We start from the raw sequence: 72,089 nt of genomic DNA on the forward strand, positions 1-72,089 counted from the left end.
TGGTAGAGTTCTAGAGATGGAAAAGGTTAAGAGTGTTTATTTACAGACTCTTTAAGGAGGTTGAAAGATATATGTGCCTACATGTGATATTGTTACACCATAAATTCACCAGGTTCCATGCCACTATAAAAGAAAATTGGATTCAGAGATGGAGCTACAACTTCCTCAGAAGTTTTTCATGACCATGGTGAAAATAATCATTTTGAACTGAGAGAGGAGAGAAGAACTTGGGAGAAGCCCAAGAGAAGTTTACATTGAATTAGGACCTCTGCGCTGTAACTTTGTCATCTTGTTACAGCAAAGTGGGACAGCTCAGCATTATAGCCAAGAGTTACAGCCAAGTGTTGTGGCTATTTAAAGGTCTCTGGTGGTGAAGAAGTTGAGTAGCACTCAGAGAAATGGAGAGATTCTTTATTATGCCGGCAGACTTAGAGGAGTTGTACTCCAAACTCTGAGCCCTGTATGCAATGCGAGCAACCTGATACAGAGATTTTCAAGGTAGGTGAGTGGGCCCACCTACCGGGCAAGCATGCTCATTGAGGCAGATGGGCACACAACATTTTTGAAACATTAGGTATACACTTTGTGCAGCACAAACAGTTACATTGTTTGAACAGAACTTTTGATATATTGGGCAGGAACATCTGCAGTACAAACGGTTACATTGTTTGGATAGAACATCCTATGGTAAAAGCATGGTGGGGGAGCTGGGCAACAGACAAAGTCTTGCCCTGTCTTGCATTATTTCCTTATCAATCTCATTTCCTTCTCCAAGATCTGGCATAGCCCAGAAAGGTAGGTAAGTCTCCCATTTGAAATGTCTGTCCATTGATTCTGTGCCAGGGGTGGGGGAAGTGAAGGAGAGGGCACGTGTGTGGGAGGTGTTTCTTACCATAGGTGGCCTGCTGCATCTCACATCTTGCCAGTCTCTGACTGAAGAGTTTCAGTGGTGTTGTTTTTGACTTTTACTTGCTCATGAAGAGATTTATGTAGATTTAATTTTCTTCTATCTCTGGCTGCCAAAGCTTTTGGTATTTGTAATATTTGTAGGGGATAAGATCAACTATAATCATTTTTTGTTATTTTTGGGTGTAGGTTTTCACAGTAGCAGGAAGTCAGTGATTTTTAGTTACTAAATCTTGGGCTTTGTTTAACATGTACTTTTTATGTCCAGTTAGAGTGAGTATACTCCTAACATTTCAGAACTTAATATAAAAAGTAAGCCAGGATGAAAAATTACACCATCTAGCAACCAAATCTAGCAATTACGTAATGGATTTCTCAGAAAACATAATCCAACTCCTTCTCCAACGTAATTTTTGTCCTCTGAGTCTGGAACTCTTATTAACTGAAATTTGGTGCTTAATCTTTCTTGTTAATGTAGCAAATGCAAAATGTCCCTCACAAAACGTACAAATGTGCGAAGCAAATGTAGTGTCCTTGATAATTTTTATCTGATGTTCTGTCCCTGAAAATCTCTTTGCCTGCCAGATAACAGAAAATTAAAAACCAATTTTTCACCTAAGTATAGAACCCTAGTCTGGTACAATCACTTAAAAATCTCCTTAGGCAATTCAGTCTCTGGTCAGTTAATTCAGGTCAATGCTAAGTGTTCAGTACTATTTTTTTGCTCCTCTTAAAGATAGTGTCTGGGTGTGGGGAATAAATGGGTACGGTTGGGGGTACTCAAGATGAGGATACTCAATTCTACACATTCATGGCCTCACATGACTGTGGCTGAAATGGTGGCAGAGTAACCCTCATCAGGAACCGAGTGTGGTGCAAGTTTAAAGGCCTGACCAATTTAATAGATCACAACACTACACTATTAGGCAATTCTTAGCCCTAGCTACCCTTCAGGTTAGCTAAATCTTTGTTGGGTTGCATCACAGTTCGACTTCTTCCTCTACCCAGTCCTGCTTCCTCCCAATTTTTGATAAGTATTGCTCCCTTAAAAGCAGTGTGTAATCCAAACTCTGTCCCAGTATTTACTTTCAGAGAAGTCAATTTACAACATTCATCTATTCACTTGCCTTCTGCCACTGCCTTTGTGCCTTCCCTATACATATTGGAAAACCAGCTTTGGGGGGCATTTCCAAAGACCTCTCTCTTTCTATCTCCTTGATCTCTCTCTCTCTCTCTCTCTCTCTCTCTCACACACACACACACACACACACACACACACAATTCCTCATATCCAGAGGACAGGGCTTTTGGCTTCTCTTTAGCTCTTTTTCTCATCTCTATCCGGAACATAGGGTAAAATCATATGTTCTGACTTAACTGAGTCTGTCTCTAAATGTGATGAAGGGAGATGTTAAATACTGGAAATATTTTTCTCAAAGAGCAAGATTTTCATATCTATTATCTTGTTGCATATTCAAAAGGCCTATTTGTGGTTTTTAAAATTTTTAAATTGTACACGTTTGCAGTTCATGTAGCTTACAATCATGTTGGGGAATAGTTACATGTACATATTACAGGATTTTTTTTTTAAATCCCTTTCCCCTTCCCTCTCCCACTCCTTCCTCCTCCAGGTCCTTTATCCTATTTTTTCATTCCTGTTGATACTGTTTGTCTTAGCTCATGTTATAGCATATAATGTTTACATTAATTGAAGTTACTGGGCTCCTATACATGGCATATCTTTATTCTTCTTATTTCCCCTTCCCCTCCTCCTCACCCTTTGCCCTTGTTCCCTTGGACCACTTCCCTATTGCAAGCAATCCATCCCCTTGTACCTTTCTATCCATCCTTTATCAATTTCTTTGTTTGTACTTTGCCTCACTAAAATGAGAGATACCATACGGTATTTAAACTTGTGTGTCTGGTTTATTTCACTCAACATTATATTTTCCAGGTTCATCCATGTTCCTACAAATGTCTCAAATTTGTCATTCTTTGCAGCCAAGTAGTATTCCATTATATAAGATGCCACATTTTCTTTATCCAATTTTCTGATGTTGGGTATAAAGGCTGCCTCCAGGAGTTAGCTATTATGAATTGTGCTGCTATAAACATTGGTATGCATATATTGCTGTAGTATGATGACCTAAGCCCTTTGGGGAAGATTCCTAGAAGGGGGATAACTGGGTCATATGGAATTTCTAATTTCTGTTCTTTGAGAAATCTCCATACTAATTTCCATAATGGTTGTACTAGCTTGCATTCCCACCAGTAATGAAAGAGGGTTCTTTCTTCATCACAGCCATGCCAGCATTTACTATTACTAACATTTCTTAATGATTGCCATTCTTTCTGGAGTAACATAGAATCTTACCATTGTTTTAATTTGCCATTTTTCCAATGGCCAGAGTTGTTGAACATTTTTTCATATATTTGTTGATCATTTATATTTCTTTTTCTGTAAAGTGTCTGTTCATTTTTCTTGTCAAAGGCCCATCTTAAATACCAGAAACTACATTATTCATTCTCTTTTTCTCCATTTCTGTGTGGCAACCTTAACTTCTTTTTTCTAAGCCTCATAGTCCTACCCTCAAGACCACCCACCTTGTATTCTATTTTTAATCAGATGATACCCAACACTTATTGGACATATATGCTACAGACATATTTCTTTTTTTAAAAATTCAATAAATTGTTTATTTGTAATAAATAATATACATATGCTAAACCTAAAACTTTAGACAATCAAAACTACATTAGTAATCCATAAGCATATAAAATGAGACCCATTTTGCAGAGCTGAGTTGAATAACATTACCTATGTTATCATTTATAATCTCATTTATTATTATTACCGGCCGCCGCTGTGCCTCGGTTTGAGGGCGGGAGGCTGGGGGAGGGTAGCGGAGCCAGGTCTGAGGCGGCTGCTGTTGGCGTCACGGAGCGAGCAAGCGTGCAGAGCGGCGAGAGCGGCGTGGGATCTGCCTCTCTGCAAGCGGCCGGAGCGGCGCCCTCCACCGTAGCCCTCACCAAAGTTCAATCCTTTGGTACAGAAGACACCAACAGATCGTCCAATACCACCTCGAGATGAAGTCTCTGAATAGATTATATTCCGCGGGAGTGATATTAAAGACCTCACTGTGAGCCACCAAAATCACAATGTTCTTTGCCTCAGGACCTCAGCTATTGTTCAGTCTTCATTAGGTTCATTTACTTCTTCATTCCAGTCAGTGGGAGTGGGTTCCTATGAACCTTTTGGCAGGATGCCGACATACAGCCAGTTCAGTCTAAGTTCATTGGTTGGGCAACAGTTTAGTGTTGTTGGTGTTGCTGGAAGCTCTTTGACATCCTTTGGAGCAGAGACCTCGAACAGTAGTAACTTATCCCAAAGTAGTGCGGTTGGATCTGCCTGTACACAGGAAACAAGATCTATAAAACAGTTATCTCAAGGTCGTTCAAGCCCTCAGTTAGACCCTTTGAGAAAAAGTCCAACCATGGAGCAAGCAGTACAGACCGCCTCGGGTCAATTACCTGCTCCAGCACCTGTTGGGAGAAGGAGCCCTACATCAAGCTGGCCTTTGCCATCCACCAGCCAAAAAGCATTAAAGAATCAAGAGCACAGGCGAGCTGAAATACACAAAGTTTCAAGGCCAGAAAATGAGCAACTCAGAAATGATAGCAAGAGACAAATAGTTACAGGTGCTCCTTCACCTCCAAGGAGAGGGAGTGGAGGTCATCGAGGTGGCCGGGGAAGGTTTGGTATTTGGTGAGATGGTCCAATGAGATTTGAGAAAGACTTTGACTTCGAAAGTACAAATGCACAATTTAACAAAGAGGAGATTGACAGAGAATTTCACAATAAGCTTAAATTTAAAGAAGATAAACTTGAGAAACCTGTAAATGGTGAAGATAAGGGAGACTCGGGAGTTGATACCCAAAACAGTGGAGGAAATGCTGAAGAAGAACCACTTGGACCTAATTGCTATTATGAAAAAACTAAATCCTTCTTTGATAATGTTTCTTGTGATGATAACAGAGAACGGAGACCAACCTGGGCTGAAGAAAGGCGATTAAATGATGAAAGTTTTGGAAATCCACTTCATCCAAACTGTGGCCATGGAGGGTACAGAGGAGGCAGAGGAGGTCTTGGTTTCCATGGTGGGAGAGGACATGGTGGTGGCAGAGGTGGTACCTTCACTACGCCTCGGGGATTTCGTGGTGGATTCAGAGGAGGCTGTGGAGGAAGAGAGTTTGTAGATTTTGAAGTAGCTTATTTTGTCAATTAATTAGGGTGCTGGATGGTAGAGAATTTTGTCAGTCAACTATGTACACATGGTAAATACTGTTTCTTAGGCAAAGGAAACTTTTTTATATAGGTGTAAAATTCCATTATATTCCATTGCCAAAGAAACATTAAGAACTTTGTATAGCTGTATAAAAAGCAGCTAATTTTTTAAAGAATAAACATTTTAAAGTCAGCAAACATACTGTGTCTTTGCAGAAGTTGATGTGCTGAAGAGCAAAGTTATGAGTGGGTCTCTTTTTTTCCTTAGCTTTCTAGGCTTAAGATTTTTTAATTTCTGTTTTTAATGTTTTGAACATAAATGAAGATTTGATACATTCTTCCAAAAGGGTAAATTATTCATGCTCAGTCTAAGAACTTCATTTTGTAGCAAATGATGTATCACAGGATTTGTTCAAATAATAGATATTTTCAGTATACAAATGTAAATAATCATAGATAAGAATGTACTTTTCAGTATTTTCAAATAAGTAACCCTCCCCCCTTTTTATGACATTGAAACTAGGTATCAATTAACCTGTTCTTCCTGATATACCTGGAATTTTGTTTTGATAATGATTCAGTCCATTAGTTTCAAAAGGATTCAGTGTTCAAAATTATTTTGGCAACCATAAACTGTATCACATCATTAACACTTTCCTTGGGTCTGTGACCCACAAATGACTCAGAATAGAGTTCACTGCTAATTATAAATTACTAATCAGTCTTTGTTATTTTTGTTTTGTTTTTGTTTTTTGGTTCTGGGGATTGAACTTGGGACCTTGTGCTTGTGAGGCAGGCGGCAGAACCACTGAGCTAAATTCCTGGCCCTAGTCTTTTTGATATTTTAGCTATCATGGAAAAAAATCAGCCACTCTTGTGTTTTTATGAAGGCCATGGAATAAAGGTATCGAAAGATTTAAATATTTTTATCAATTTTTATTTTTGTTAACATTACTCTTAAAACATTCAGTAGTGATAAAGGTGTAGAAAACTGCATGGTAGCAGAATTGGAATATTTAAAGATGGTTGACATTTTTAATTTTAATTTTATATCTTTTGTATAGCTCTACAATGAAATGTTTTATAATTTGGTTTCATTACTAAAATCCAGTATTTGGCAGCCATAGTTTAGATAATATTGTTTAGTACTATTTGCTTGCATGTTAACAAGAGAATCTTTGGAGGACCCACAAACCATGATATTGAACACATTTCTGAGGCATTCTGAGCATCACAGCAAGTGCTATGGCAATACTTAAGTAGACTGAGATGTTCCAGGCTGATTTCCAGAAGGAAACTGTAAATAACAGTTCTATGTGCTCTGAAAGAATGAGTTCATGTGTCTTCCCAGCCCTCTGGGTCACTGACTGGGGGCATTTGTTGTCCTAGTAACAACTGGCAGCATGGCATAACTGCAGTGCACCTTAATATTAGCAAGGTTTTAATTCTAAAACAATAAAACTGTTAAATTAAAAAATTATTATTACTACCAATTCTGGTTATTTTCACTATTTCACTGAAGATTCTTAGTAATTATAATAAGTGGCTCATTTTTACCTACATAACATAGCACCAAATGTAAGAACTTCTGAAAGGGGAGAGAAACTAAGGATTGGTGTTTCAGAGTATCTACCTTTTAAATATTAACTCTTTCACACACTTTTCTTCCTCTTTACACAAAAGGTACTAAGTAAGTTACATTTAAAGGTCCTACTTATATTTCTTGCTTTGATATATATTCATAAAATCTATGTTGTCTAAATTTTTAGGCTTATATAGTTACAAATTTAAAATATATACTTTTATGGCTATGACAGCTAATTGAAATAAGTTAGCACAATCATTTGAATTGGTTGTCTGCATACTGGGCAGGGCTTATTTCTTTTCTTTAGCTTCTTTGCACATGGGAAACATGACATAAGATGTCCTGTTTTGCCATGAACAATGCAACCATTTTTAGGTCGACTTTGGCTAATCACACAAGGTTCAGTGGCATTAAGGGGAAAACTAGATTCCACACTTTCTTCTTTCTCTTGTGTTTCTTCCTTCTCCAACTCTTTAACATCTTCCTGGCTGCTATTAATAATGCTACCAGAAGTTGATGGCTGAGAATAGTCCTCACTTTCTTGTGACTGGGAGGCTTGTGTGACTTTATCATTATCTTCATCAATACATGACTCTCTGGAATCATTTGTTGCAGGTTTTTTACCATCAGGCACATCCAAGCCCTCTTTTGCCTGTGTTGAGTTTTCAAATTTGGCTTTCTCAGGGAAAGATTCATTTCATTGCATGAAGTACACTTCCAATAGTCAGCTAAGGAAATTTCAGGATCTTCTTCACATGAATCTGTATCACTTTCCCCTGCCTGATACACAGTAACTCGATATACCTCATCATCTTCACCTGAGAGGTCTTGTCCTTCTTCACTAAGACTATAATCTTCTGAGTCAAGAGATTCAACTTCAAATTCTGCCCTGAATTAATCTGAAACTGAATCCTGATCCAACCAATCACCTGAATGTTCACTTACACCGTCATCCAGATCCAGATTTGATGGAGTCTCTGTCATTTCACGGCTATTACTTCTTTCACAACATATCTCCCTTATTATACACAGAGCCAGGCTTTCATCAAAAGAAAGAGAAACACTATCTGACTTGTGGCGTTTCCTTTGACATTCACCAGACAATTCATCTGAATTTTCTTCTGTCTCACTAATTGCTCTCCTTCTAGATGAGATAGAAAGCCTAGAAACCAAATCTGAAGATGAAGGTTCTTCTTCTTGTAGCTCTTGCCCAGGGTCCTTTTGTTCACTCTCATCTTCAAGGTAACACCTGCTCTCACAAATGTGCCAGAGTCTCACGGTTCCTGCTGATTGACTACTGTCAAGTTTCTGTAGATCATTGTATATATTTTCCTGTGCTCTTTCACAGAGAAGCTTGGTACTCCAAACAAATCTCCTAGAAGATCATTTGAACAATATGCAGTATGTTGTTGATTCTCATCATATAATCATTTAGTCATAATATACTGACCAAGATAAAATATGACCTCTTTCATAGTGTAAGTGCCTTTTTGTGCACCAGCAGACTTTAACAACTTCAAAAGCAATGACTTTGGTCTAACCAGAGTCTCTTGTTCCAAAGCACGAATCTGGGAGGTGCTTACAGCACCATCAGTAGACAGACATGTTGGTATTGCACATTGGCCTGGATCAGTTCAGAAACCTTGCTGTACGCCAGTGATCACAGGTGTCTATCTCCAATTGCCAGTGAACACAGCTCAGACGCACAACTGACCCTCGCTTCATAGCCACACCTGCTCCTCACCGCGCGGCATTTTTGGAGCTCGGAGTGGGGTCAGGGGTCCCCCAGGACATCCCAGTTCCCGTCACCCGGCACGCGGAAGCCCGATGACCTGGGTCTCGGCAACTATTCTCGGGGGCCCAGGCCACTGGGGCGCTCAGACGCAGTCAGGGCAGCGAGGAAGGAGGCTCCTGGGCGCGGGAGCGGCCAGACCTCCGCCGGGAGGGGGTGGGGGTGGAGGCTACCCGTACATTAGGCTTCTCGCTCTATCTTCCAGTCACAGAGCCACAAAGGCCCGTAAACAACAGAGACCCTCGATGAGCGCCCCCTATCGCTCGCGGGAGCGCGCCAGAAGCGGAGGCACATCCGGGAGCTTGGAAGGGCGCGCGACCGACCCTCTATAGACATATTTCTAATCAACCCATACAAGCCTTTACTGGAGACAGGATATGAAAAGGAACTTTATTCATTATTTCCCATGCCTTCTCTTTTCTAACCTAGGAAGCCCAACCCACCAAGTAGCAAGAGAAAATACACTAGATTTTATAGTATAATCCAATAATGTCTCATCTGTGGTTTGATCTCTACCATCTTTCAGGTAAATTTTCAGCCTTTAAGAGTCCTGCTCTTTGTCCCTGCTCCTAAAGAGAAGGAAGGGGAAGATCTACAGGCTTTATTTTAGCTATGAGAAAAGAAAGCATAGTTAGAGTTGTTCCAATATGTAAGGAGACATACCAGCACCTATTAGTGGACCTTGTGTTTTCTACTGCAGGTTTTGGGGGTAAGGGTCCCTACCCTTTGCTCTAATTCTAGACGTCTGCTAGTCTCTGGCCTCCATGTCTGCTGACTTCTCTGCCTGCCTTCAGCTGCCCCTGAGCTTCAGGGAACCAGGAGCATGGCTAAGGCTCATTAATCTGGACTCCCCCACTTATCACATCCATGCACTTGCTCGGAAGCCACGTGAATGTAGTGATTATCCCCAAACCAAGTGTGGCGGATTGGCTAATGGTCAACTTGTAACACCCAGCTGTACTGCATCAGCGTGGTCTGGGCCTGGAGGATCCACCTGAAGACTGTTACCAGTAGCCATAAAAAGAGAACTGGAGGGGAAGATCTTGGCCCGTTGATTTGCTAGGAGAAGCTTGCTGCAGATGGTTTTCCTGATGCTGTTGCGGTCGGAGGAGGAGCTCGGGGCCTCACTATCTCTGGGAATGGCTGCTGTTTCATCAGGGGAGCTCCAACCTTTACCATGAGCATCACTTCCTGCCTCCAATGTGGATCCCTCACGTTGATGGCGCAAATTCTTCATCTGACTGGAGTAGGTTTTCTGGCTTCCACAACTGGCCTTTGGGCTTCCAGGTGCAGAACTTCAATATGAACAAGAATGAGACATTGCCGTGGGCTCTAGACCACTGGCTGGACTTGAGCAGGAGATTGCCTTGGACTCTAAGTCTTTAGCTGGATTTGTGTGGGAAATTGCTGGGATCCAGGCCCTCAGCTGAATCCTCTGGGCTTCTAGTGTGCAGTTACTCACTTTGCACTCCTTTGCATTTGACTCTTTGGGTAATTATCATAAAATAATCTTATAAGTTATGTGTCCTGTATTTAATGTATTCCCTTGCCAAATCCTTCTGACTACAACACCAAGCTTCTCTCAAACGTCTACAGCCTGCTTATGTCATGCCCAAGCCAGGGAAGCTGGCCATCAGTCTTGATGTTCTGGTTGTTTCCTGTCTGAGTGTTTCTTAAAGTGGTTTCTTCCTACCTGCTTCTTAGAGGTACTTTCTAGTGCTCCCAATGCTGTGGAAAAGGGGCTGCTAAGGGCTCTAATATCTGACTTCATAAAATTCCCTTGGCTTTGCTTCTTCTCTGACCCCTGCTTCCTTTATATTGCATCTTCATCTTAGCCTAAGAAGAAAGCCAGAAGAGACGTCAAGGCATGTCTTCCCTACTCAAAGGGCGAAATGTATATTTTAGACATTCAAACCGAATTGTATACAAATGAAGCTGAAAGAAAATTTTAAAATAATTTTTCTTAGAAAAACTTGGTTTTTGAGGTTATTGTCTTACTTCAATTTCTAACAAAAAAATAAGCAGGGATATCCCTATTCTAACAGGTATCTGTCCTTCTCCTAAAAGCACTTGAACCTTCTTCTTTATGGAGTAAGAAGTTTCCACGTGAGAAGATTCCTAAGACATGGAGATACCTGAATATAACTCAAAAGAATGTTTGATCTGCTTTGTAGTAATAACAAATTTAATAGCTGTTACCTCTGCTCTAGTGATTGTCATTGATTTTTAATTATCATAAACTCTATGGGAAAAATATTATTACTCCCATTTTGGAAAGACTAAAGAAGACTCAAGAGGTCTGAACAACTTACCTAAGGCATGTAATTAATAAGAAGTGGTGCCAAAATTCAAATTCAGGTTTATCTGACTCCAGATCCCTTGCTCTAATCACCATAATTCCTCCAGCCGAAAACTACTGACTACAAAACATAATTCGAGCCACACAGAACTCTCCTTTGGTGGTTAACTTTTCTGTTCAGTGAGAAACGGCTGGGCAGAGCATTTGAGAACCAGGCTTTGAAGTTAGGCTGTGTCCTCTGTTTCATCTTTGTAAAATAGAGATAATAATGCCAGCAGTTCACAAGACTGTTGTAAGGTTGAAGCGAATTAGACAGAATCAGAATTTGGCACATAGAGGGTTGCAGTAACTGTTAGGAAGTTCTCAGAAATGGTTTGCAATTTTTGACATTCATGAATATTTAAGTTGTATTCTGTTGTTTTCTTTTTCTCCCTTTATTTCCTAGAAATTAGCCTCTAGTCGCTGTAGGAAGGAAAATCCTGCTGTGAATGTTTAGGCAGAATTGAAGCTTTGAGTATGTCACACTGTCAGAAATGTCATTGCTTGTTTCAATCTGTTGTTTTTGCTGTATGCTAGAAGAAGCAATTGCTTCAATGAAACATTTCCATGACTTGTTGTTATTATCATGATTGCCATTATTGATAACACTTTACCTCTGCAGAGGCAAGGAGAGTGTGGAGAAGGTGCCCAGGCTTTGCAGTCAGGCATACTCACAAATGAATCTAGTTTCTAACTGATCTTTGAAAAGTAGTTTAATTACTTTGACCTTCAGTTTTTGTCATTTGTGCTGAAACAAATGATTGCATATTAAATTATATAATGTGCTTCAAATGCCTAAATATTCACCAGTATATTAGAAGAGCTCAGTGACAGTTCCTTCTCTTTCTTACCTCTGCTTCCTCTTTGACCTTAGAAAGGTGTCCATAACTCTGTGTGTGAGGTGTGTGTGTAGGTTATATTTTTATTTCTGGAGATTTGTCATATAGTGAATATTATGAGTTAAGTTCGTTCATGTAAGTCTTAATATTCAGTACATCAGAATGTGACCTTATTTGGAACTATATGTGCTACAAATGTAATTACTTAAAATGAATTTATAGTAGAGTAGAGGGGACTAATCCCTTATAAAAAAGGAAAATCTGGACATAGACACACAAACAAGAAGAACATAATGGAAAGAAGAATATAAAGATTAAGATAATTCTTCTATCAGCTGAGGGATGTCAAAGATTGCCAACAAACCCCAGAAGCTAGATGAGGATAGAAAAGTTTCACCACCCTCAGAAAGAAGCAACACTGCTAAAACCTGGATTTTAGAGCTTAAGCCTCCAGAGCTGTGGGACGATAAACTGCTCAGTTTGTGGTATTTTTGTCATGGCAGGCCCAACTGTACTAATTCTGGGTACAATGAGAACTAGAGCTTTCTCTGAAATGTTTAGCTCAGAAATTCTAAATTTCAGCCCAACATGGGTAACCTAGCTACTTAAGCGAGACGCCCTCTGAAAAACTACAGAAAGGGGCTGGGGATGGAGCTCAGTGCAGAGGCCCTGGGTTCAATCCCCAGTACTGAAGGAGGAAAGAGTCTAGCCAGGACCAGCAGGGTGGGGGCGGTGCCCCAGGGATTTCTTTCTCCCCTTCCCAAATAAAGATGAGGGTACAAAAAAAAAAGAAATTCTAAATTTCATACTTATTAATCTTTAGCCATTTTAAAAATTAAAATTTGGACACATGATCAAGGGAAGTAAATAGTTTATTCAGAGAAGAAGTTACAAAAAAGGAAGAATATTTATGGCATGCAAGCCCCTTGTGGGGTTTACTGAATTCTTCATGACATTTTCAAATGGTTTCTGATGCAATTTTTACCAATTCTACATTAAAATAATTAGAAACAATAAGAAAAAATGTGACAATCACAATAATACTAGACTCTTAAGACCAACAATCAAACTTTTGCCAAAATCAGTATATATGTAAATCACAAACCAAACTAGAGAAGTCATTTTTAATGGTCTATAATGGCTTTCCTTTCTGAAGCACAGGAAACTGTTGGCCTGAATGAAGGTGGGAGCCTCTTCATCTCTCCTCACTGCATCTCCAGACTACTCTATCCGGTCTTCACCCATAAGAAAGTGCACAGCCACAGGTCTGGACTTTGAGGTATCCAGATTATGATTCATCATTTCCACATCTGTAGCAAAGGAATAACTTTTCACATTACTTTACAAAGTGTTTCTTAAATGTAACAGGTCAGAAATTAGGTGAGAGACAGCAGGAGTGATGTTCTGCATCCTTGGAGGATTGTCCATAAATTCAGGGTTTGTGGGAGTCACAGGGCTGTGGACAACTGTTCTGATGCTTTCCTCCTTCTAGATACAAAGTAGGACTGCATCTTTCCACTCTCTTTGAGGGTCAGTTTTCTTGGTCAAGGTGGAGAAATCAATAGAGAAAGTCCCATAAAAAGCACTTTGATATGGTGATTTCCATGAACTACATTGGTTCCAAGATTATGAGAAGTATATTCTCATTCTGTGTCTGATTCCAAGTTATGTGCAGCCATGTTATTCAGCACATCCTAGCAGAGGCCTTTGTAATGAGATAAACAATTCTATTAAAGCACTCCAAAAATAGCATACAGGTGCCCAATATTTTCATATAAATGAACCTCCTGATATCAAATTTCTAAGGAGAAATTTAAGTCTGAAGGTTAAGGTCCTTTCATATTAAAGTAAAAAATATAAAGCTCTTGATGATTTTATGTCAGAAATTAGATTCACTGGTTCTTCTGAGTTAAAGTTCAAAGAAATCAAATTGCACAGTAATTGTGCTTCTGGCCAGCCTAACATTTGCAATGCTGTGGCAGATCTGAAGTTCCCTCGATTGCTGAAGCTTTAGCTGTCTCTCTCCAGGTGGAGGCTGTTCATTTAGGAGCTTCAAAGTTGCAGTCTTCTCTTACCAACCAGACTTCATCATGAGGAGTCAATTGGACTAGGGCTGGGGATTTAGCTCAGTGGTTCTGGTGCCTGCCTTGCAAGTGCGAGGTCCTGAGTTCGATCCCCAGTACCAAAAAAAAAGTCAATGGGACATAAGACATTGACACAGAACCATCCCATACCAATGGGTGCGCTGGGTGGAGGGTGAAGTCAATGCTCAGAATCTAAAGCCATTATTCTAGGAGAAAAAAAAGAAAGAACTACATAACAGGGTCTCAAAGTTGCTGTTGCGAAAGATCATAGCAGACTCTCAGCAGCATCTCCTAAGGTGGCATAAGCTCTTGATACCAGCCTCACCAGAATGCCACTCCCACTTGGTTAGCTGTCTGTCATCTATAAATATACCACACCTGTGGGACACCTGTGGTAGGGATGGGAAGTAGAATCTATCCGTGCAAGCTGCCACTTCTCTCAGAGAGTGACATTAGAAATGTTGCTGAATTCTTCCTTTCATAACTGATAAAATTTTCCACTTTGCATATTCAAACCCTGTTCATTCCCACACATCTAGTACACTGCTGCTACAAGGAGAGTAGGTTTCACCTAGAGATAAGACTTGCATTCTTGTGGAGGAGGCATTTTCAGCCCTGTGTGCCAGGGGCAGCTGCCCTGGCCACTTGCCACAGGATTAATTTGGTTTGTGCATTGTACCTTCTAGGGAAGATTTTTCCCTAGTCTTCAAGTGTGTTTAGACCCTCTCTTTTCCTATCATAGAACCCTTGGCCCAGTCAGCCCTGCTAACTAAGACTCCTGCAGCCTATAACACTTCTCTGCTCAGCCTGCACATCCATGTTAGGATTAGTACTATGGAATTAAAACCACTCATCTTCTGCAATAAAAGTGGAAAAGTAATAATATTGCCTCTGTATAAAGAAATAATACCTAACAAACAAACCAAAATCCATGACATCCCTAAAAATGGGCAGAGAATATAGGTAGAAATATCCCAGAACAAATAAAAATAATCAATATAATTTATTTAATAACAAAAATAGAAGCTTTGCCTATATTTAGAAGATATTAAGAAAAGTTATTTTCAGTATTTAGGAGGGATATGAGTAGGTAAAACATTGTAAATTGGTAAGAACCAGTGAATAAAATGAATGAATAACTAGATGAATGTATATAGACTTTCCAGAAGCTTTCTGGCAATATATGTCAGTAACCTTTAAAAAGTTTTAAAAAGTTTTATTTCAGTAATTTGGCTTAAAAGAATATATATTAAAGAAATAAACAGAGCTACAAAGACCCATATATAAGATATCATTATATTATTTATTACAATAAAAATTAAAAATAAACAATCACAAAATAAAGATTTATAGTACAACTATAAGGTAGAATATTTTGTAACTAATATAAATGACATATGAAAAGAATTTTTAATTTTAAAAATCTTACTTTAAATTTCATATTTTTACTTTACATTTCATTTTGAAAAGATTTTTAACTTTTATGAAAGTAATAGCATAAACCATTTATTTAAATTTAATTTTTTAGTATGTTTTCCTTATTATTCTGTGTGTGTGTGTGTGTGTGTGTGTGTGTGTGTGTGTGTGTGAAATATAAGGGCTGACAAAACTACGGTAAACATTTAAATAAAATTTATTACAGTAAAAGACACATTGCCATTAATTCCCCTTAAAAGATTTGCCCTCACTTGGAACACACTTATCCCATTTTTCTCGCTGCTTTTTGAAGCAGTTCTGGAAATCCTCTTTCATGAGTGTACTTTACACGGTATGATAAAAAATATAGTGAATGCTGCTGCTGCGTGCCATCCAATGCAGTGGAAAGACAGGCCTGTAAAACCATTACAGTGCGTCCTCCTCCACCTTCTCCACTAGATCTGGCACCATGCTATTTCTGGCTCTTCTGCAAACCCAAAATGACCAGGAAAGGTAAGTGTTTTGAATCCATTCAGGACATCAGGGCAGCCGTAAGAGTGCAACTAAATACACCAAAAAGGACTTCCAGAAATGCTTCAGAAAATGGTAAGAACAATGGAATAAGTGTGTTTGAAGCAAAAGGGGAGTATTTTGAGGGAGTAGTATTGTGCCTTTTACTGCAATTAACTTCTTTTTAGTTTAAACATTCACTAAATTTTTAGATCTCATCTTTTCCCCACCAGAACCATTAGAGAGTAGATTGTATTCACTACGCCTTTTCATCCTTTCTATTTTCCTAAGACCAGAGACATTCTCTTACATAACCGCACTACAATTATTTAATTTTAAAAACTTAACATTGATATAATACTTTTATCTAATCTACAGTCCATATTACAATGATGTACAGTCTCAATAACATACTTTATACCCTTTATAGTAGGTTTTCCCCAACATAAGATCTAGTCTAAGATGACACATTGCTTTTAGCTGTCATGCCTCCCTGCACTTTCTTAATCTGAATGACCTCTTCAGCCTTTGTCTTTTATGACATTGATATAACCATAGGAGACAGGAAATTGTTTTACTGAATGTTCCTCAATTTCCTTTTGATTAAATTCAGATTATGTATTTTGAGCTGAAATACCACATTAGTGATGGAGTGCTTTTCTTGAGAAATTGTTAATAAATTGTTGAGATTAATTTTGACTATTTGGTTAAACAATTGTCTGGTTTCTCTACCATAGTTACTTTTCTCCTTTTGAAATTAAATTTGTAGGGAGATACTTTGAGATACTGTAAATCTTCTGTGCATCATCAAACATTTCCGCTTTAGATTTAGGATCTACTGATGAATATTGCCTGTGACACTATTTACTATTATAGCTTCAAAATTGTAACTTTTCTGACTCCATCATTTCTTTATTCTTTCTGTATTTATTAGCTTTCAACTGTAGGGAATATTTTCCCTCCTCTATACTCTCTCATTCTCCCTCTATCCCTCCTTCTTTCTCTTATTCATTAGCTCAGACTCATAGACTCTTATTTTATTCAATGAATTATTATACATCAATATTCTTATTTATGTAAATGTTTAAGGTGACTCCTGTTTCTTTTTGACATGGCTGTTGCTTTTATTACCTCCTTAGGCACAATAAGATGTTCGAAGTTCATATTAACACCTCCTCCATGCCAGCCATAGAACCGGCCATTTTTCTATGGAGCCCTATCTTCTTTGGAAGGTAAGAATATTTAGGAATCAAGATCTATGTATTAAATATGTACATTGTTATTGGGATGGCATTGCTTGAGGGCCTTTACAGCAAGCAGAAAGGTATATTTTATGTATAGTACATGTTTTATATTTTATATATGTTGGAAAGCCAAACTATAATGTATAGTTTTTAGAAGTCAATATGGCAATTTGCGCCTTTGAAGCCAGCAGGAAAATCCTCCTAATCTCTCTATAAACTCACATATAATATAACATAATGATGGGAATAACTATGCTCATATAACCTAACCAAGGAGCAACATCCCATCAGATTCATGAGTTTCAACAATATCCAACAAAGAAAGTATAGGGTTTTTAAGCCAGGAGATGAGAACCTTGCAAGCTATCTTATAATTCTGTAGATCATAGAATATATTAAATTACAGTGGGGCTTGGGGTGCACACTGGTAGTCCCAGCCACTCAGGACACTGAGGCAAGAGGATTGCTTGAGCCCAGGAGTCCCTTGAGGCCAACCCGGGCAACATAGTGAGAGATTTTTAAAAATTCACACTGTTGAAAAGTCGTGGTGATATGTTTTGCAAATATTTACTATTAGTTTGTGTGCCCTTTGTCTATGTGGGGTTTCTATTTGTTTGCTTTTTTTGCTTGTTTTTTTTTGCCATGCAAAAGGTTTTGATTTTCATGTAATGAAACCTCAATTTTTTTATTACCTCTGAACTCTAAGTCGTATATACATAGTATTCCCTTAACACGGGTTATAAGGAAAATCAGTTTTTTAACATTTAAATGTTTTGTTCATTTGTAGTTTATTCTTGTGTGTGGTGTGAAGATTAATCAAATCTTATCTTTGAACAACTTTTTGTTTTTGGCACACATGTATAAGTTTAGACTTGGAAAACTGACGCAGGAGGATTATTTGAGCCCAGGAGTTCAAGACCAACTTGGGCAACATAGACCTTTTCTTTTAAAAAGAAAAGCATAGAAAAGACTTTTCAATAACCTGAAGAAATGTACCTAACAATGATAATTTAAGGATGGAGAACATAAAATTATATGTTCAATATGATCTTCACGTATACACAGAATACATATTATAAGGAAATATACAAGATATTACAAATATCTCTGTCTGGTTAGTAGTGTTATGGGGAATTTAAAATTTTTCTTTATGCTTTTCATATTATTTGTTATTTTATAATCAGAAAAAGACAACCGTTATTTCATTTAAAAAAATTTTATTGTAGTCAGAAAAAGACTTAGAAAATATATATTTAGTTGAAATAAAAAATAGGATCAATATATCCTTCTCCCTCTTTTCTTTGTCCATCTTCTCTCTGCTTTTCCTTAAGCCTTTTCTTTTTTAATCTTCTCATTCCTCATGTCTTACATAGCAGTAAAACACATGCAGAAAGTGAGCAAGACTTCCACAGCATGTTATTTTATTGCTGTAAAAGCTACTTGGGGTTAATTCTTTCATAAAACACCACTGTAGATTATGACAAGAACCCAAGGAGACCACAATGCTAATGGATAGTGTTAAGCCCTCTGGCATATCAAATGCTCCTCTCTTCTTAGCTAACAGTCACAAAACAAGCAACAGGTACCCTATTAGAAGGCTTTCTCCGTGTTACTCAAGAGAGTGTAAAATTTCAGGTCCCTTCATTTTAGCAGCTGAGTGGTCAGAGGAGAATTATTGCTTCCTTTATTTATGATCCTAGTGACTCTCTAGGATGTGCAACTAAAAAATCAATACCAGATGGCTCCATAGGTGACATATTTAATGGTTCTCTGTTGTTCTAGTCTCCCCTAGAGGAAAGCTTGCAGTGAGGTACTCAGGGCTGCCATGTGCAGTAGTTAATAATAACATTTGTTCGATGCTGAGTGAGATCTGTTGTACACTTGTCTCATAAAATCACCTCTGCAAACCTACAAGGCAAGCAGGATTATAATATCATACGTGTTACATGTCATAGGTGGGAGATGAGTAACTTTCCCTAAATCAAACCACCTGAAGGTGGCAGAACCAGAATTTTAACCCATACCTTCTGGGTCCAAAGTTAGTACCACATAGTTTAAAGACTTTTCTGATGCAACTTAGTAAAGTACCAGTACCAAGAAACAATAGCTTAACATATCCTAGTTCATCAGTGAAACTACGTGGGACAAGTCTTCCTTTGAAGATGTTTACTAATGGCCTCTTCAATGGAGTTCTACAAGAAAATTAAACTTTACCAAAAATTGACTTGAATATTATCTTCCATTTTTTTCCAAAGATGATGGCACATAGCTAATAGTATTCTAGATGCAAAAGAGAAAAGTTAATCACTCATATAAATTGGATGCTTTAGGGCATTGGAACTTGTTTTATCTCTATCAAGTTTGCAAGCATAATAAATAAGTACTGAAATTATCAGATGAATCTTACCCACCTCCATCCTGGCTCCACTTACAATGCCTAAAGGAGGCCTTTTACCCAAGATTTTATATTGATAATAAAAAGATAAATGCTGTATCACATATTCTTACTCCACTGTCAATCTAAGCAACCATTCATAACATGACAAACTACAAGTAATATCTAGAACAGTTCTAGTATTCACTTTAGTAGGTCTTGAGTTGAGAGGGCCCAAGGGGAAATCATTACCTTTGCCCTGTCTAGATGCTCTTCTTTTTTTGTCTTGTTCTTCTTTTCTTGATGATCCTTTTTGGAGCTCCCCACTCCCTGCTAGGGTATAATTTACATATTACTGCTTATATTGATACAGTTACTGAAACAACTTTAACTACAAAATTTTTATTAAATGCAATTTCTATCTCTAGTGTTGCTTATAATTTTATAGTCATGAAATGATGGCACTTGGAATAATTTGCTTGGATAATACTGTAAGTTTTGTAGTTTGTAAAGGGAGTAGTGCATGGTCTGTATATACCTAATAATCAGAACTTCCTTTTCGCTTTTTCTCTCTTTCTCACTGTCCCTCAGTCTTATTGTTTTCTTTTTTTCAAAAGAGACTATCCTTCGGGGTAAATGCTTGCTGAAAAAAATCTGTACCTCTGACACAGTAATCCCCAGAATTTAATGAATGCCATTGTTCTTTGCTAGATGTGACAGTGTGGTTGTTTCATGCTGTCTTTCATTTAAGCAAAACTAGCATAGTTGTTATCAATAATTGTTTAATGTTCCAGAAAATATCCTCATGCTGGATAGTTCAATGCCAAATGATATCTTGCTTCAAGTAAATATGATGCTTAATATAATATGCACTTTTTTGTGGACTAAAAATAAAGCATAAATTTCAAGAAGTGTTTTCAACAACACTAAGATTCCACCTCACCCCAAAAAGAATGGCTGCTATCATGAAATCAGCCAATAACAAATGCTGACGGGGGTGTGGGGAGAAAGGAACCCTTCTCCATTGCTGGTGGGAGTGCAGGCTGGTGCAACCACTGTGGAAATCAGTATGGAGATACCTCAAAGAACCAGGACTAGAGGTCCCATTTGACCCAGCTATTCCTCTGCTGGGTATCTTCCCCAAAGAATTAAAAGAATCATACCACAGCGATATATGTGCACCCATGTTCATAGAGGCACAGTTTGTAATAGCTAAAGCTTGGAAGCAGCCCAAGTGCCCATCAACTGGAAACTGGATAAAGAAGATGTGGCTTTTTTAATAAAATGGAGTACTACTCAGCCATAAAGAATGAAAAACTAGAGTCATGTATAGCTAAATGGATGCATATTGAGGCCATACTCTTAAGTGAAATAAATAGGACACACATGTATAAATACCACATAGTTTCTCTAGTGTGAGAAACTGATAGTGTAAATAAGGGTTAAAATGATTAAATTGAATAATTGATAATTTGAAATAGGAAAAAGGTCCAAAGACATAGGGGTGAAGAGAGGGGAAGGGGAAAGAAAAGAAGGGAAAGGAAAAACTGTGAGAAAAGAAGAAAAATGGAAATGAAATCTATGTAAATACAGAAGGGTGGAGGGGGTGAAGGGTGCACAGGGAATGAGGAAAAAATAAGAACCAAGATACATCATGAACAGGTACAAGCACCCAATGATAAATGTAAATGAATTGTATACCTAAAATGTACCTATGAAAGAAGCTAAGGAAAAAAAAAAAGTGTTTTCAGAGAAGTTTGTAGAACATCTTATAGACTTGCATTGAGCAGTTCAAATACCAGTAACAGAGACAACATGAAAAATGTCACAGCATTCTAATTTTGTTTTTCATTATTGGATACCCGATCTAGTAGGATGATACCAGAATTCCTGAACTATTTCTTTTATTCACTCTCTATTAAACCTGTCAGAAAAGGATGATGGCTAAGGGCATGGGGTTTGAATCAGAAGATTTCAACACAGCCTTATTAATTCTAGGTAATACTACTACTACCCAGGCGTTCTGAAGGGACAGAGGAAATGGGAGCTCACTTGTACCTCACACAATGATGCTAATAATTGCTCTAGTTATAATCACAATGGACATTTATTGAGGGCTCAATAGTACATATTATGCTAATAACTTCTATGGATTATCTAATTTACTCTTCACAACTTCCTTATTAACAAGCTACAGTTACTATTTTCATTATTTAATGAAGAAACTAAAGTTAAGTAACTTGTCCAAACTCACATGGACTATGTGACAGAGCCTGGGTCCAAACCCAGGCAGCCTGATGATATTACACTACACTATTCTGCTAAACAAGTATGATGCCACTGCTGTGATCCTTGTAAGCAGCTTAAAGCTGCTAGTCTAGTGACTAGACATTTAAGTTGAAATTCCTAACTTAAAGAACTAAACTCAGGAACCTCTCATTGCTGCTATTTGTCAAGTCTAAGCAGCAAGACAAGCATTATCCATAATTGGTTGCCACTCTCCTTGGGAAGGTAGTTTCACAAAAAGTATTTTCCATCATGAGAAACAAAAGATTTCATTATTTGTGAAATTGAAAGATGTGGAATGTTTCAGTTTCCATTCAAGGATTCTAGTTCCTCTCCTCACTTTCTTCCTTGGGAAGGATGAGTCAGGAGAGTGCTTGAGCCCAGAAATTCAAGATCAACCAAGGGAACATATGGAGATCTAGTCTTTAAAAACAAACAAATGCAAGAAACAAAGAGATGGAAAATGTGTTGTGCACATATACCAGCACCCCACAATGAATGTAATCATTTTATACTAATAAAAACTTAAAAATAAACATCTTTAAAATTCTTGACCTGGGTCAAAACACTTTAGATGTATTATTAATAAGTAATAAATATCCTTGTCTAATGCATCTATCTAAAAATTATAATAGAGCAAATAGCTATGGACTTAATTTTCAGTTTAAGCAACAAAATATTGAAGCAAGATATATCATGCACAAATACAAATTTCCTATGATGAGGTTGGGGATTTAGCTCAGTGGTTCTGATGCAAATTCCCTATAATGCATGTTACCATTATGTATATCTAAAATGTGTCAATAAATATTTTGCTTTTAAAAACATAAAAAATATAGGCCAGGGATTTAGCTCAGTGGTTCCGCCACCTGCCTCACAAGCGCAATGACCAGAGTTCAATTCCCCGTACCAAAACAAAACATACAAAAAAATAAAAAACTAAAATTAAGGAAGAAATAAAAACCATTATTAATGCAAAAAGAGAAACAATTAAAAATAAATAAGTAGCAATATTAGGATTGAAAATACAACCATTTTAAATAATAATCAAGGAATTATAGGTATTTATATTCTAATAAATTTAAACATTTCAATGAAATGAGCTATTTTCTGGAAAAAGACCATAACAAATTATTTTTCAAGCTTGTCAGAATTGTCGCTGCCTCAATATTGTTTAACTCCTGGTTCCTCTGCTGGGAATATTCTTCACCCAGAGAGCTGAATAGCCAGATTCCCTCACTTCCAACAGACCTGTCTTTAAATGTACCTTTTGTGAGGACTTCTCTGGCTGCACTTTAAATTTCAATCCTTCTCACAGATTTCACATGCCTTTTCTCTTGTTCATTTCTTTAATAGTGATCACTATCTAACATACTATTATTATACCTGCTTTTTAGTTGCTTCCATTAATATAATCTACAGTGGTGAAGATTAATTTTAAATTTCTTTTGTTCACTATTGTACCTTTATTACCTGTGTGCCTGGCACATAGGAAGTACTCAGTGAATATTTGTTAAATGAGTGAATTAAAAAGTTCTAAAAATGTCATATGTAATTAAATTTGTGTATGTGAATTGTGACCAAAAATTAATATTAGGAAGGCAAAGATGATTTAGCATCAGAAAAATCTATAAAACTAAAATATATTTATCATATTAAGAAGTTGGCAGAGAAATCCTGCTTCTCTCAATAAAACAGGAAAAAAAAACCCAAACTCAAAAATGCAAAAGAAGGGCCAGGGATTTGGCTCAGTGGTGCCCACATGAGAGCAATGTCCTGAGCTTGAACCCTGGTACCCCCAAAAAAGCAGCAGAAGAAATTTTTTTCTACCTAATTGGGTGAATCCATTAAAAATTATCAGCAAATATTTGTCTAAACATTGAAAGTTTAGAAATATTTCCATGAAGATAAGAAATAAGACATGGATGCCTCTGCTCATATTAATATTCAACATCAAACAAGTAGAACAGGAGTATTAAATAGCTGAGCAGGACTTGGCATGCCTGGACATGTAGGCACATCTTCCAGAGCTTGCATTTCTTGCCTTCTGCTGACCTGTTTGGCAAGAGTTCCTTGCCGAAACATCAAACAAAGCTTTTGATTGGGAATGGCTCTGAATTCTATTGCACAGTGAGGTAGTCTCATATGTTTTCAGAATCTTAGGCTCTTTTTCTATTTTAAGCTATGGGAAATTACTTAGTACGTGGAGAGACTTTATATGCCTGGTTTTATCTAACCATTCCACAGTTTATACACTATTCAGAATGTGCTTTGGAAGTTAATTTATATATTAACATCAGGCAAAATTGATATACAAATTATTAAATCAGTCTGTCTGCGAGGAGCAGAGAGCCTGTATGCATGGTTCCAAAGTAATGCCTGAGGAGACTTAACTGACCTTGATAGACAGTAAGAGGTTCATATTGATTGACACAGGTCTCACTTTAACTTGGTCTTAAATGCCCAGCAGAAAAGAAAAAACTAAAAGAGGTATAAAAATCATGTCATAGTAATAAAGCTAGATATAAAAGGGGTTCCAATTGATAACCCCTCCTGGCAGTTTACACCTACACCAGTAGCTGACCGTGGTTATGGATCATTAGAAAAAACTATGGTAGAATCTATAAGAGCTCAGCTAGAGTTTTATACTTCTTAGCAAAATTTGCTCTTCAAATTGTCTCTTATAACTAAAACTAGAGAGACTTATGACAAAGTATCAGACTTAGAGATAACCTCTATCAATGAAAGAATCTAAGAGCCAGCAGGTTACAATCACTATTTCAATTTCTAAGTGTTACTTTCTCCCCAACCTGCCCTTTCATTCTAGTGTGCTCATGCTTAGATTATGCACACTCTAATTTCTTAAAAGTTTTGTTTATTCTTGCCTAGAGGCTGTCAAACTCCAAGCAGTCATACAAATGAAATCAATGACAAACGTGCTAGACTTCTTTTAATGGGATTCACCAGATCAACCTTGTAAACAGCTCATAATTGCTAAACTGCACAATACAACTTCTATGTTGGATTCTGAAGTCACCTAAACCTTCCCCTTATCCTCTTTGTGGGATGCTATTACTAGTTCCTCCCAGTGGAAATACTTGTTGGTTATATTCATAGCAATCCTGCTGACGTTATAATTTGGCCCATGTATTCTTTTTTTTTAAATTTTATTTTATTGGTACATTTTAGGTATAAAATATGATGACATTCATCATTGAAAATTTGCACCTTTACCTAATTTCTCTTGGTTCTTATTTTTGGCCATTTCCCTGCCCTCCCTTCAACCCCTCCATCCCTCTCTATTTACAAAGACTTTGTTTCTAGTTTTTCATTTTCTCATATTACTTCCATTCCCTTCTTTCCTTTTCCTTACCCCTCCTACTTCCCCTTCCCCTTTGCCCCTTTTCTTCCTATTTCACATTATCCATTATACCTTTTAGTCCTTATTTACACTTTCAGTTTCTCACACTAGAGAAACTACTCAGCATTTGTTATTGGTTGATTTCATGATAGCAGCCATTCTTTCTGGACTGAGGTGGAATCTCAACATTGTTGTCATTTGCATCTCTCGATTGACCAGTGATGTTGAACATTTTTTCATGTATTTATTTGCTATTTCTACTTCTTTGTCTGAGAAATGTCTGTTCACTTCAGATGCCCATTTTTGGATTGGGTCTTTAAATTTTGGAGGTCTGATTTCTTTAAGTTCTTCAGAGAGTCTGGATAGTAGACTTTTGTCTGAGGAACAGCAGGTGAAAATTTTTTCCACATTGCTGGTGGTTTCTCTTGCTGTGCAGAAGCTTTTTAATAAGAAGAGATTCCAGTTGTTGATTGTTTGCGCTAGTTCATGGGCAACTGAGGTTTTGTTAATAAAATCTTTTCCTACACCACTGTCTTCAAGAGTTCTACCTGATCTGTGTTCCAGCTGGCTCAGATTTTCTATTTTTATATTTAGATCTTTAATCCATTTTGATTTTAGTTTAGTGCATGATGAGATGGCCCATGTATTCTTAACTGTTCCTTTGGATTTGTCTCCTCCAGATTCCATGCTATAAGCCTACCCAAAATGACAACGCCTGGCACCTATGGAGGGCCTTTAGATAGACCCTCTGTAGAGTAACTGACTGCTGATCACAACTACAACTGATCACAACTTCAGCCAGAAGTAGCCAGAATGGTCTTTGCTCTTTGCCCCCTCACACCAGTTAGAGGTTCTTCAGAGGGGGGAATATTGCAGATAGGTAAGTTTATTAGATATCTTGTAGGCAGATAGACAGAGCCAGCCCAGGAGGAGCCAACATGGCAGACAATCAAGACACATTCACTGAAGGCCAGCATTGTAAGAGAAGAGAAACTACTACACCCAGGTGCTTCCCCTAAGGATAAATAGGTATCAGCCACATGGGTGGGAGACAAAGATCTTCCAGGAAAGATCCTTGACCCACCCTTTTCCACTAAAAATCCTTGCTCATTCTTTGTATGCTTGCTATGTGACTTGTTTCCCCATTGGATCCCTATTTAATCAGTATTACCTAAGCAACTATACTTGTCATAATCTTATTGGTTTTCATAGTTTTGTCCACCTTGTGATTTCTCTCATTGGATCAATATTACCTGGGTGACTGTACTTATAATCTTATTGGTTGGCCATGGTTTTGTCCCACCTCATGCCTGCCTTGTAAATTTCCATTGGGCCTTATAGTTTTGTCCCACTTTATACCCACCTCACCACATGACATGGCTGTATAAAACATCTTTGAAAAGTGGGGTGGGCAGGCAATCCACTTTCCAGTCCCCCTTCTGACTCTCTTAGAAGCTATCTTTCTCTTAATAAATTTTCCTACTCTTAAAAAAAGCTCAGTCTGTCTGCATATTCTCTTTTTTTGAACAATTACTTTTTCCAAATACAATGGACCCTCAAGTTACAACCAGCCTGACATACCAACAACTTGGATTAATTAGGTTAACAGAAGATTCAACTGCCTCTTGTTATCTAAAGCGTGCTCCCAGGTAAACATCTAGATCTCAGCTGTATTGGTTTAGTTACAACCAGCCCTTGGGAAATGATTGAGTTCATAAGTCAAGGGTCCACTCTAATACCAGATAATGAGACAACTATTTGTGCCTTGCTAATAGAGGTCTGATAGAAAGCTAGCTGTCAAAAGAAATCTGAGGCTGCAAGGAAGAATGTTTCTTGAAATGTCTTATAGGCATAAGTTCCATTGAAGCAAAAAGAAAATTACTGGGTTTCTTCATTAGAGTGAAGAAATATAAATGTTCTGACCTAAAATGTGAACATTATTGTTTAATTTTACTTACCAATCTACAACAACTTGCAGCATGAAACTGCTCCTGTACATGTAGGATATGGGAAAACTCAGAGATGACCACAAAAACAAACAAAACCATTCAGGACAGGTATCACCATGTGGAGAGGAGTAACCTCAAAGTAGTTCTGCATTAACCTTTTACTGAAGGGGTTAGCTCTGAAAGCAAGCCACTGTTAGGCAAAATTATGAGACACCGTGACCTGAATTTGGAATTGTTTTACCTCTGAAGCCTCTCCTATGTCCTCTTCCCTTGTAATCCATATTCCATTGGTGTCCAGCACTGCCTTTCTTAGTATTTCAAATAGATTTGGGAAGTGCCCAGAACTTCCATACTTCCTATATTCTCACATTTAAATCCTGTTTCTGTAGTGCTGAGCTCTGAGGTGTTAGCTCTGAAATAAAGTAATTCCTTGCCAACTTGTTAATGAATGTGATATGCAGTGTAACTCTATAAATGTTGTCTAGAGTTTCTTTGTCTGCTCCATGGGCCTTTTCACACATCCCACCTCTCCTCTAACATAAGCACCTTTCAGGAACTATAGAGGCTGCGGCACTACAGCAGAACTCTGGGGCCAAACTCAAATCTAAGAACCAGCTGTATTACACCTAGTGTAATGTAATCCTAAATATTACACCTAGATGTAGGAGATCCAGGTATTTGGGAAATAGGTAAATATTGCTGTAAGAGTGACAAAGTACCTGATAAGCTATGTATATATGAAGCAATAAATCCTTCTGGAGTCTTTCACTAGAAATGGTATAAAGAGGAAACAGTGAATTCAGTATTATTGACCTCTAAGGTCTACACATTGTCTTCTCAGAACAAAACAAAAGTATCAACTATGTTGACCTTGTCTTCTTGAGTACTTCAGAGGACCTAGCAGTAAAAAGATCACAGACAAATTATAATATTGGAAAAAATACTTTCTGTGGCTCAGAGCCCTGAGAGCACTCTGAATGTCATAATAATTCTATAAACTCTATCAAACCTCAGAGAGGATTATCCTGGGATTTGAGAAAGGGAGAAATGCTGTAGTTACTGACAACCCCAGGAAGTCACCTTTTTCTTTCCTTGAAAATAATGTTAGACAAACCACACCAATATCTTTTAAGCAGATAATAGTCAGAAAGAATGTAGAAATAAATTTTAAATGCATATTGAAAGATGAAATTATTCTTGTTAAATTTTTCAAAAGGGTAACCAAGTGGCATTTCCCTAGAATTTAGAATAAAGCCTGGATACCTGAAGTCTATTTGTTTTTTAAGCTTAAATTAAAGACTTTAGAGCATGTCTTTGAGAGCTAAATCCAAAGTAAATCCAGCAGAGAAGAGGATTATAGTGTAAATATACAGATGTTTGGAATGAAGCTTTTTTTTCTCTCTCAGAAGTAATATGTACATGAAAGAAGATTGACTGGTGAATAGATGTGGATTTTAGCCTGATCTTAAAACTATCTCTGTAATATTTTCATTTTCTCTTAAAATGTGTATATGTACGCATTTAATAAAAAATAATTGTATTAGCGTTTCATCATTAGATATTTATGAGGAGAAGGAAGTTTACCTGTCTTATAGTTTTGGAGGCTCAGAGTCCATGACCAGGTTGGAGTATGGTGAAGGTGGGGATGGTGGCACATCATGGCAGGGACATTTGTGTGTATTTGTGGGAGAATTTACACTGCCAAACAACCACTGAAACACTGAGCACCCACAACTTTTTCCAAGGGCATTTTCCAATGACCTATAGATCTCTCACTAGGCTCCACCCCCAAAGGTTTTACTATCTCCCAATAATACCCCCTAGAAGACCAAGCCTTTAGTCACAGTGGACTATTGGGGACCAAAAATCATTTTCAAATCATAGCACTAATATATAATAAAATGAATAGAAAATGTAAAGTGTTTAGGTGACTTTTTCCTCCATTAGAAAGTCACAGTGACCACTGCAACCTTTCATTCTGAGATGTGATAACATTAACATAAACTAACAGGAGCAATATTGTATATTTTGAACTTCTCCTTTTGAGATAGACTGTGAAAAGTATTAGGACATACCACTCGGAAATTTGTCACTTTGGTATTTTGATTATTTTGAGCTGCAAAACACTGGAAAACAACAGATTCAGGAAGGACTTTCTGCCCTCTTCCTTTCTACCTTAAATTGAAGCATATCTTCTCATAAGAACAGTGACCTTCTTGTACCAGGAGGAGGTGAACATTTTTATCACCGAAGATGGGGAATCAATACCAAGGTAAGTCTGTACAAACAACTCTTCCTAAAATAACCCTTTTTTGCCTTAGTTTCCTCTATATATTTTGTTGTTGCTTTCTCATAATTTATTACCTCTAGCCAAGACTCCTTTTTAAAAAATCTTTCCACTTACTCATTATTTACTGCTCTTTTTAGAATTTTATATAAGACCCAGGGTCTAATTGCTTCCTTGGAATTTTCACTTCCTTCTTCAAAGCTCCTTGTGCCACATAAAAATATTAATATCAAATAAGTTTATATGCTCTTTTCTTGTTAATCCGTCTTTTGTCATTTTGATTCACACAGACTTCAGCTACAGAAAGTAATAAGTACAAAATGTCTTTCCTCCTCTAAAACTATAAGAGATTTACATGTAAACTTCAAGTTTCAAATGGCAAAAGTGTTAATCCATGATTCTGCCCTCATGAAATTCTTATCTTAACGGATATTCTTGGCCTGTAAAGAAAACTAAGATCAATTAACTTTTAAAAAGTAGGTAGCTGGGCATGGTGGTCCATGCCAGTAATCAAAGCACTTGGCGGGGCTGAGGGAGGAGGATCACCTCGAGTTCAAGGCCAGCCTGGGCTACACAGTGAGTTCAAGGACAGGCTGAACTATAGCAAGACCCTGTCTCAAAAAACAAAACAAATATAAATTAAAATAAAAAGTGGGGGGAAGAGATTTATTGTCTTATATAATTGAAAAGTACATTTGCCTTCTCCATAATTAAATCAAGGAGTTTAAAAATTGTCATTGGAACTTAATCTCTTCATCTTTGCAACTCATGGCTCTGCTTTTGTTCTTGGTTTGTTTTGCTCTCAAGTAGACTTTCTCTTATGATACCAAGATGAACACCAGAAGCACCTAACGAATATCACTCCCAGCATAACAACCATAGAGGAAAAAGCAATTCTATTTTTCACTTGTCCCTGCCAAAAACTTCAGTATTGAGTCTCATTATGAGCACAAAACCATTGAATTCATTGCTATACCCATCATGGAATTAGCATGGTGACCAAGGGTATATTTGCCCACTTAGTAAAATGACCTAAAATCTAGGTCATTCACCATTCTCTGGAGCTCAGAGTATGTCACCTCCACACAGACCACATGGACTGAGGGTAAGGGAAAAGTGGTTCCTCAGAGGAGAATAAAAATATACTACAGAAGAAGAAGAAAAAATAAATGCTAAACAAATACAAATAACAGATGTTTACCACTTCCTCATACATAACCTAATCACATCCACCTTTAAAGGTTTGAAACATTCTTTCTTCATCAATACTCTACCACAAAATCCCAATCGGACACACATATTTAACAATTGTAATCATCAATACTACCTTGGAACATTTCCATCATCATTATCTTTTATATCTTAAATCTAGTATCAATAGTAACTGTTGTATAACTAGAAAAAAAATCATAATTTCAGTCACAAATTATAGATATGACAAAGGAATAATAATATGATGGGTTACATGGTTTGTACATCAGCTCAAGAACTCCAGTTCTTGTCATTTCTTAACACTATCATCTTCAACATTATTGTCATCCTCAGAATGGGAGGATGATCATCAATATGACAGTGGACAGAAGATGAGAAATTTGTCTTCTTGTGATTCTGTCTTCGGAGAAGGGAATTTTTTCTCAAAAGCATACCTTCTAAACAGATGAATGTTTATTCCATGATTATTCCTGAAACAATCACTGACAAGAGAAACAGTCTACACACAGACCAGTTAGATTCACCTGTGGAATACTTGCTTCCCAGTAGTCACACCTACGTAGAGGTGGGCAATAACTTGCACAAAACTGAGATTTCTGTTATGAAAAAATAGGGAAAATAGATGCTGACTAAACAAAAAGTAAAAAACCAGTGTCTACTGCACCTCCCCTCTAGAATCATAGGAAGTTTTAACCAATACATACTTTGTATAACATTTTAAAAGCACTCATTTTACAGGTGAGATAACTGAGACCAAGAAAGATTTAAAATAAAAAATGTGGTTTATATGCAGGTAGAGCCCAAGTATGGCTGTCTCCCTTCATTAACTAGATTGTAATCTATTTGAAGAGTGGGATGATATTTTTGCATTTGAACCACATTAGAATGGTTCCTATGCTTGAATATAGTTCAAAATATATATTGTTAATTTTCTTTGGAATAGATTAGATTTGATATTGTTTTATGTATACGTAGTAAATTAGGCTTTTTGAAATTTCTAATTTAGAAAATATAAACCCTTTCTCGAACATCCCATAACTTGACTTATTTGATGAGAAAAGTATATCTTAAATAATAAAAATGTCTTTGGTCATAGATTGTGTGATTGTCTATATAGAGAAAGCAAAAGAATAAACCAAAGCAACCTCCTGAAACTCATAAGCAAGTATAACAACATTATAAAACACAAGGTTAATAAACAAAAGTCTATTATTTTCTTATATAACAACAATGAACAGTGACATTTGAAATTTTAAAAAAATTTATATTAGCAACCTTCAAAATAAAATACTTAGGTATAAATCTAACAATATATAAGATCTACATAAGAAAAGCTACAATTTTCTGATTAAAGAAAATTTTAAAACAATAAATGGAAAAATATTTTATGCTAATGGACAGAAAATCTCAATATTGTTGAGATGTCATTCTTCTTAACTTGATCTATAGCTTCAATGCAATCTAAATCAAAATCCTAACAAGGTTATTTTTTAGGTAACAATAAACTGATCTGAACTTTATATAGAGAGGCAAAAGACCCAGAATAGCCAACATAATGTTGAAGAAGAACAAAGTTTGACTTGTTTGGATTGACTTTTCTTGACTTCAAAACTTACTAAAGAGCTATATTCATAAAGACAATGTGGTATTGGTAAAAGAATAGAAAAATAAATCAATGGAACAGAGTAAAGAGGTCACAAATAGACCCATATAAATATAGTTAATTGGTCTTTCACAAAAGAACAAAGATAGTACAACAGAAAAAGCAGTTTTTTAACAAATGATATGGAAACAACTGGATTTCCACTTGGAAAAAATAAATGAAAGTGGACACAGACTTTATATATTTCACACACGAAAACACTCAAAATGGATCACCAACCTAAATTTTTTGTTTTGTTTTGTTTTGGTACCTGGGATCAAACCCAGGACCTTGCACTTGTGAGAAAGGCACTGTGCCACTCAACTAAATCCCTGGCCCCTCACCAACCTAAATGTAAAATGCAAAACTATAAAACTCTTAGAAAATAACACAGGTAAAAATCTAGATGATCTTGGGTTTGGCAATAACTTTTTAGATATGACATCAAAGTCATGACCCTGAAAGAAAGGACCAAAAAGATGGGCTTCATTGAATTTTAAATTTCATACTCTGCAAGACATTGTCAAGAAAATGAAATGACAAGCTGGATACTGGAAGAAAATATTTGCAAAGTACATATCTGATAAAGGATTGTTATTGAAAATACACAAACAACTCAAAATTTATTTATTTATTTATTTATTTTAAATTTTATTTGTTTATTTTTTTGGTACCAGGGATCAAACTCGGGTCCTTGCGCTACAACTCAAAATTTAACAATGAGAAAATAAACAATCCAATTAAAAAATGAGTCAGACTTTAAAAGTACCTCAGTAAGATATCACAACATATCTGTTCAAATGGCCAAAAGACAGAACACAGACATCAAATGCTGGTGAAGGTGTAGATCAGCAGGGACTCTCATTCGTTGCTAGTGGGAATGCAAAATGGTACCACTGCTTTGGAAGACAGTTTGGTTGTTTCTTATAAAATTAAACATACACTTACCAGGTGATCAAGGAATTGTGTTTCTTGGATTTACTGAAAGGAGTTGACAATTTATGTCTACCAAAAAATTCTCATAGGGGTGTTTATAGCATAATTGCCAAAACTTGAAATTAACAAAGATAACCTGCAGTAGATAAGTAAACTGTGGTATATCTAGATAAAGGGATATATTTAGCACTAAAAAATGATCTATCTAGCCATGAAAAGACAAGGAGAAATCTTAAATGCATATTACTAAGTGAAAGAAGCTGATATGAAAAGACTTTTGTTTTAGACCATCTTGCACTGCAATAACAGAACACCTGAGAGTGCATAATTTAAAAAGAATAGATTTATTTTTTGCAGTTCTGGAGACTGAAAAACCCAGTATCAAAGGGCACATCTGGTGAGGGCCTTTTTGCTGCATCATAACATGTTGGAAGACATCACATAATGAAAGAGACCAAGACATCAAATTTCAGCTTTAGGCTGAATTTTTATAATCATCTTTAATCCATTTCTTAAGGGTAGAGCCCTCATGTACTAAACATTTCCAACTAAGCCACACCTCCTAACTCTGTTGCACTGGGGATAAAGTTGCCAACACATGAATTTTGGAGAACACATTTAAACCACAGCATTCTATCCCTGGTGCCAAAAATTTGTGTTCTTTTCACATGTAAAATATACCCCCTTTCATCTCAATAGCTGTAAAGCCTTAACTAATTCCATCACCAATTCAAAAGTTAAAAATCTAGAGTCTCATCTCTAAATCAGATATGAGTGACAGTTCATCCTGAGGCAAATGCTACTCCAGCTGAAAGGTTATGAAATTAAATGGATTATCTATTTCCAAAATATGATGATTGGCCAGGCATAGGGCATGTTTTCCCATTCCAAAAAGAACCAATAGACAAGAAGAATAGAGTAACTGATTTTAAGTAAATCCAAAACCCATTATTTGTGAAAAATAATATTAAATCTTAAGATGCCAGAATAATCTCTTTTAACTTCATGTCCCACATCAGGACATACTGGGGCAGGGTTTGGACCCCCAAGGTCTATGGCTTTGCAGGGTTCAGTACAGCCAGAGGCTCACAAAGGTGGAAGTCTGTGCCTATAGCTTTCCTCTGGCTACAGCTGAATGTCAGTGTTCCCACAGTTCGATTTGGGAGCCTGTTCCACTCCTATGGCTCCAACAGACATTGGGCTAGCAGAGAATCTCAATGCTATAGGATGCTGGACTTTGCCCTAATGAGGTTTTCTATGGTTGCTCTGACCCTGCAATAAGTTTGCCTGGGCCCTAAATCTGTCTGATGCATCCTTTGAAATCTAGGTGAGAGGCAAATGTGACCCCATAGCTCATGCATACTGTGAACCTGCATAGTCAGCGCCAAGGACATCACCAAAGCTTACCATTTGTACCCTTCAAATTGATGGATGCAAGTCTCTCCTGGGTCTGTTTCATCCATGCCTGGGGCTGGGTTAGCAGCACTGCACCAGAATGCAGAGAGCAGAGTCCCTAGGCAGCCCTGAAGAGCAAACCCTGTGGTCCCACAGGCTCCTTTATGGAAGACTTGCCCTCGCAGTCCAAGCTTGCCTCAAGGATTTCTGGAATGCCTTCAAGATCATTCTCCCATTGCCCATTTGTCTCGCACATGTTCACTTGCTCTTTTGTCATATTATGAAACAGTAGGAAGCCTCTCACCCTCTACAGCAGGAAGGCAGTAGAAGATGGACCATAATAGTCTACAATAAAGAAAATCAAGGAATAAAATATAATATTTAATTAACTATAATAATATTTATAGCAAGATTTAACTGTAATAAACTAGTTAAAAGACAAAACCAAAAAACTTTGTACATGAAGCCTGTGTCTTATAGAGTCCCTGACAATTAATGGATTCAAATACGTGTTGATTGCATAGCTTAGACTACATTCTCACTGCCAATACTACACATTCACAATTGTTTCAAGATATTGATGTCATTTTTGTCTTGTAACTTCCTGGTTTTCAATCATAAAGTCTTTACTAGATTTGGGTTCAACTTAACTGATGTTCTTCCTGCCACTGATGTTCCTCCAGATAAATAAAGCAATATACATTCATCATTGTACATGTAGGTGGTGACTGCATTTATATATTCTAGTGACATGTTCTTACAATTATAAAAGACATATAAATAGTAAACATCTTTTATAGTTGAAAGGTTAATTCTTCTAACAGCCTCAAAGCTTCTCCTCAATTATATATATCAAGGTAGGGAACTTATTACAGAAAATGACTCTCTAGGTATGTAGAGTAATAGCCTTATTAAGAATGTTGCAAAAAGAAAATGCTGACATAATGCAAGGAGTAAATAAGATAACTGGATATACTTGTTTTATTACCTTTAATAATAATACATATAAACACGTTACTCTTCTTGATTAGGATAGTGGGATAGGAGGAGCGGAATATTTTATTCAGTATAACTTTCTATAAGTCATCTCCAGTAGGTGAAATAAAATTCCTAAAATTCTCAGCAGCAAAATTTGGGTGAAACAGCAAGGACTACATAGTCAAACAGCCCTGGACTTAAATCCTTATGCCATTTAGTAGCTATAAAATATTGAATCAATTTACTTAGTCTTCCTTATATATTGTACTTTTCCTTTCCTTCCCCCCTTCCCTCCATCCCTGGATCCCCTTCTTATCTCAGTTTATCAATCTGTAAATAGGGGCATAACTATTATGTTGATAGTGTGGTTGAACAAGTGAAATGAAATGACATGCACAGAGTGCTTATAGTCCAGTGCCTGGTAAATGACAGATACTCAACAAATGGGTAAGTTAGAATACCAGCTACACTGCAGTTAAAGTGAGTTAAATAGTAGTTTATTTCTCTCAGTGGTCCAACACTGGTGAGTGGGCTTTACTTGGTGACATCACCTTGAGACCATTGTCATTCTTTGGATCAAGGATCCTGCTAGTTGTAGCTATTTCTAGTAAGTGGAAAGAAGGAAAGATGAAGTCCTAAGCATGCAGTAAGGAAAAGATGCTTAACCTGTCCACATCATTTCCACTCATATCCCATCAATAAAACCTAATCTTCTGTAGGCCACATCTCCGTGCAAGAGATTCTGAGCAATCAAGTTGAGCAACCATGTAACTAGCCAAAGTTCAGGTGTTTTCTTACTAAATGGAAGAGAGGTTACCAGTCTCCACCATAGTAACTAGTTTTATTGCAGCAAACAAATCATAAAAGATATTCTAATGAAGTTGTCAGAATAAGATAAGTAGACTACAAAGTACCTGAGTGTCTTGACAGATGATTCAGTTGTGAGTAATTACAGAGCCAACAATATTAAAAAATACATGCATTTAAGAACCTTTATTTTTTGTGGGTACTGATATCTTCAATCACTCACACTTGGTTCCTGAGCCACATGTGAACAATACAGAGAGACAGCAACAGATAGTTGGGTCTGATAATAGTTACTGTGTTGTGTTGACCATGATTCAAGGGGAGTCCTAGGATCTCAGCCTTCTCTTAAGGCCTTTCACATTGGATTCTGCACTGGCTTTCTTATGAAATCTTTATTCAGTCCTGAACATATACTTGACTAGTGTCACAGTCTCCACCATAGGTCTTTTAGCACCTTCCATTAGGAAGCTGTGTCCTTATCTCTTTATATTCCCAGCTGTTAGCTAGCTTGCTACAAAATAAATCCCAGGAACTAAAACTACAATATTGCTCTCTCTGAGTTTTACTACTCCCTGGTTTTGTACTTCTACTTCCTGTTAGATAAAACTAACTTGGATATTAATACGATCTAGAAGCAAGCTTATTATGCTTTTTGGACTTGTCGTATTGGGCATTGACTATAAAGCTACTGAAACTCAGTGTGCTTAAAGTGAGGTAAAAAAGGACACTTCAACTGCCAAATCCACTAATACTAATACTGGATTCTTTCCTCTGCTGGTCTCTGTCACTAAGGTCTCAGCATGCCTTTCAATTATACCTACTTGGATAATGACTAGAGTATATAGGAAGCTTCAGGAAAGAAGGCCAGGGGCTCTGAAAATGAAGAGTGGCAGTTCCTTGAGAACCGGCTGGAGTAAACTTGGATTGACACTAAGTTCCATGACTGAAGGAATTCTATCTGTCTTATTAATCAAATATTTCCAATGCCCAGCATAACTTTAATACCTAGAAAGAGCCAATATTTGCTGATTACTTGAGGAAGGTACTAAGCAGAAATGCAAGTACGAATAAAGGAAAAGTCTAATTATAAGAACTAAGGCTATAAAATACACCAGATATTCTCTATCTGCCAATATCTAAAAGAAAGAAAGCTGCCCTTACCACCAAGTCTTGCCCCATATCTAGGCAAGCACCAGAATCAGCTACGTAATTTATAGAGCCATGTATAAAGTGAAAATATAGAAATTTTGTTCAAAAATTAAGAATTTGACAGTAATAATACAGTATTAAATGGAGTATGCAGAGCTCTCAGAGACTAGGACCCTATGAGACTGCACAAGTTACATGCCCTTTTTATTGGTCACTTTCTCGTAACTGGGAGAAAATACCTGACACCTACAATTAAAAAGAGAAGTTTATTTTGGCTCACAGTTTTAGTGGGTTCAATCCATGGTTGGCCAACACTAAGCCAGAAACAGGATGATAGATGGAACAGGGAGAGGAAAGCAGTTCACATCATGGTGAACAGGAAGTAGAGAGAGGAAAGAGGAGCCTGGGATGAGCCTGGGACAAGAATATACCCTTCTAAATTATGCCCTCAATGACCCGTCCCATCTGACCAGGATGCACCCACAAATATGAGACTTTGGGGGACATTTTAAATCTAAACTATAACACTCATGATATCCAACAGTGTCTTAACGTAAGTAACCCTGCTCCCCAGACACAGCTGACCGAGCATTAGATCTTCTCTGTAAAATTAGACCTAAGAGATAAAAATTTAGCCAGTTAAATGGAGTTGGGCACTGGACTGCAGATGTTGATGTGGTGTAAGAGTTGGTGGCCATTTTCAACCATACATTTCCAATAGCCATGTGCATACAGTTCTAATAGCAGAAAAGAAAAAAAAACAGTTTAAGGAAAGTTGTAGAATGTGGCAGCATAAGATAAAATAGTCAAGATACCATGGGACCACACAGACATTAGCTATCTGATGAATTCTCAGGAGACCTGATTGTATTGTTCATTTTCTTGTTCTCTTGAGGCCCAGCTGGTTTTGAAATAATCCCCGGTGCCCTTCTAATCAGCTCATTTCTTGAACTATTGGAGTAGTGGTTGTGGTGGGGGTTTGTTTTGCTTTATGTTTTCTTCTTTCTACCTGTATATCTCTGACAACCAGGAAGATGTAATAAGTCAATAGTGTCACTTCCCAATGGATTGAGTTAGAATTTCTTAATCTGTGCCTGTGATAGAAACCCTAGTAAGACTGAGCCCACAAATGGCAGTTAAGTGACCCAGACAGAGGAGAAAAATGGCCAGGAGAACTCCTTTAGCTGTTCTGGACTAGTAGCTAAAGCTGGTTAGTTAATGGAACAAGGGATGAGGTAGAAAATCACTTTTAAAAAGATATGTTTTAAGTATTTCATGAATTTAAAACACCTAAATTGATACTTGTGCAAGAAATTTTATAACATAGGGCCGTCGTTTATTTTTATTTTTATTTATTTATTTATTTTTCCCATTAAGTTTATTGGTACATTTTTAGGTAAAAAATACATTTACAAACATCATTGGGATCTTGTACCATTACATGAGTATCTTGGTTCTTATTTTTTTTCCCACTTCCCCTGCCCTCCCTTCACCCCCTCCACTCTTCCCTATTTGCAAAGACTTGTTTCCATTTTTTTCCTTTTCTCATATTTTTTCTTATCCCTTTTTTCCTTTCCCCTACCCCTCCCACTTCCCCTGCTCCTTTAGACCTTTTCTTCCTGTTACACAATATCAATTATGCATTTTTTAAATTACAATATCAAGATCTAGGAGACATTACCACAGATTTTGCAAAATTTAAAAGGATATAGAAAGCATATTACAAAAATCTTTTTTGGAATAAATTTGACAACTTCTAAGAAGTAACTTGGAAGACAAATTAATGAAACTGACTCTGGGGGAAATATAAAATTTGAATACCACCTATTAAAGAAAGTATATTCCTAGCTTGAAAACCTACCTATATGACAACAGCAGGCTCATACACATTTTAACTGATAAATTATATCAAACAATTAAAGCAGAAAAAAGAAGGACTATTTCTCCCCTCATGTTAGGGACTCAACATTGTGCTAATCCTAAAACTGGATAAAGATAATAGAAGAAAAAAGTATGAACATAGATAGAAATTTGTTTAACAAAACAAACTATTGGAAGTCAGATCTGGCAGGATGTAGAAAGTGGGTTTTTTTACAGGGATGGCCGTGTTGGTTCAGCATTGGAAGATCCACTCCCAAAAGTCATCATTTTAACAGAGGAAAGGAAAAAGCCATATGATCCTGCCACTAGTTGGAGAAAAAGTAATGGACTAAATTCTACAGCTGTTCATGGTAAAAGCTATCAGGAGACTAGAAGTAGAATAGAACCTTCTCAACAGATTAAAGATATGTCCTCCCTACTTCCAGGAAAAATGCCTTATATGAATGGAGAAGATACAATGGTTTTTCCTTAAGGAGGGGAACAAGGGCAGATATGCTTAGTCTTTATCTGTCCATTAAACTTTGAAACCTAGGGCCCACCAAAATAGTCTGGCAATAAAATGACACAATTAGGATAGGAGTGGCAAGGTAGAAGTAAAATCTTTATATGTAGATGAAATGATCATCTACAGAGAAAATACTAAGACATCTCTAGGAGCCCATAGAACTTGTATTTGAATTTAGCAGGATTAGAAAACAAAGGTATATATAAAACTTCAGGTCTGTGTATACTTGCTATAAAAGAAGAATTGGATATTGAAATTTAAAAGTTATGTAGGAGTTCAAAGGACCTAGAAAAGTTAAAAAAAAAGACCCCAGTGCTGGAAGATGTTTAGTAGCTAATTTTAAGACTTCTTCTAAAACTACAGAAATCAAGTCAGTGTTGGTGTAAGGAAAGACATATAGATCATTGGACTGAAACAGAGAATCTAGAAATAGAACCACTCATATATGGTCCACTGAGTTTTGAAAGATTATTTAACATTAGCATTTTATAGAACATAAACTCGATTCAAGAGCAGAGGAAGAGATAGTGTTTTCAGCAAACGGCACTAGAACACCTGGTATCCATATATAAAAAATTAACCTCAACCCTTTATTTCCATACATAAAAATAACTTGAAGGGATCTATGAACCTAAATATGAAAGCCTAAAAGTATAAAACTTTAAGAAGAAATTATAAGGGAAAATGTTTCTGAATTCAGGGTAGGCAAGAACTACCTAAGATACAAAAGACATGATGTATAAAAGAAAAAAAATTGATAAATGAGAGTCCATTAATATTTAGAACTTTAAATGATATCATTAAAATGAAAAGTAGTCCTTAAACAGACCATATTTACAATGCATATAACCTATGCCCAGAATATATAAAGAATTCTTAGAGCTCATTAATAGACAACCGAAGTAAAATGTAGACATAAGAAGATGATAAATAGCCAGTATAGCACAAGGAAAGGTGTGCAACTCTAGAATCAGAAAAATACTAATCAGTACAATAACAAGATTGAATTGTACATTCATTAGGGAGATGAAGTTAAAAGTTTTAAAAGCCTTGTCATGACTTTTTCTTTTTGTTGGATTCTCCCCCTATGCGTTTAATTTGTCATGCCCAATGGATTCATTCTGCTGGGTTTCCTGGGGTTGTGATCCTCATTGTCTTTTCCTAGGGTATTGTCTACAATTTTTTGGAGTGCAGCTTTGGTATTCATGAAATTCCTAAGGTGCTCTTTCTCATGAAAATATCTTATTTCTCCATCAATTTTGAAAGATAGTTTTGCAGGGTACATCAATCTGGGTTGGAGGCTGTTTTCCTTTAGGGTTTGAAATATGTCACTCTAAGCTCTTCTTGCCTTGAGGGTTTGCATTGAGAAGTCTGCTGTGATTCTGATGGGCTTTCCTTTGTATGTGATTTGTTTCTTTTCTCTCACTGCTTGTAGAATTTTATTCTTCTATTGGGTTTCTGGAATCCTAACTATTATATGCCTATGTGTAGATTTTTTTTCATCAAGGCTAGCTGGAGTCCTATATGCCTCACTTATCTGTATGTCAAGTTCTTTTCCCTCCTTGGGAAGTTTTCTGCCATCACTTCTGTGAACAGCTTTTTTTATGTCATCTGCACTCTCTCCTCTTTCTTCATTGACTCCAATCAGTTTTATGTTATTCTTCTTTGCATCGTCTGGCAGCGACTGGATTGATTTCTCATGTTCCTTTACAATTTTAAAGCAATTTTTCTTTTCCTGGTCATGAATTGCAATCTTTTCTTCTATATCTGAAATTCTATCCTCCCATTGGTTCATTCTGCCATGCAGACTTTCAATGGAGTTTTTAATCTGGAAATCTGTTTGCATCTGTTTTATGGATTTCATTTGTTTCCTATGTTGGGATTCCATCATGTTCCTCAGATCTTCTATTTTTTAATCTGTGTCCTCTCTAGATTTATTAATCATGTCTTGCACCATGAGCACAATCTTTGCTGTTATCTGAGTAATTATTTCTGATTTCATTTTTCCCAGATCCTCTTTTGTTGCCAGTTCAGAGAGTCCAGGTGGTTGAGTATCAGATTGTTCCATCTAGTTTCCCTTTGGGGTTGCTGTAGGTGATCCAAAAGTCTCTTTTTGAGGATTGTTCAGTTGTCTTCTCATTTCCAGGGAGGGTGTGGTGCTTCTGGCACCTCGTGGCTCAGCTTCTCTGCCCTAGGAGCTTGGGATGGTGGTGGGGGAGCTTCCTTCTGGGTGCTGGGACCAATTCACCTTCTCTGCCCTAGGAGCTTGGGATGGCAGCATGGGAGCTTCCTTCCGGATGCTGGGACCAGCTCACCTTCTCTCAAGTCCTTTATTTTTAGCAGTACATTTAATAGGGTTCAGAAAAAAAATTGTATTCCATCATTCACTCATCAAATTAACTATCACACTGATTTCCACAGTAGTTGTGGGATAGGGATGTAGCTCAGCAGCAAAGTGCCTGCCTGGCAAGCATGAGGCCCTGAGTTTGATTCTCAGTACAAAAAAAAAAAAGTACTGCATTACATTCCCACAAACAATTTAGAAGTGTTCCCTTTTTCCTATAGCCATGGCAGAATTTGTTGTTTTTTGAGTTCTTGATGATAGCCATTCTTTCTGATGTAAGATAGAATCAGTGTCATTTTCATATGCATTTTGCAATTCTCTAATGGCCAATGATGCTGAACATTTCTTCATATACTTATTGGTCAATTATACTTCTTCTGAGAAGTGTCTATTTATTTCAAATGCCCATTTTTTTTTATTGGATCTTTATTTTAGGGAGTTGTATCCTTTTAGAGTCAATCTCCTCCCCATCACTCAGTCTGTGAAATGGTCTGTTTATTCGTTTTTAAATTTTATTTTATTGGAACATTTTAGGTATACAATATAGTGACATTCATCATTGGAAATTTGCACCTTTACATAATCCCTCTTCATTCTTATGTTTGGCCATTCCTCTGCCCTCCTTTCAACCCCTCCATCCCTCCTGAATTACAAAGACTTTGTTTCCATTTTTTCACATTCTCTTATTAATTCCATTCCCTTCTTTCCTTTCCCCTACCACTCCCACTTCCCCTTCCCCTTTGCCCCTTTTCTTCCTATTTCACATTATCTATTATACCTTTTAGTACTTATTTACACTTTCAGTTTCTCACACTAGAGAAACTATTTGGTATGTACACATGTGTGTCCTGTTGATTTGACTTAAAGAGTATCACCTCAATGTGCATCCATTTAGCAATAAATGTCTCTAATTTCTCATTTTTTATGGCTGAGTAGTACTCCATTATATAAAAAAACACATTTTCTTTATCCAGTCTCCAGTTGACAGGCTTCCAAGTCTTAGCAATTACAAATTATGCTGCTTTGAACATGGGTGCAAATGTAACTGTGGTATGATTCTTTTTATTCTTTTGGGAAGATCCCCAGCAGAAGAATAGTTGGGTCAAATGTGACTTCCAGTCCTAGTTCTTTGAGGCCACTCCATACTGATTTCCACAGAAGTTGCACCAGTTTACACTCCCACCAGCAGTGGACCAGTGTTCCTCTTTCCCCCAAAGCCCCAGCAGCATTTGTTATTGATTGATTTCATGATAGCAGCCACTCTTTCTGGGGTGAGGTGGAATCTCAGCATTTTTTTCATTTGCATCTCTTGAATGTCCAGTGATGTTGAACATTTTTTCATACGTTTATTTGCTATTTCTACTTCTTTGTCTGAGAAATGTCTGTTCATTTCATATGCCCATTTTTGAATTGGGTCTTCAAATTTAGGAGGTCTGAGTTTTTAAAGTTTTGTATGTATTCTAAATAGTGGAACTTTGTCTGAGGAACAGCAGGTGAAAATTCTTTGCCACATTGTGGGTTGTCTCTCCACACTGTTGGTGGTTTCCCTTGCTGTGCAGAAGCTTTTTAGTAAGAAGAGATCCTACTTGTTGATTGTGCCAGTTCATGAGCAACTGATGTTTTGTTCATAAAATCTTTTCCTACACCAAAGTCTTCAAGAGTTCTGCCTAACCTCTGATCCACCTGGTTCATCATTTCTGTTTTAATATTTAGATCTTTAATCCATTTTGATTTTAGCTTAGTGCATAGTGAGAATTATAGGTCTAGTTTTAATCTTTGGCAGGTTGAAACCCAATTTTTCTAGCACCATTTATTAAAGAGGCTATCTCTCCTCCAATAAGGGTGTTTGGCTCCTTTATCAAAGATGAAGTGGCTGAGTGTGTCTGGAATTATTTTTGCATCTTCTAATCTGTTCCACTGGTCCTCAGGTCTGTTTCTTTGCCAGTACCATGCTGGTTCTTTTTTTTTTTTTTTTTAATCACAGTACCTTTGTAGTATAGTTTCCAGTTGGGGATTGTGATAACCCCTGCCATGTCTCTGTTACCTAGAATTGCTTTTGCTATTCTAGGTCTCTTGGTCCAAATGAATTTTTGGATTGTTTCCTCAAGGTCCATGAAGTATGCTGCTGGAATTTCAATTGGGATTGGATTGAATGTATAGAACAGTTTTGGACATATGGCCATTTTCACTATATTGATCCTTCCTACACAGGAGCAGGGGATGTCTTTCCATTTTCTGATATCATCTTTAATCTCTCTTTTCAGACTGCTATAGTTTTCAGAGAAGAGGTCTTTGATTTCTTTTGTTAGGTTAATTCCTAGGTATTTCAGTTTTTTGGATGCTATTGTGAAAGGAATTATTTGCCCTATTTCTCTCTCAGTGAGTTTGTTGTTCATGTAGAAGAAAGCTATTGATTTTTGTGTTTTGACCTTGCAACCAGCCACTTGACTGAATTTGGTTATTAAGTCTAGGAGACTTTTGGTGGAGTTCTTGGGGTCTTCTATATAGAGTATCATGTCATCTGCAAATAATGACAATTTGACTTCTTCATTTCCTATCTTTATTCCTTTTATTTCTTTCTCTTGTCTAATTGCCATGGCTAATGTTTCCAAAACTATATTGAACAGGAGTGGTGATAATGGACATCCTTGTCTTGTTCCTGATTTTAGTGTGAAGGATTTCAGTTTTTGACCATTTAGTATGATATTGGCTGTTGGTTTTTCATAGATGGCTTTCAGCAGAATGAGGTAGAGATTGCCTATTCCAATTTTCTGTAGCTTTTTTTTATCATAACTGCATGTGGGATTTTGTCAAGTGCTTTTTCTGCATCTATTGAGATGATCATATCATTTTTGCCCTTGGCTCTATTGATATAGTGTATTACATTGATTGATTTGCATATGTTGAACCATCCCTGCATGCCTGGGATGAATCCCACTTGGTCAGAGTGTATGATCTTCTTGATTATCTTCTGTATTCTATTTCCCAGTATCTTATTAAGGATTTTTGCATCAAGTTCATTAGTGATATTGGCCTATAGTTCTCTTTTCGGTTGGGTTTTTCTCTGTTTTGTGGATCAAGGTGATGCTTCCTTCCAGGAATGAATTTGGGAGTAATGCTTCCCTTTCAATTTCATTGAAGAGTTTAAGCAGTAGTAGCAGTAGTTCCTCTCTAAATGTCTTGTAGAATTCAGCAGTGAAGCCATCAGAACCTGGGCTATTCTTAGTTGGTAAGTTTTTAAGCACATTTTCAATTTCATTGATTGATATTGGGTTGTTTAGAATTTTTAGGTCTTCTTCATTCAACTTGGGTAATTCATATGTATTCAGGAAGCTGTCCCTTTCTTCTGTGTTTTCTATCTTATTGGCATATAGGTTCTTGAAGTAGGTATTGATAATCCTCTGGATTTCTGCTGGGTCCTTTGTGCTTTCACCTTTTTCATTCCTAAATGCATGGATTTGGACCTTTTCTTTCCTTTTTCTGATAAAGTTGGCTAAGGGTTTGTCATTTTGTTTGTTCTTTCAAAGAACCAACTCTTGGCTCCATTAATTTTTTCTATCATTTTCTTAGATTCCATTGCATAAATTCCTGCTCTGATCTTTATAATTTCCTCCCTTGTATGAGCTTTGGGGTTGTCCTGCTCTTCTTTTTCTAGAAGCTTGAGGTTCAGCATCAGGTTGTTTAATTGGGCTCACTCTGTTTTCCTAATGTGAATATTCACTGCTATGAATTTCCTTCGTAAGACTGCTTTCATTGTGTCCCATGGATTCTGATATGTTGTATTGTTATTGTAATTTAATTGTAGGAACTGTCTTAGTTCTTGTTTAATTTCCTCTGTGACCCATTGGTTATTCAGAAGTGTGTTGTTCAATTTCCATGTATTTCTGAACTTCTTGCGGTTTCTTCTGCTATTGATCTCCAATTTCATTACACTATGATTTGATAATATACAGGGGATAACTTCACTTCCTTTGCACTTATATAAACATGTTGTATGAGCGAGTATGTGGTCTATTTTGGAGAATGACCCATGTATAGCTGAAAAGAATATGTATTCTGATTTTGTGGGGTGGAACACTCTGTAAACGTCTGTTAAGTTCATTCGTTCAAGAGTTTGGTTGGGTTCTAGTATTTTGTTGCTTATTTTTTGTCTAGTTGATTATTTGTGACAGTGGGGTACTGAGGCCCCTACTACTAATGTATAGGTGCTCATTTGATTTTTCATTTCCATTAGTATTTGTTTTATATAGTTGGGTGCACTAGCTTTTGGTGCATAGATATTTATGGTTGTCATCTCTTCCTCTTGGATTGTTCCCTTCATAAGGATGTAGTGTTCTTCTCTGTCTCTCTTAACCAGTGTTAATTTGATTTATCCTTGATCTGCAAACAGGATAGCTACTCCTGCTTATTTTCGGGTTCTTGTCACATGGAGTATTGTTTTCCAGCCTTTAACTTTCAGTCTATGAGTTTCTTTTTTAATTAAGTGTGTTTCTTATATGCAGCCTATTGTTGGATCTTGGTTCTTGACCCATTCTGCCAGTCTATTTCTTTTGATTGGTGAATTGAGACCATTAACATTGATGGTTATAACTGATATGTATTGACTTATCATTGTCATGACCTTTTCTTCTTGTTGGATTCTCCCCCTTTGCGTTTAATTTCTTGTCATGTGCAATGGATTCATTCTGCTAGGCTTCCTGGGGTTGTGATCCTCATTGTCTTTTCCTGGGATATTGTCTAAAATGTTTTGGAGTGCTGGTTTGATATTCATGAAGTTCCTAAGGTGCTCTTTGTCATGAAAGTATCTTATTTCTCCATCAATTTTGAAAGATAGTTTTGCAGGGTACATAAATCTGGGTTGGAGGCTGTTTTCCTGTAGGGCTTGGAATACATCACTCCAAGCTCTTCTTGCCTTGATGGTTTGCATTGAGATGTCTGCTGTGATTCTGATGGGATTTCCTTTTATGTGATTTGTTTCTTTTCTCTAACTGGTTATAGAACTTTGTTCTTCTGTTGGGTTTCTGGAATCTTAACTCTTATATGCCTAGGTGTATTTTTTTTTTTTGATCAAGGATAGTTGAAGTCTTATATGACTCACTTATCTGTATGTCAAGTTCTTGTCCCCTACTTGGGAAGTTTTCTGCCATCACTTCTCTGACCAGGTTTTTTTATGTCATCTGCAGTCTCTCCTCTTTCTTCATTGACTCCCATCAGTCATGTTATTCTTCTTTGCATCATCTAGCACTGCTGGATTGAGTTCTCATAGTCTCTTATTAATTTAAAGAAATTTTTCTCTTCCTGGACACTAATTGCAATCTTATCTTCTATATCTGAAATTCTGTCCTCACATTGGCTCATTTTTCTGTGTAGACTTTCAGTGGAGTTTTTAATCTCCTGGAAATCTCTTTGCATGTGTTTTATGGAATCCATTTGTTTCTTATGTGGGATTCCATCATGTGCCTCAGCTCATCTATTTTTTTATCTGTGTCCTCTCTAGATTTATTAATCATGTCTTGGACTATGGGCACAATCTCTGCTGTTATGTGATAAATTATTTCTGCTTTCATTTTTTCAGATCCTCTTTTGTTGCCAGTTCAGCAAGTCCAGGTGCTTGAGTATCAGAGTTTTCCATCTCGTTTCCCTTTGTGGTTGCTTTAGGTGATTGGAAGTCTGGTTTTGGGACTTGTTTACCTGTTTTCTCATTTCAAAGGTGGGGGGAGTGATGTGTGCTGCTGACGCCTGTGCGGCTCACCTCCTCTGTGCTGGGCACAGTGGTACAGTGGCCCGGAAGGTTTACCTCCTCTGATCTCTTTTTTCTTTTTCTCTCTTCCTTTTCCCTTTTCTCTCTCTCTCTCTCTCTCTCTGTGTGTGTGTGTGTGTGTGTGTGTGTGCGTGTGTGTGCGCGCGCATGTGTGTGTCTTGCTAAAGATCAAACCCAGGACCTCACAGATGCTAGAGAAACTATTACTAAATTCTACCCCTATACCTACTGATTTGTTCTTTATCACTCTAGTTTTGTCTTTTCTAGACCTTTGAGTAAATGCAATTATACAATATATAGTGTTTTATACTATATTTTTTCACTTAGCATAATGTTTTTGAGAGTTACCAATGCTGTTGCATGAATTAGTAAATCATTCCTTTTCTGAGTATTATTTCAGTTTATGAATTTAGAATAATTCTTTTACCTACCACATTCACTTTTTGATGAACATGGATCATTCTCAGTTTAGAGCTATGAATGAAGCTTCTAAGCATCCTTATGAGTAAGTCCTTGTATGGACCTAAATGTTTATATTCTTAAAAGTAAAATGGGTAGGGTTATGGTAAATTTTGTTTATCTTTTAAGAAGGTGTCAAAATATTTTTCTAAATTAATTGCATTTTTTTCCATTCCTATCAGCAATGACTAAAATTGTTCCAGTTGTTCCACAGTCTCACCAATACTTGCCAATGGCAACTTTTTAATTTGGTTGGTCTACTGAAAGTGTGGTGATATCTTAAATCATTCTAATCTGCATTTCCTGAATGACTAACATTATGTGTCTTTTCATGCATTATATGTCTTTATTATTTTTTTCTGAGACTAGCTATAGATAGCCATCTTTGTTTCTTTTCTATAGTAAACTTTCCATTTAAAGCTTCTGCAAGAAAACCCATGATGTTGCCTCAGTTTTTATTTCCATTATCACTGAAGCAAGGACCTATGTTAGCCAGTGACCACATCCTGGAGCCCACAATAAGGCTGCTCTATCCATGCTGCAAAATTCACACAGACCCCCAAATTTAATCAGTCATGAATGCTACTGGAGAGAGCAGACAGATGAGTCCTTTTGCATGGATGGGAGCCCTATAGTCAGTTTTCCAATCTGTTTTTCCTTTCCCTCACCTCTACCTTGGATATCCTGGAATGCCAGGACTCATTTAATATATGGAATCTGATCAATCCTGTAATTGTGCCTTCTGGGAATTAAAATTAATCAGGAATTGTGTAATGTTGTTTTGGAGGGGTATTGGTTCTTTCTCTCAAAATCCTGAGTTGGGGTCAGATCTTCCTTTGGGTGGATGTGCAGTGGATTCAAGCCTCTTAGACTTTCTTGTGTTTCTGCTGCTGACCTTCACCACAGCAACACAAGTTGCTGTGTGTGATCTACCCAGATCATTCTCTTTTCCCTCCTTTCTCTTTCTTTTCTCTCCCATTCTGAGTGAGTCTATTGGCTTCTCAGAGAAACCAAGATATTTGAGTGAATATTATGATTTACTTAAGGATAAAGAAAAGAAACTATTTCTATCTTGGACACCTAAGGAAAATTCTGGTTATTGTATATGAAAGTGCACTCTGATTTATTGTAATTTTAATGTGTTTTATATGTGCTTTTGTTGGTTATTCTGGTGCTTAATCTGTGTTTATTACAATTAGTTTGGTAAAGATTTTTTAGAAGTATGTTATGGCTGGGAACAACTGAAAATTTGATTCAAAACTCACCAGAGGGGAACTTCCCCCAAAGTTTCTAAAAGTAACTTTAGTGAGGGTATCTGCAGCTGCTTCAATTTTCTATTTTTTAACACATTCTATGCATTTTTATTTTTCTTTCTTTTAGTTCCATGTGCACATAACTATTGACTACAATTATAAGGTTAAGATAGAAACTTTTGGTTGTTTTTTCTCCTGTTATTTTACCTGGAAACAGCAGATCTTCAAGGGTTAACCAAATCACTTAGAACTAAAGGGGAAAAAAAAGCAGGGAATTTTCTCCTAGTAAACGATGGGGGCTATAGGACTGTTGGACAAATCTCTCCTATGGCTACAAAAAGCAGCTGCCCAAATCAATTTGTTTCAGGTATCTCCATGATTGGTGAATCCCCCAGCTTTCCCCAAAGACCTATGATCCCACTTCCCCAACACCTACAACACTTCCAATTTCTACCCATTTACTTTCACTGTGGAAGAGAAAATGCATTTGAGAAAAGGATCAACAACCCAATAGGGTAAATCTTGCAGATGTGCATACCAGAAACGTCAGTGTTTTGGGGTCTTGAACAGTGAGGTGAGGTGGCATGAGACAGTCAAAGGACTATATTTCCCAGCTTCTCCTTTTGGAAAATTTGTCATTTAAAAAAAATGTTCTATTTGGTTTTGGTTTCCTTTGGCTGTTTGTTTTGTTTTCCTTAAAATCTAAAGTGGGCAACTTGATTTTGATATCATCCAAGAGTGCACTGAGACATGTCTTAGCTGACTGACCAACTTATAGCTATAAACCTGTGACTAATAAAAAGGTGATTTTATTTTGTTATACTCCACAGCTATGATATCCTTTGAGATTAAAACAATAATCTCAAAATGGGTCCTGAGGGCAGCATTTTACAAAATTTTAAACTGTACATGGAATTCTTAAAAATAGTGTTTTGTAAGGACACTGCTGGTCTATGTTTTTGGCAGGGATATCTCCTGCACCTTTTAACATCATTGAGTTTCAGATAAGATATTATGGCCACCAAGTTTGGTAAATTCACTTTTGGATTCTATGGCTTAAATTAATATTTTGTCTTTAACATGCCCGGTTTAACATTTTTTTGTAAACAACTTTAAAATAATTCTTAACTTATGATTGCAGGGTTAACTTTCCCTTCTGCTGCTGTTTGCTTATTCTGGGATAATTTGGGAATACAAGTTTACTCAAAAGTCTGTTATTTTAGCCAATTCTAATTGAAAGGTAACATCTGTGTGTTAACTGTTGCTCATTTGTGACTAAAAAAAGAGAGGAACATTTAAAATTCCAAGCAGCTATAAAGATTATATGACATTTATAAATAAACTTGTTAAAGTTACCCAAATACCCAAATGGTTTCATTTTGCCATAAATGTAATTTGAGTTTCTTTTTATAAATTGACAAATTTGTTTTGTTATATTATTCTATCTCATAGTTGGAATTCTAACACAAATGCTATATAAATTGGGTTTGTGTCTATGTTCCAAGTATAGCAATTTGACTGTAAGATTTTTCTTTGACCAAAAACATCTTTAAGGAGCTGCAGATTTAGCTCAGGGGTGCTGCCACCTGCCTCACAAGCACAAGGTTCTGAATTTGATCCTTCTTTAAATGATGACTAGCCTTATCTGATGTCTGTTAATAGTAATTTTAAAATAATTCTGAAAAAGTAAATTCAGTAGATGTAAATGAGATAAATGTTCCTAAACATTTATAATAAAACATCTGGGTTAAAAACTAAATATAAGCCACCACCTGCTTCGTAAGTGAAAGGTCCTGAGTTCGATCCCCAGTACCAAAAAACAAAAAACAAAAAACTAAGTGTAAGCATTCTTGGCTTCTTAAAGTCTATAAAAAGATAATATGTTTGGGTCTATTAAATGCATTTTCATAAACTGTTGATGCATACAAAGCTTGAAGATTGTTTTCTTCCTTGGTCTTCACTAAACATAAAATTATTAAGAATTCAAATTCTAATATATAATTCTATATGTAAAATAGGAAGGGTTTAAACTGTGTCTTGATTTTTATCTTTATCTTCTTTAGAAACTTGATTGAATTGTCTTAATTCTGAAGTTTTGTAAGAATTGTTTCAAAGTGAAAGTGTAATTGTAAAGAATGTTAATACAAAAAAAGCCATATATAGGAGACAGGTAAATATAAACAGGTTATAGGTAGAGTGATCTTTTTAATAAGAAAGGTTCTAAGAAAAGAAAATGCTTTAGGAAAAAAACAATTTTATATAATAAAATAAGATTTTTATCCTAAATTTCTGCACTGCTCCAATATAGACAGAAAGACAAAATAAAAGCAAGGAAGTTGTAGAGTGTCTGGACAAGTCACATAGCATTTATAAAGGACAGATGTAAAATACAATTTTTATATGTGATAAACTTAGCTCTAATTTAAAAGGTTATTTAATGGACTCTCTAAAACCGAAGGAGACTGTATTGATATTAAACAATTTATTTTTCTACATTTAAAGCAACAGACTTTTCTTAAAATATTGGCCTACTTTTAATAACATAAAGGACTGGCCTAAAAAAGAAAAAATATTGTTTGTTAGACATTTAATTACTTGAACAAAATGAGTCTTAACAGAGTCAGAGTTTGTCTAAGTGTCTGTTCGTTGCAATGTCTTAAGTTAACACTATATAATTCTGGCTAAATCAGGTTATGACTGATTAAATAAACAATTATTATCCTAAGTTATTATAGTATGTTTTATACTCTACATATCTATATTTTGTAGATATGTATTGATACTCTTCTAGATATTTGTGTAATTCTGAGGACTAAATATGTCACATGACTAAGTTTTGCCTAAATATTTTGCAAAATTTGTAAAACTAAAGTACAAAATTTGATACAGGCAAGGTAACCATTAACTGCTCTCTTTTGTATAATATGCATTGCATCTGGACTTTAAGCATATAAAATGATCAATAAAACATTTGACATTTCTGTTTCTTATATTAGGAACCATCCAGATTAAAAAGGGTCCAATCATTTGGACAGTATGTCATGTAAAACTTGGTCTACATCTATTGGTTTTGACTAAATAACATTTTGTTATAGTATAAGTGAGTTAGACTTGGACATCATGTAATCAGCCTATTTTTGGTCTACATGTTGGTTCCTAAAATTGTGAAAGGTCTAAGACTGCAGTGTTCTTTGATTTATGTCAGTACTGTTAATCTCTATACTCTACTTCAAAGGTAAAACCCAAGTTAATATATAAGACTTTTATTATATGAGTGGAATGCTAATTTTTACTAGCCTATTTGTATATTAATTACATTTATGTTTCCCAAATGTACAAATCTTCTATAATACAAAGCTAAGGAGTACAAGTTACCATATTGTTGTCTTCTAAACTAAAACTATTTGCAGTGATAGACTTTTGCAGGTTTCTGTTTGTATGTTGCTTATTACATCATGGCTATCATCTTTAAGCAAAAGTAATTAGATGTACCCAGACACTGCATTTCAAACAGAGCCACTTAATAATTTAAAGATTAGGCATTTGTCACCTAACAAGCATATCATATAACACTTAATACCATATCATTAGATAAAAGTGAACTATTATTGATAAATTATATAAAATTATTTTATTCTTTACAATAAAATAAAAGACCAAATATATTTTTAGAATAATAATAAAAATGCTTGATGGTACTGGTATAATTCTCTTAATCATAACAGTTACTTTAAAATACTGTATACAATAAAAATTTTGTTTTTTTAATTGCTAAACTTACCTGAAAGTTTTTTATTATAATTTTTAAATTTAAAAAATTTTATCAGTACATGTGTGTAGTACATGCAGATTACAATCATCTTGGGAAGTGAAAGAACATATATATAACACAAGTTTTTTTCTTTTTTCCACCTTTTTCCCTCCTCTAAATTTTCTTTCTCCATTTTTGTTCATTTTTGTAAACATAATGTTTACATTCATTGAGGCTATTAGGTTTCTGTAGATGACATATCTTTATTCTACTTATTTTCCCTTCTATTCTCCCTCTCCCTTGGTCTCCTGGACCCCTTCGCATTTGCAAGAGATCTATTCCCTTGTCTCCTTTTATCCATCCTCTTTGTGCTCTTTATTTGTGCTTTACCTTACTTAAATGAGAGAAACTTCATGGTATTTAAACTCCTGTATCTGATTTAATTCACTCAACTTTATGTTTTCTAGGTGCATCCATTTTCCTACTCCAAGGCAGGGTGGAATGGCAGAAGGGCATGACAAAAGAGAACCAGTCCACAGTGTAGCAGGCAGGAAACAGAAAGCAGAAAGCATCAGGCAGTGAATAGCAGTGATCTTGCCTTTCCCTTTTATCCCATCTAGGCTACAAGCCTTTTGGGTGGTGTCACCCACACCCAAGGTGGGGTTTCTATCTTCAGTGAATCCACTTGGCCATGCCCAGATCTATGCTAATTCCAATCACTGAACTAATTTAGTATCACACACCCTTAATCCTAGTATCATCCACTTTAGATCTAAAAAGCTCCAAAAAGCCCCAGATATGAGTCCATGAAGCTTTAGGGGGGCATCTAGATATAAGCCATAATACTGCTACTCAAGGACAGGGGTAACTGTCCTTTGGTCTCTCTCCATATTTCAAGGTGCATCCAATATCCTAAAAATTACCATATATAAGAGTAAAACCCACTTCAAAACTAGCCTTCTGGATGTGCAATGATTGAGACTTGGAGATCAAAGACAAAAAAGATAAAAGAACTAAAAGACAGCTAATATTGTGGCCTTTACCCTCCAGGGTCAGCCAGGACACAGGAAACCACAGGATCCCTTTAAAAGGGCCCTACAATTATGGTGAGTTACCCAACCTTCCAACCAGGTGGGTTGTGAGGACTCTAGAGAGTAGGACCAACAAGTGTATGTTTTGCAAATAAGAAGGTCTCGGGAGAAGAGAAGGTCCCCAAAACTTTCAAGGGAAACCAAGTGGTTGAGACCATGACCTGTCCTGCCAGATGATACAACTGGTAAAGGAAAAAATTAAAGGAGCCTCAACTGACCTTAACAAGAAAAAAATAGTTTAATTTTTGACTGACATAGAGGACATATACTCAGTCTTAAACACCCAGCTGAAAAATACAACTAAAGAATGGACTAATTAATGATAATGCAAAACAGAAAAAAGAAAAGGTAGGATTCCTAGGGTCTTCAATAAAGAAAAGATAAAAAAGAGATAGATCATACCTTAAAAGGGGATCTAGATAATATATCAGCTAGTTGTAGGATTTACTCAAAAAAATCAAGAATGATCATAGTATTTAAAAAAAAGAAAGCTGATGAGTTCCAGCAGTCTCCAACCACACCACATTTTTGCCATTTTAACCTGCCAAAAGTGACTTGGGTTTAAGTAGCCCAAGTCTTCTTGTGCCTTCAGTGCTCAAGTACTTTTGGTTAAATATGACTTCTAAAAGAACAGGCTTCCAGCATGAAAAGAGAAAGAGAGAGAGAGAGAACAGACTTAAATGAAACTCCAATAAAACTCCTTATGTTAACAAATCTCATTCATTTTATTTACCAGATATGGCACTGTCCTTATAGTTCTCCCCCAAAGTCAAAATGATAAGAGGAAAATTTTTAAAATCAATTGCATATATCAGGGCAGCCACAAACACTGCAACTAAAGACAAAAAATGGAATAAGTACATTTTAAGTGAAGGAGGAGAATTTTGAGGGGGGTTAATGGCAACATGTCTTTTACTGTAATAAATTTTAAACATGTAAACATAATGGTATTTTTTAAAATCACATCTTGTGGTTGTGTCAGGAAGTTACCTGATTTATTCTCCACACATTTCAAGGTATTATTATGTATTTACATGCTAATAAACTAGATATAAAAAGAGGTAGACTTTTAGACAGGTGTGATGTTGGACAGTACTAAGACCACCTTGCCTATTTTTACTTGGTTTCTATTTCTCCTAGGCCCACCATTTTACTACTTCTTGTCTTTGGCCTGTACTTATTTAATTTGTTTAAGTTTGTCTCCTCTAGATTACAACAGTTCCATCTAGAGAGATGATGACCATGTGTGACTTTGAGTCTATATCCACAGTTGGTACCAAAGTTTAAAGCCTGCCATCAGGGCCTAAGATTAGGAATCAAAGAATCTTCATTCCTCCGGTAGTTGTTCTAGTGCAGCTCTGAAGTAGCTCCAAAAATGGACCTTCACCTTTTAGCTCCCCTTAAGATTAAGGAAGATGTTACTCCTGGTTTGGAGGGAGGGTGAGACAGGAAGAGAATGGCAGGATGTTGAAGTAGCAACCTGAGAGAAAACAATCAGGCAGCCCCAATTTTGGAGCAATAAGAGGCTATCAATTAAGTGAGCAATCCACTGTAGCCTTGGAAATAAGAAAGTGAGCTACATGAGCAAATTGGATGAGACCAATGTAAGCAAAGATGGTGATGGATCTGAGGAAAAACTGACCCTAAATTTCATTATAATGTATTTCCCTAATAAAATTTTCACCCAAAGAGGTGACATTATGCACTTTTAAGCACATTTTGACCCTGTGAAAACTCATACCTTCAAAGTAAATAAACTCTACCTGTCTGGAGACCTCTACCCCTTTTGGAAAAAAAAACAATGAATAATTAATTACATTCCTTTGGGACCCCATAAAAATGAAACATACCCTTTGTTAGGTGCTTCTCTATCTATAGAAGAGCTGGCTTTCTGTCTGTTGAGTAGCTAACTTCTCTTGTCTCTTCATGGGGCTATCTATGGGATAGTCAGCTTTATTTCATCTCTCTAATAAACATTCTAATTAAAGCTTCTGCTTGTAAATTTGTGATGTTGCCTCAGTCTTAATTTCTGTGATCAATGGGCCAGGGATTTAGCTCAGTGGTGCCACCGCCTGCTTCAAAAAGTGCAAGGTACTGAGTTTGATTCCCAGTACAAAAAAAATTCTATTCTGTTAATTTCTATGATCACTGAAGCAAGGACCATACTAGCTAGTGACAGTTTGAGTTCTTTATTTATTGTTTATGGTTATGGATGTCTCTTTTATTAAGTATATATGTTACCAATATTTTCTTTCATTTCATGGTTTGGCTTTTCATTTTCTTTCAAAGATCAAAGTTTTTCATTTTGAGGAAGTGCAATGTATTGATTTCTTTCTGTTAGTTTGTATTTTTTGTGTTCTTTCTATAAAATTTTAGCTTACCTGAAGGTGTCAAAAATTGTCTCCTAGATTTTTATCTAGGTATTTTATAGCTTTCACTGTTATATTAGGACTCTGATCCACTTAGAGTTAATTTTGTATCTAATTTTAATGAAACAACGCCTTGATTTTTGGATTTATATTTATTTGGTTATACAATATTCAATTTACATTAGTGTAAGTACAACAGCTTGTAGAAGCACAACTGCATCTTATTATGTGTAGTACTACCAGAATGAGAGATCATACACACAAAGTTTACTAGAGAATAACTTCTATAACCTTAAATCTTCTGCATGTGGACCTCATTGGGTAAGTCTGAGGAAGGACCAGAGTTTGGTTGTTCTGGTATATAGGGGAAGTTTTTTAAAACTAGCAGATATAGAACAATGAATTGAGAGATCAAATGTAGCCCCAGATTGCATATTTAATTTTGGATCTTACAATTAAAGAGAAGATTACATACTAGAGCAATGGTTTACAAACAATTTTTGCAGAGTTCTATGATTTCATGTCACTTATCTGCAGGGGAAGAATATCTTCATTTAGTTAGAATGGACCTTCGTTATTGACAACAGTTAAAGAAAAGAAAACATAGGTTTAATAACATGTATATTTCTTACTGTTAAATAAATATTATGAGGCCATTGTTTTTAACTAAGCTCTCATACTGCATCTCAACACACCAGACTAAAATTCTGACCAGAATTCCTGACCTTCCTAGAAATCAAAAGGGAGAACAAACATGTTTGAATTTCCCAAACATGCTAGTTTCAATTCACATAGCAATTCCCTCTGTCTCAATCATTACACAGAAAAGGTTACCTAAAGTAATCTGATGTTAACTAATCAGTTTTCAATTTTTCTGGCTTCCTGTCCCTACCTTACAAGGAAAGTAACTTTGAAATGACCAGTCCTGCTTTTTGTTCTTTGTTTCTTCTTTTTTCAATCATTGTCTATTAAAATCACTCTTTTTTGCCAGGCCCCAGGGAACACTTATTTTAGTTTATGAAAATTCTATTTTCTAGAATCAAAATAAAGCAAGTTAAGTTTTTTATGGTAAATTGTTACAATTTTGTCCTTTGGTGATAATAGAGGAGACACCCAAAAAATGAGTAGTTACAAAATGGTGGCTTTGAAGTCCAGCTTATGTGACATCTTTAACAAAGAAAATATATTTTTAGAGAAGTGACAAGACAAAGGTAAAAGATATTGAGTCTGTAGATGCGGCAACTTGTAGAAAATCAATTCAGTGGAAGGTAAAAGTTAGTAAAGTTTGTTAATTTAAATTTCTCTAGTACCATCTACAGGCTTATAAGGATCTAAAGTCTTCAGTGGTTAACATTTAGTCTCCTTGGAAAAAGCGGAGTGGGGAGGATACCTTTTGCCTTTGTTTATACATCCTGCTTTTAGACAAATGAAGGATAGAGAACTTCTGTTTCTTTCCTTCTTCTCCATGTCCTCCTCTTCCTGATCTTCCTCCTCCCCCTGTCCCATTCTTGTTCCCTTTTTAAGTACTTGGGATTGAACCCAGAGGTGCTCTACCAATGAGCTATATCCCTAGCTCATTTTACTTTTCATTTTGACACATAATCTCACTAAGTTGCCCAGGCTGGCCTCAAAACTGCAATCCTCCTTCCTCATCCTCCCAAGTAGCTAAGATTATAGGTGTGCACCACCATGCCTGGCTCCACTTCTTCTTGTCTTCAGCTCAACAATCCTTCATATTTTAGGGTGACATATTCTGGTTGCCCACATATCTCAAGTGAAAGAAGTTGTGGGGCCAGGGATTTAACTCAATGGTTTCACTGCCTGCTGCGCAAGCACAAGGACCAAAGTTCGATCCCCGGTACCAAAAAAAAAAAAGAAGTTGCTATTGAATTTTCTTTCTTTATTACATAGATTCCTTTTTATTTTAGGGCCTCTACAGCTTTAAGAAAGTAAAGATTGGAAATCATGAATGAATAGTTACTCACCCGAAGAAAGTCAATCAGATGTGAGTATACTGGACAATATGAGGCAGAAGATAGTGATGGTTTCCTGACCAAAGTCATTTGCTCCTCTGTCTTGCTAACAGAGTCCTGATTTTGTACAGTACCAATGTACCCAACATAGTAGACACTAGCAGAGCTGCAAGGAGTGGCCAACTGCAGAGACCCAGTGCTTGACACCTCAAGAAATTCTGGTCCTGAGACATTTCTCTGAGTTGCCACTTCTTGCTTATTTGGTCTTTGTAGAAGCCCAAAAAAGTTGACCAGTAAATGAGAGTATGTGACAGCCTAAGTAGATCCTAATTCATTTTAGGTTTTTAAGGCTAATTCATGAATAGCCTCAACAGGTTGATTTACATTTGAAGTTCTTGAGGGAGGGCACTTTCCTTAGTTAGCTTGGAAGATAGTATCAGCCTTTATCCATTTTAATGTTAGTATATAATTTCTTTCATTTTCTTACCCTAACTTTCTCTGAGTAAAGACATGTTTGGAATATTGCTTTATCTCACCTTTAAAATATTTTAAAGCTTGGGTAATAACATGTTATTGAAGAAAAACCTTATTAAATCTGATTTAATTAAACCAGAAGTCTAATTCTATGGTTTCTTTATATGTAATCTTAAAATACAATAATTTTGGCCTATTAATGTAAACAGCCTTAAGAAAATCACTTTAGTTATTAAATAACCTGCCTAATTTATTGTCTAAATGGATATATTTTATTATTAGTGACTTTAAATTTCCTTTAGAAGAATCATTTCAAACATCAAACCATAAAACCCAGGGCTAAGATTTGTCTAACCTAAAATACAATGATCAGTAAGTGCAAAATAAAGAACAGTTTAAAATACTATTCCAAATAGATTTGAGAAGACATAAAAATGTTGTGAAAAAATAATAAAGAGGAAATATCTATCTCATTGGTAGGCATGGTTAGAACAAGAATTAGCAATAATACCAGACAGAAAACATGAAAATCATGTACCCTGGAACATAATTTCACAGAAGTAGATACTAGAGCTCTGAAAGTTTCAACAATTAACTTGGATCACATGTTTTATCTTTGACAGGAGACTACTTCTAGCTTTCAATCCCATGATGTTCTTTTTCCACTAAATCGTTTCAGTAGAGCTGGTAACATACATTATGACCATCTTTATTATGGATATCAGTGAACAGTTTAATTGGTCACTCATTATTATTAAGGTGACCAAAATAATTAGGGATGTCAATCTTTTTATTTCACTCACTTCTGATGGATGAACTTCAATTTTATCATGTCCATCCTGGCTTTTAGACTTTGCTGCATGAGCATAAGTACATCAATCTTTCCAGTTTTCCAATTCAGTCCAGGGGCAAAAGAATTAATCTAGTATGTAGAGTTGTATAAATTAATTAAAGAATGAAGAAATCTCACATTTTAAAGCATCTCACAGGTGACAAAGTACTTTTCATATATAATAATGCTATGAAATATCACTCTCATTATGAATAAATGAATCCTTAAACTAATTTGCACAGACAGATTAGAAACCAACTCTTTGTCCAAATACATTGCTCTTTCCACATTTCACCTTTTTGTAAATCACTTAAGAAATTATTGATCTTCTACTATCACGGACACAATTAAAATGAGTGAAGGCCAAAAGTTGTTCTAATCTATTACTGTTCCAATACTTTAAAAAACCAAACCAGAAGTAGGAAGGATTAAACATTTATATCACTAATTCATAACAAACATGTACTGAGTACTTGCTATGCACTACACATTATTAGGTTTGAGAGGACAATCTTATTGCTGAGAGTAATTTATAAATTATAAACACTAATGTAGAGTGTTATCATTTTCAGAGAAAACTCACAGATTACTTAGGGCCTATAAATCCTTGTAGTTGCTCCTTTGTGAGTTGTCCTTGGCAATATTATATCCCTTCCCTATGCTATTTCCAAGGTTATGTCCCTTCCCTTTCCCCCGCATGCCAATTTGCTTCTGAATTATTAAGATGAGAACTGCTAAATAATCTTTCTTTAGATTTACAGAACTCAGAATGCTGCTGACCTTCAGAGAACATCATAATGTTTAACATTCAGTATTCTTTAGTTCTGTGCATCAACTAACACACAGAATTTAAATTGTGGGGCCGGGGATTTAGCTCAGTGGTTCCACCACCTGCCCTGCAAGTGCAAGGACCCGAGTTCGATCCCCGGTACCAAAAAAAAAAAGAATTTAAATTGTAATGAGGTTTAACTTGCAGAGACATAAATATGTCTATCTAAAGAACAAGAGCTAGCCCTAAGAGGTCAAGGTTGATTGTGATGTTCTGGGCCAGGGGAAAAAAAAAAAAGCAAGAAGAAGAAAAAGAGAGAGAGACATATACTCTGGCTGACAAGACAGTGCTCAGTACATAACATTTCAGCCCTGCTACTCTTTTCCCCCCAACAGAGGTTCTTTGTGTCTCAGTGCCATAAGATGGAGTTTTGTGGACAATAGCCCCTTCATCTTTTTTAGGATCCCCTTCCCAACAACAACTCTTATCTTCGAAGTATTGGCTTTTGAGTAATGAATCTAGTCCAGTGCTTGGGACATAGTGGACAGTTAGTACATATTTAGTAATGAATGAATCCAAGCCCATATAAGACTACAAACACCCAATATCTCAGAAGAAGGGCCCTCATGGAAATATGAAAACAACCTTTTTGTTCCCTTTTGGCTTTTACTACTGTCATGGGATAGAGAATGTTTCCGGATGCATAAACGTTGTTAATTTTTTTGTGCCATGTGCTAAAGGTTTATCTTAAGGATATTTCTAAATACTGTCTAAATACTGTATAATTAGCAAATATTAAAATGTACAAATGCCCACTTTGCATCACATTCATAAATATAAATGAAAATTATTTTGTATAACTTATAAGCATTCTTTTATTTGATGGTGGTGGTGGTGCTGTGGATTGAAGGAAAGTTGTGTCACTAAGCGAGATCCCCAGCCCCATGAGCATATAAAGATGACCAACCCTTAATCATTTGCTATGCTTTTCTTCCTAAAATAATGATAGATTCCACTTCTAGGGCACTATAGTGTCTATTATCTTTATTTATCAATCAGGATTTAGATATTCTTCTCCACATTTCATTTAACATGACCCAAGCCTTCAGCAAACTCCAAGAAATTACCTCAATATAGAAATCTCATATGTGTTCATTTGAAATACACACTATAGTTAATGTCCTGGGTGTGGTGCTGACATAGCTTAGTTTTGCAAAACATATATTTAGTCAGGATTACTTCACAAATCCACAAATCTGATAACATCTGCTCTATCTATTCTTATTAAATCTTCTGGGAATTCCAGTTTACTTTATCAAAATAAAACTAAATAGATAATATGTTCTCTTCACTCCTATCCTAATGAGAAATGTTTTTGTTACTTCTGCATCCTAAATATTTTAAGAAGCTAAACTCAGAGGCTTAAAATCAAATTTAAGGTCAAACCAATGGGAAAGAATGGTAGAAACTGAAGGTAACGAAGCTTAAATACATTTCTTTGAGTTCTGGCTTGAGGAGAACTGCATCTATCATGGAAATTTTAGAACAAACTCTTCTAAGGTAAGCACATATGAGAGCAAGTTGGGATTTAAAAGATATAAACCCAAATGCACCAATTTATCATTTTATTTTCTAAACCACTTGTTGTACTAAACTATATGAAGGGCTATTTTACATTTGGTTACTTTTTATGTTTGATATATTTTTTTCATTTTAAAAGTTAAAAAAAGAGCCAGAGAAAGAGAACAACATTGCAACATGAAATCATTTCAGGGATAGCTTCTATCTTAGAAATTACAAATAAATTACAATACATAGGACAGATGGTACAGAAAAGGTTTCTGTGGAGATTTTAAGACTTAAGGATATGAAATAGCTGAATCTCAGTGATTCTGTTGATGAAACATCAGAAAGATACAAAGTTTTAAAAAGTAAATATTAGTCACTATGTGGCCTTGGCCTAAAAGAATCGACTCTAGAGAGAACCATCTAGTAGATATAAAAGCAATGTCCACTAAAGACCACTCAAAATCATTTTGCTTCATCAAATTCATCTACATACATTATAAAATAAGGATTCAAGGTGGGCCCTTATACTCAAGGTCTTCAAAGTATCAACAGGCTTAGATTCTAGGCCCCAGTCTGTCATTGCCAAGAAATTAAAACCTTATTCTCTAGGCTTCAGATTTTTTAAATCTGTAGTTTGAAGGAATTAAATTAGATCATACTAAGTATCTTCCCAACTGTAATGTCCTAGATATCAGTGTTCCAAAGAATATCACAATGTTCAGAGCATATCACCTACCTTAATACAAAAATGCCTTAATATTCTCCTCATCAAATGCTACTTTTAAAATGGGCTTTCATTGGCTGGGAATGGAGAGCTTAAAATACACACTTTTGCCTTCATAATTTTGTATAGGCATGGCCAGTACCTTTTTTCCCTTTATTTATTGCAATGTGAAAGCCCTGGGTCAGATAAACCTAAATGAATATCAGCCTTGTGAGTAACTAGCTTATAACAATTCTGAGGAAGTCATTTAATCTCTCTGAGATTTTAGATTTCTCATCTGTAAATAGTAAGCAGTCATAGTATCTATTTTATAAGATTTTATGAGGATTACATGAGATGACATATAAAAAGCCTTGGTGTGGTTCTTGTCATGTGATGTTTGGCTACTATTATTGATTGTCTCTTCCTTTTTCAATGTACGCTATGAAATTGTGTCTGGAAGGGCTTTTGACTTACATTTGAAGGTGAGGAGAGGTTGGTGTAATAAAGTGAATTGAAAAGAATGAGACTTGAAGGATCAAATGTAAAATACTATACTTAAGCTTCGAAAAGGACATCTTCAAGACAATAATTTTAAAGTCTTTTTGTAAAGGTAAATTAAGAGCTACCAAGGGAACTCTTGCCTTGTTTCTATTTACCAAATTGGTGACCAAATGCACATTTTTAAATTAAGAATTCCCGAATTGAATTTAATAATCTCAAATTTGGATTGTTTCATTAAAAATTATATTCTGCAAATAAAAATAAATACACTAAAATATTTATAGTGGTTATCTCCATGCAGTATATATAAACACACATGTAATATTATTTGCTTCTATTTTTTTATTTATATATTTATTGGTACATTTTAGGTATACAATACATTTATGTTTATCATTGGGTGCTTGTACCTGTACATGATGTATCTTGGTTCTTATTTTTTCCCCCGTTACCTGTGTGCCCTTCACACCCTCCACCCTTCCCTATTTACATAGACTTTGTTTCCATTTTTTTTTCTTTCTCATAATTTTTCCTTTCCTTTCTTCCTTTTCCCCTTCCCCTCCTGCCACCCCTACACCTTTGGTTTCTATATTTTCTTAAAATTAATTTTATTGGTACATTTTAGGTTATACAATATAATGACATTCATCATTGGAAATTTACACCTTTACGTAATCTCTCTTGGTTCTTATTTTTTCCCCATTCCCCCACCCTCCCTTCAACCCCTCCATCCCTCCCTATTTATAAAGACTTTGTTTCCATTTTTTCATTTTCTCATATTAATTCCACTCCCTTCTTTCCTTTTCCCTCCCCCTCCCCCTTCCCCTTCTCCCTTTTCTTCCTATTTCACATTCAAAAATGTCTCTAATTTCTCATTTTTTATGGCCGAGTAGTACTCCATTTTATTAAAAAAACCACATTTTCTTTATCCAGTCTCCAGCTGAGGGGCAATTGGGCTGTTTCCAAGTTTTAGTGATTACAAATTGTGCTCCTATAATCATGGTTGAGCATATATCACTGTGGTATGATTCTTTTAATTCCTTGGGGAAGATACCCAGCAGGAGAATAGCTGGGTCAAATGGGACTTCCAGTCCTAGTTCTTTGAGGTATCTCCATACTGATTTCCACAGTGGTTACATCAGTCTACTCTACATTCCCACCAGCAGTGGAGAAGTATACCACTTTCTCCACAGCCTTGGCAGCATTTTTTATGGGTTGATTTCATGACAGCAGCCATTCTTTCTGGAGTGAGGTGGAATCTTAGCACTGTTTTCATCCACATCTCTCAAATGACCAGTGAAGTCGAACACTTTTTCATATGTTTATTTGCTGTTTCTACATTTCACTCTGAGAAATGGCTGTTTATTTCAGATGCCCATTTTTGGATTGGGTCTTCAAATTTGGGAGGTCTGCTTTTTTAAGTTCTTTATAGATTCGAGATAGTAGAGCTTTGAGGAACAGCAGATGAAAATTTTTTCCCACACTATGGTTGTCTCTTCACACTGTTGGTGGCTTCTCTTGTTGTGCAGAAGCTATTTAATAAGAAGAGATCCCACTTGTTGATTGTTTGTGGTAGTTCATAGGCAACTGAGGTTTTGTTCATAAAATCTTTTTCTATACCAATGTCTTCAAGAGTTCTACCTAAACTTTCTTCCAGCCAGCTCAGTGTTTCTGTTTTAATATTTAGATCTTTAATTGATTTAGATTTTAGTTTAGTGCATGGTGAGAGATATAGGTCTAGTTTTAATCTTTGGCAAGTTGAAACCCAAGTTTTACAGCACCATTTATTAACGAGGCTACCTTTTCTCCAGTGAGGGTGTTTGGCACCTTTGTCAAAGATGAGGTGTCTGAGTGTGTCTGGAATTGTTTCTGCATCTTCTAACCTCTTCCACTGGTCCTCAGGTCTGTTTCTTTGCCAGTACCATGCTGTTTTTATCACAGTAGCTTTGTAGTACAGTATCAAGTCGAGGGTTGTGATACCATTTTGCTATGTCTCTGTTGCCTAGAATTGTTTTTGCTATTCTAGGTCTCTTTTTGCTCCAAATGAATTTTTGGATTGTTTTCTCAAGATCTGTGAATTATGCTTCTGGGATCTCAATTGGAATTGCAGCAGTTTTGGAAGTATGGTCATTTTCACTATATTAATCCTTCCTACCCAGGAGCCAGGGATGTCTTACCATTTTCTGATATCCTCTTCAATCTCTCTTTTCAGAGTGCTATAGTTTTCAGAGAAGAGGTTTTTGATTTCTTCTGTTAGGTTAATTCCTAGGTACTTCAGTTTTTTTGATGCTATTGTGAAAGGAATTGTTTGCCCTATTTCTCAGTGAGTCTGTTGTTCGTGTAGAGGAAAGCTATTGATATTTTGTGTGTTGACCTTATATCCAGCTAATTTACTGAATTTGGTTATTAAGTCCAGAAGACTTTTGGTGGAGTTCTTGGGGTCTTCTATATAGAGTATCATGTCATCTGCAAAGAATGACAACTTGACTTCTTCATTTCCTATCTTTATTCCTTTTATTTCTTTCTCTTGTCTAATTGCCATGGCTAATGTTCCCAAAACTATATTGAACATGAGTGGTGATAGTGGACATCTTTGTATTATTCCTGACTTTAGTGTGAAAGATTTCAGTTTTTGACCATTTAGTATGATATTGGCTGTTGGTTTTTCATAGATGGCTTTTATCAGATTGAGTTAGAGATTGCTCTATTCCAATTTTTATAGGGTTTTTTTCATAAATGTGTGTTGCATTTTGTCAAATGCTTTTTCTGCATCTATTGAGATGATCATATGGTTTTTGTCCTTGGCTCTATTGATATAGTGTATTACATTTATTGATTTGTGTATGTTGAACCATCCCTGCATGCTTGGGATGAAACCTACTTGGTCAGAGTGTATGATCTTCTTGATGATCTTCTGCATTCTATTTCCCAGTATCTTATTAAGGATTTTTGCATCTGTGTTCATTAGTGAGATTGGCCTATAGTTGTCTTTTTTTGGTTGGGTCTTTCTCTACTTTGGGGATCAAGGTGATGCTTGCTTCCAGGAATGAATTTGGGAGTATTGCTTCCCTTTCAATTTCATTGAAGAGTTTAAACAGTAGTGGCAGTAGTTCCTCTCTAAATGTTTTGTAGAATTCACCACTGAAGCCATCAGGACCTGGGGTTTTCTTAGTTTGTAAGTTTTAATTATGTTTTCAATTTCATTGATTGATATTGGATTGTTTAGAAGTTTTAGGTCTTCTTCATTCAGCTTTGGTAATTCATACATATTTAGAAATCTGTCTATTTCTTCTGTGTTTTCCATCTTATTGGCATATAGGTTCTTGAAATAGGTATTGATGATCCTCTGGATTTCTGCTGGGTCCTTTGTGCTTTCACCTTTTTCATTCCTAAATGCATGGATTTGGACCTTTTCTTTCCTTTTTCTGATAAGGTTGGCTAAGGGTTTGTCAATTTTGTTTGTTCTTTCAAAGAACCAACTCTTGGCTTCATTGAGTTTTCTATCATTTTCTTAGACTCCATTGCATAAATTTCTGCTCTGATCTTTATAATTTCCTCCCTTGTATGACCTTTGGGTTTGTCTTGTTCTTCTTTTTCTAAAAGCTTGAGGTTCAGCATCAGGTTGTTTAATTGGTCTCACTCTGTTTTCCTAATATGAGTATTCATCGCTATGAATTTTTCTCATAAGACTGCTTTTTTTGTGTCCCATGGATTCTGATATGTTGTATTGTCATTGTAATTTAATTGTAGGAACTGTCTTAGTTCTTGTTTAATTTCCTCTGTGACCCATTGGTCATTCAGAAGTGTGTTGTTCAATTTCCATGTGTGTCTGAAATTCTTGCGGGTTCTTTTGCTATTGATCTCCAATTTCATTACACTGTGGTCTGATAATATACAGGGTATAACTTCAGTTCCTTTGCACTTACTTAAACATGTTCTATGAGTGATTATGTGGTCTATTTTGGAGAACAACCCATGTGCAGTTGAAAAGAATGCGTATTCTGATTTTGTGAGTTCGAACACTCTGTAAACCTCTGTTAAGTTCATTTGTTCAAGAGTTTTATTGATTTCTAGTATTTCATTGTTTATTTTTTGCCTAGTTGATCTATCTATTTGCAACAGTGGGGTATTGAGGTCCCCCACTACTATTGTATTAGTGCTTATTTGATTTTTTTCATGTCCATTAGTATTTGTTTTATATAGTTGGTGCACTAGTGTTTGGTGCATATATATTTATGATTGTCATCTCTTCCTCTTTGATTGTTCCCTTTACAAGGATGTAGTGTCCTTCTTCATCTCTCTTAATCAGTGTTGGTTTGAAATCCACTTGATCTGCAAAGAGGATAGCTACTTCAGCTTTTTTGGGGGTTCCTGTCACATGGAGTATTATTTTCCAGCCTTTAACTTTCCGTCTATGAGTTTCCTTTTGAATTCAGTGTGTTTCCTGTGTGCAAACCATTTTTGGATCTTGGTTCTTGACCCATTCTCCCAGTCTATTTCTTTTGATTGGTGAATTGAGACCATTAACATTGATGGTTATAACTGATACGTATTGAGTTATCATTGTCATGACTTTTTCTTTTTGTTGGATTCTCCCTCTTTGCATGTTATTTCTTGTCATGCACAATGGATTCATTCTGCTAGACTTCCAGGGGTTGTGATCCTCATTGTCTTTCCCTAGGATATTGTTTAAAATTTTTTGGAGTGCTGGTTTGGTATTCATGAAGTTCCTAAGGTGCTCTTTGTCATGAAAGTGTCTTATTTCTCCATCAGTTTTGGAAGATAGTTTTGCAGAAGTCATCAATCTGGTTTGGAGGCTGTTTTCCTTTAGGGCTTGGAATACATCACTCCAAGCTTTTCTTGCCTTGATGGTTTGCATTGAGAAGTCTGCTGTGATTCTGATGGGCTTTCCTTTGTATGTGATTTGTTTCTTTTCCCTAATTGCTTATGGAACTTTGTTCTTCTGTTGGATTTCTGGAATCTTAACTATTATATGCCTATGTGTAGTTTTTTTTAATCAAGGCTAGTCAGAGTCTTATATGCCTCACTTATCTGTTTGTCAAGTTCTTTTCCCCTGCTTGGGAAGTTTTCTGCCATCACTTCTGTGAACAGTTTTTTATGTCATCTCCACTCTCTCCTGTTTCTTCATTGACGTCAATCAATCTTATGTTATTCTTCTTTGCATCATCTAGCAGCTGCTGGATTGATTTCTCATGGTCCCTTACTATTTTAAAGCAATTTTTCTTTTCATGGTCACTAATTGCAGTCTTATCTTCTATATCTGAACTTCTGTCCTCACATTGGCTCATTTTGCTGTGCAAACTTTCAATGGAGTTTTTAATCTCCTGGAAATCTCTTTGCATCTGTTTTATGGATTCCTTTTGTTTCCTATGTTGGGATTCCATCATGTGCCTCAGCTCATCTATTTTTTTATCTGTGTCCTCTCTATATTTATTAATCATATCTTGCACTATGGGCACAATCTCTGTTGTTATCTGAGAAATTATTTCTGCTTTCATTTTTTTCCAGATCCTCTTTTGTTGCCAGTTCAGTGAGTCCAGGTGATTGAGTGTCAGATTGTTCCATCTCATTTCCCTTTGAGGTTGCTGCAGGTGATCTGGAACTCTGGTTTTGAGACTTGTTTACATGTCTTCTCATTGCAAGGGGTGGGCAGAATGGTGTGTGCTGTTGGCACCTGTACGTCTCATCTCCTGACTGTTGGGAGTGATGGTATAGCAGATTGGAAGGCTCCTCCTTGGCCCTGGCATGGCTCTGCTCCTTGGCATTGGGGTGGTTGTACAGTGTCCTGGAAGGCTCCTATTTGCTTCTTTATATACAGTCAGTTTTCCATATGTAGTGTTTCATATCCATGGATTCAACCAACCTCAGATTGAAAATTTGTTAAAAATTTAGAAATTTAGAGATGAAGAAAAGTGTATGAGATGTGTATAGGTTATATACAAGTACTATGCCATTTTATATAAGACATTTGCATAGCCTCAAATTTTGATATTCATAAGGATTCCTGAAAACTTGTGGATACTGAGGGATGATTATATAGATCATATCATTTTCATATAGTTTCCAACTTTCTCTTTTCTGAAATAAAAGTATTACTTTATAATCAGAAAATATCATTAGAAAATGTATAATAACTGGAGGGAAAAAGATATAAATCTTTCATGAATCTGTTTTTATGGAATGTTTCATGGAACTTCTTAAATTCTTGGCAGCTGTTTATATTTGCGTTTTTTTCCCTGTTAATAATGTAATTACTTAGCTTTTCTCTGAGTTTGCAGCATCAAAGTTGCTGCCTGAAAGGCTGTGAAATTCTAATATTATTTCAATACATCAAACACTTCCACTGGGACACACGGGTGGAAGTAGTTAAAGGAAATAAGATTTTTAAAGTTTATACATTTACTTTCTTACACAGATACATATATACAAACAGAAATACTTACATAAACTTACATACACATACATGTACACACTGCCCCCATCTCACTTCCTGTTGCTTGTTATACTGGATAAGGTTTGATTATTGCTAATGATACCCAGCTGTGCCAATTCCTTGGGTTCTTAACCCATGTTTTCCTTTCTCAGATCTAATTTCTCTTGCCATTTAGTCTTCCAAAATGAGGCCATCCTGACAGGCCCTGATCTAGCATATGGTTGGCAAATATCCAAAGAGTGCAGGCTGTTTAGCCAATAATTCAGATACCACAGATGTGGCCTCTGCTTAAATGACCTTAAATGGGCCCCAGGGTCTAGAGGCTGAAGGCATGCTATGAGACCAAATTAGAAGTCATAGTTAATGAGAAAGTGCATTAGCTCCCAACTCATTCCTCTAGAAATAAGCATATGTTCAGAATTGTTACAGACTTCTAAGGAAATATATATATATATATATATATATATATATACCAAACATGCTAAAGTATGTCAGAGAGCCATCACATCTCTGAATACTTTGAATCTGACATGAGACTTGTAAGCAACAGAAGCTGTCCTGGTTAATTTAAGCAAAAATGAATGTGCTGGAAGATTATTGGGTGCTCATAGAAGTAAAGCAAAGCCTGGAGTGCCATGATCAGGCAGAATAAAAATGAGACAGTTTCCCTAGTCTCAGAAATAAGAATTGTTCAAAATTTTAACAGAGAGCCATGGAGAATGAGAAGACAACTGTTGTTTTACCTTCATCCCTACATCAATCCCTTAAAGAGTTAGAAAACCAAGAAGTCAGATTGGCCTACCCTGAGTCATCTGTTTTACTCCCAGACCAGTGGAGGCAGATACTAGGATTTATGGTCTCATCTCATCAAGTGTGCATGGAATGGGGAAGTGGTAATTTCATGAAAGGAAATTAGAATACTATTTTTCAAAAAGGAAAATTGTATTTTAAACACTATACAGATTTATGAGTTACTTAAATTGACAATTTCCATGTTCCTATGACTTTGCTGTTTAGCTCTTGTTGACAAGTGAATACTCTTGAGGGAAGTTACACATATATAAATTATAGTCAATGTAATAGTCCTTCCTCTAAAACAGAGAGGCAGATGCATTTGAAAACCCTGTGTATACAAGATGATTGGAAAAGGACAGTTAAAGGAGAGGTCAGGAACACCAAAGACAAATAGAATCTTCTCATACTTTTGTCTAGCATTGATACAAGTATAAGGCTCTTAAAATTTTGCATTTTGCTCTACCCTTTATAATTGAATTCTCTAATTTTGGTGAATTAACTAAGTAGGTGAAGATTAGTTTTTTTCTACAAAAGCCATTAGTCAGTTGAGTCAATTTTTTCCATCTTCAAGAGAATTTTAAAAGAACAGAGAAAAGATTTAGTCAGAGAACAAGAAAATCTCTATTAATGACCTCCTTTCCCCCCAGATAGCCCTTTGAAATAGGAAAAATGAAAAGTGATTAATATTTTTCAATTTACTAAGTCTTGCCTTCCAGAATTTTTGCACAAGGTCCAAAATGTGTAGTAATACTAATGTTCAGGACATAAATTATACAGATTCAGTTTTTCATTGTCATATAATTATAAAGTAGTTGGAAACAAGCTCTCTGTTTTCTTTATCTCTCTTTTCAAAATCCATGTTTAGCTTTGGAGTGATGGCAAACCTTTTAGACCTTTAATGATAACAAATAGCCCGGTGCAGCAAGCGTGCCATAGGTTCACCACCACTTGCTTATAGTTTCTGAAAAGAGAAAAAAACAAGTATCATTCGAATACCACATAATAACCTACACAATAGATATGTTTATTGGCATTTTCTTTAGAGATAGAGAAACAAAATCTCAAATTAATAAGTAACTTTAAATTGCAGACCAAGTACTGCTCCAGAACTGAAATTATATATGCTTCCATGTTTAACCACAGCATTTTTTTCCAATTATATCATTACCCCATCCAGAAAACCCACTGAAATATCTTTCATATAGGAGATGAAAACTGAAAAGAGAA

General features: G+C 36.2%; 2 long non-coding RNA genes and 2 pseudogenes across 2 annotated transcripts; 2 read left to right on the top strand and 2 right to left on the bottom strand.

The window, feature by feature from the left end:
- Positions 1 to 4,107: 4,107 nt before the first annotated feature.
- LOC110349113 (protein LSM14 homolog A pseudogene) lies at positions 4,108 to 5,435 on the top strand (annotated as a pseudogene).
- Positions 5,436 to 6,988: 1,553 nt separating this feature from the next.
- Positions 6,989 to 8,396, bottom strand: LOC101725131 (E3 ubiquitin-protein ligase Mdm2 pseudogene; annotated as a pseudogene).
- Positions 8,397 to 12,899: 4,503 nt separating this feature from the next.
- LOC110349231 (uncharacterized) lies at positions 12,900 to 26,631 on the top strand. Its single transcript, XR_002395064.2, has 3 exons — positions 12,900 to 13,024; positions 16,895 to 16,987; positions 25,701 to 26,631. It is a non-coding gene; the product is annotated as an uncharacterized LOC110349231 (long non-coding RNA).
- LOC147823652 (uncharacterized) lies at positions 13,019 to 34,809 on the bottom strand. The gene is made up of 3 exons (XR_015443467.1): positions 34,454 to 34,809; positions 19,626 to 19,706; positions 13,019 to 14,035 (listed from the first exon to the last, which is right to left on the bottom strand). It is a non-coding gene; the product is annotated as an uncharacterized LOC147823652 (long non-coding RNA).
- Between the last annotated feature and the right edge of the window lie 37,280 nt (positions 34,810 to 72,089).

Source organism: Heterocephalus glaber, unplaced genomic scaffold (assembly GCF_053883595.1).
Source record: "Heterocephalus glaber isolate CG9 unplaced genomic scaffold, H.glaber_assembly_v1.0 deba00001571, whole genome shotgun sequence".
NCBI lineage: Eukaryota > Metazoa > Chordata > Mammalia > Rodentia > Bathyergidae > Heterocephalus > Heterocephalus glaber.